Below are 72,089 nucleotides of genomic sequence, written 5' to 3' on the forward strand. Positions count from 1 at the left end.
CATGATCTGATCTGCTTTTGTTTCTGTCTCATTCTTTCTTACCACCTCCATGTAAGAAATACCTTTCACTATTATTGTGAGGCTTCCCCAGCCACGTGCAACTGTGAGTCCATTAAACATATTTTTCTCCCCATCTCACATATGTCTTTATCAGCAGCATGAAAATGGACTAATACACCAACATAAAGAAATTTAAAAAGCAATCCAGAGTATGAATGAAAAATTTTCTGGAGAGATATCATAGAGAAAAACCAATCAGATCTTTTGGAAATAAAAGACACGCTTAGGGAAATACAAAATGCAACAGAAAGTTTCAGCAATAAACTAGAATAAGTAGAAGAAAGAATTTTGGAAGTCAAACACAAGGCTTTTGAATTAACCAAATGAGACAAAGATAAAGAAAGAGAGAATCAAAAGAAATGAACAGAGTTTCCAAGAAATATAAGATTATGTAAGACGGTCAAACCTAAGAGTAATTGGTGTTCCTGAGGGAGAAGAGTCGTCTAAAAGTTTGGAAAACATATTTGTGGAAATAATTGAAGAAAACTTCCCTGGCCTTGCTAGAGATCTACATATCCAAATACAAGTTCAAAGAATGCCTGGGAAATTCAATGCAAAAAGATAATCACTAAGGCAGATGGTCATCAGGCTATCCAAAGTCAACATGAAGGAAAAAATTTTAAGAGATGTAAGACAAAAGCGTCAGATAACCTATATAGGAAAACCTATCAGACTAATAGCAGATTTCTCAGCAGAAACATTACAGACAAGAAGGAATTTGGGTCCTATCTTTAGCCTCCTCAGATAAAATAATTATCAGGCAAGAATTTTGTATCCAGCAAAACTAAGTTTTATAAATGAAGGAAAGATAAATTCTTTTTTGGACAAACAAATTCTGAGGGAATTTGCCACTATCAAACCAGCACTATAAGAAATGCTAAAAGGAGTTCTAAAATCTTGAAACAAAAGCTCCAAATCTAGTAAAATACACCAAAATAGAAGCTCCTTAAAGCATAAATCTCACAGGTCCTTTAAAACAATATTACAATGAAAATAACATCAGAGTATCTAAGTAACTACTATTATGATAACTAGAATAGTACCTCACATTTCAACATTAATGTAGAATGTAAATGACCTAAAAGCTTCACTTAAAAGATGCAAAATGGCAGAATGAATAAAAACCACCAACCAATATCTGCTGTCTTCAGGAGACACACTTAACACTAAGGACTGAAATAAACTCAAGATAAAGGGGTGAAAAAAGATACTCCATGCAAATGAAAATCAAAAGCAAGCAGGAATAGCTATTCTTATATTAAACAAAAGAGACTTTAAAGCAACCATAGTAAAAAAAGACAAAGAAGGACATTGTATAATGACAAAAAGACTAGTCTATCCTAAGTTTATATGCAACTAACACTGGAGATCCAAGGTTTATTAAACAATTACTACTAAACCTGAGAAATGTGATAGATGGCAACACAATAATAGTGGGGTTCTTCAATACTCCACTGATAGCACTAGACAGATCATCAAGACAGAATATCAACAAGGAAACAACGGACTTAAACTATACCTTAGAACAAATGGGATTAACAGGTATTTACAGAATGTTTTACCCAACAACAATAGAATATACATTCTTCTCATCAGTACATGAAACATTCTGCAAGATAGTTTATATAATAGGCCACAAAACAAGTCTCAATAAATTTAAGAAAGTCAAAATCCTATCAAGTATCTTCCCGGACAGTGGAATAAAACCAGAAATCAACTCCAAAAGAAATCCTTAAAACTATACAAATACATGGAAATTAAATAATCTCCTCTTAAATATTTGAGTTAACAATGAAACCAAGATGGAAATTAGAAAATTCTTTGGAATGAATAACAGTGACACAACTTATTAAAATCTCTGGACTACAGCAAAAGCAGTGCTAAGAGGAAAGTTAATAGTGTTAAATGTCTACATCGAAAAATCAGAAAACTCACAGATTGACTATCTAATTTCACCTCAATGAACTAGAGAAACAAGAACAAACCAAATCTAAACCCAGCAGAAGAAAAGAAATAACAAAGATCAGAGCAAAACTAACTGAAATTGATACATATATACAAAAGATAAATGAAACAAAAAGTTGGTTCTTTGAAAGAATAAGCAAAATTGATAGATGATTAATGAGATTAGCCAAGAAAAGTAGAAGATCAATATAAGCTCAATTAGAAATGACACTTGAGACATTACAACTGACACCACAGAGATACTAAAGATCATTCAAAGCTACTATGAATATCTCTACATGCACAAACTAGAAAATGTAGAGGACATGGATAAGTTCCTGGAAATATACAATCCTCCTAGATTAAATTAGAAAGAAATAGAAACTCTGAACAGACCAATGACAAGCAGTGAGATCAAATCCATATTTAAAACTTGTCAGCAAAATTGCCAATCATATGGATTCACAGCTGAATTCTATCAGACATTCAAAGAATAATTGGTACTGGCTGGGTATGGTGGTTCATGCCTGTAATCTCAGCACTTTGGGAGGCCAAGGCAGGCCAATCACCTGAGGTTGGGGGTTCGAGACCAGCCTGACCAACATGGAGAAACCCTGTCTCTACTAAAAATACAAAAAATTAGCTGGGTGTGGTGGTGCATGCCTGTAATCCCAGCTACTTGGGAGGCTGAAGCAAGAGAATCGCTTGAACCCAGGAGGCGGAGGTTGCAGTGAACCGAGATGGTGCCATTGCACTCCAGCCTGGACAACAAGAGTGAAATTCTGTATCAAAAAAAAAAAAAAAAAAAAAAAAAAAGAAGAAGAAGAAGAATTGATACCAATCCTACTGAAATTATTCCAAAAGATTGAGAAAGAGGAAATCCTCCCTAAATCATTATATGAAGCCAATATTACCCCAATACCAAAACAAAGAATGGACATAACAGAGAAAGAAAACTGCAGATCAATATCCCTGATGAACATAAATGCAAAAATCCTAAGAAAATATTAGCTAACCAAATTCAACAGCAAACTAAAAAGATAATACATTGTGATCAAACAGGTTTCATCCCAGGGATGCAGAGATAGTTTAATACATGCAAGTCAATAAATGTGATACATCACATAAACAGAATTAAAACCAACCATAAGATCATCTCAATAGACACATAAAAAGCATTTGATAAAATGCAGGATCTCTTTATGATGTAAAACCCTCAACAAAATAAGCATAGAATGGACTTACTTCAAAGTAATAATAGCTATATATGACTAACCCACAGCCAACATCATGCCAAATGGGGGAAAATTGAAAGCATTACTCATGAGAACTAGAACATGACAAGGATGCCCACTTTCACCACTTGTATTCAATGTAGTACTGGAAGCCTTAATCAGAGAAATCAGACAAGAGAAAGAAATAAAGCACATCCAAACTGGAAAAGAGGGAGTCAAACTGTCACTGTTCATAAATGATATGATTATATACCTAGAAAACCCTAAAGAGTCATCAAAAAAGCGCCTAGATTTGATAAACTAATTCATTAGTTTCAGGATGCAAAAATCAATGTTCACAAATTAATAGCACTGCTATACACCAACAACAACCAAATTGAGAATCAATAAATAATTCAATCCCTTTTACAACAGCTGCAAAAAACAAACAAACAAAAAACACAAAACAAACAAACAAAAAAACTTAGGAATGCATTTACCCAATGAGATGAAAAATCTCTACAAGGACTGCTGAAAGAAATCACAGAGGACACAAACAACACATCTCATGCCCATGCTTAGAAAGAATCAATATGTGAAAATGACCATTCTGCCAAATGCAATCTAAAAATTCAATGCAATTTCCATCAAAATGCCACCATCATTCTTCACAGAACTAGAAAAAACAATCCTAAAACTCATATGGAAACTAAAAAGAGCTTGCATAGCCAAAATAATGCTAAGCAAAAACAACAGATATGGAGACATCACTCTATCTGACTTCAAATTATACTCCAAGGCTATAGTTACCAAAACAGCTTGCTACTGGTATAAAAATAGGCATATGGATAAATGGAATAGAATATAGAACTCAGAATTAATGCTAAATACTTATAGCCAACAGATATTTGACAAAGCATACAAAAACATAAAGTGGGGAAAAACACCCTATTCAATAAATGGTTCTGGGATAACTGGAAAGCCACATGTAGAATAATAAAACTGGATCCTCATCTCTCATCTCATGCAAAAATCAACTCAAGATGAATCAAAGACTTATACCTAAGACATGAAACCATACAAATCCTACATGATAACATCAGAAAGGCTCTTCTGGATATTGGCTTAGGCAAATAATTCATGGCTAAGACCCCACAACCATATTCACAAAAAGAAAAATAAACAAACAGGACCTAATTTAACTAAAAAGCATTTTCACAGCAAATAAAATAATCGGTAGTGTAAGCAGACAACCCACAGAGTGAGAGAAAATATTCACTTTCTATGCATCAGACAAAGGGTTAGAATGCAGCATCTACAAGGAACTCGTCAGCAAGAAAAAAACAAATAATCCCATCAAAAGTGGGAAAATGAGTAGATTGCAAAAATTTTCTCCCATTCTCTAGGTTGCCTGTTCACTCTGATGGTAGTTTCTTTTGCTGTGCAGAAGCTCTTTAGTTTAGTTAGATCCTATTTGTCAATTTTGGCTTTTGCTGCCATTACTTTTGGTGTTTTAGATATGAAGTCTTTGCCCATGCCTATGTCCTGAATGGTACTACCTAGGTTTTCCTCTAGGGTTTTTATGGTAAAAGGGCTAATATCCAGAACCTACAAAGAACTCAAACAAATTTACAAGAAAAAAACAAACAACCCCATCAAAAAATGGGCAAAGGATATGAACAGACATTTCTCAAAAGAAGACATTCATACTGCCAACAGACACATGAAAAAATGCTCATCATCACTGGCCATCAGAGAAATGCAAATCAAAACCACAATGAGATACCATCTCACACCAGTTAGAATGGCAATCATTAAAAAGTCAGGAAACAACAGGTGCTGGAGAGGATGTGGAGAAATAGGAACACTTTTACACTGTTGGTGGGATTGTAAACTAGTTCAACCATTATGGAAAACAGTATGGCGATTCCTCAAGGATCTAGAACTAGATGTACCATATGACCCAGCCATCCCATTACTGGGTATATACCCAAAGGATTATAAATCATGCTGCTATAAAGACACATGCACACGCATGTTTATTGCTGCACTATTCACAATAGCAAAGACTTGGAATCAACCCAAATGTCCATCAGTCACAGACTGGATTAAGAAAATGTGGCACATATACACCATGGAATACTATGCAGCCATAAAAAAGGATGAGTTTGTGTCCTTTGTAGGGACATGGATGCAGCTGGAAACCATCATTCTTAGCAAACTATCACAAGAACAGAAAACCAAACACCGCATGTTCTCACTCATAGGTGGGAACTGAACGAGATCACTTGGACTCGGGAAGGGGAACATCACACACCGGGGCCTATCATGGGGAGGGGGGAGGGGGGAGGGATTGCACTGGGAGTTATACCTGATGTAAATGACGAGTTGATGGGTGCTGACGAGTTGATGGGTGCAGCACAGCAACATGGCACAAGTATACATATGTAACAAACCTGCACGTTATGCACATGTACCCTAGAACTTAAAGTATAATAATAATAAAAAATAAATTTAAAAAAAAGTGAGAAAATGACTTGAATAGAGATTTCTCAAAAGAAGATATGCAAACAGCCATCAAACATACAAAAAATGTTCAACTCATCATCCGGGAAATGCAAATTAAAACCGTAATGAGATACCACCTTACTCCTGAAAGAATGGCCATAATTAAAAAGTCGAGAAAACAACAGATGTTGGCATGGATGTTGTGAAAAGGGAATGGAATGCTTTGACACTGCTGGTGGGAATATAAGTTAGTACAACCACTAAGGAAAACAGTATGGAGATTCCTTAAAGAATTAAAAGTAGAACTACCGTGTGATCCAGCAATCCCACCACTGGGTATCTCCCAAAAGGAAAATAAGTCATTATGAGGAAATAGATACATGCACACATATGCTTATAGCACCACAATGAGCAACTGCAAAAAGATGGAACTAACCTAAGTGCCCATTGACCAGTGAGTGGATAAAGAAAATGTGGTATATATACAACATAGAATACTACTCAGCCATAAAAAGGGATGAAATAATGTCTTTTGCAGCAACATAAATGGAGCTACAGGCCATTATTCTAAGTGAAGTAATTCAGAAATGGAAAACCAAATATCATACGTTCTCATGTGTAAGTGGGAGCTAAACTTTGAGCACACACATGCATAAGAAAGATAATAATGGATATTGGGGACTATGGGGGAAAGGCTGGGAGGGAGCAAGAGACAATAGACTACGTATTGGGTACAGTGTACACCGTTCGGGTGACAGGTGCACTAAAATCGCAGAAAATAACCACTAAAGAACATATCCATGTAACCAAAAGCCACCTGTACCCCCAAAAACAATTGAAAATTATGAAAATGAATAAAAATGAAAAAAAAAAACAATAAAGTACCACCACACACCTTTTACAATAATTAAAATTAAAAACATTGGACATATCAAAGGTTAGCAAGACGAAATGCAACTAGAATCCTCATACCCTGTTGGTGGGAATGTAAAATGTTACAATCACTTTGGGAAACAGTTTTGCAATCTCTTAAAAAATTAAATACACATCTACCATATGACTCACCCTTCCTTTTCCTTGGTATTTACTCCCGCCAAAAAATAAAAGCTCACATCCATACAAAGACTTGAACACAAAATTTTCAAAAAAGCTTTATTTGTATGAGCCCCAAACTGGAGCTGACTCAAATATGCCTAAACAAGTGAATGAATAAGCAAATTTTAGTGCATTTAAATATTGGACTACTACTCAGCAATAAAAAGATATGAACTACCGATACATGCAACAACGTGAATGAATCTCAGAATAACTGTGCCGAGTGAAAGACGCCGGAAGAGAAAAGAGTACACTCTATATGATTCCACTCACATAAAATTTTAGAAAATGCCAACTAATTTCCAGTGAAGGAAAACAGATTAGTGGTTGGGTACAAGCCGGGCAGGGGAGGAGGCAGGCATGACAAAGGGGCATGAAGAAACCTTTGGTGGGTAACACATATGTTCATTATATTGATTGTGTTGATGGTATCCCAGTGTATACCTACGCCAACATGTAACAAATGATGCACTTTACATATGTGTAGTTTATGACATGTCAATTGTACCGCAATAAAGCTATTTTTAAAAATAAGAATTTATAGCAGGTCAAACACCATTCTTGTTAAAATATACAACCTGATCATGATGGCTTAGAAAGGCAGGGTAGACAGGAGGCGGAGCTTGCAGTTAGCTGAGATCCGGCCACTGCGCTCCAGCCTGGGCGACGGAGCGAGACTCCGTCTCAAAAAAAAAAAAGAAAGAAAGAAAGAAAGAAAGGCAGGGTAGAGACAGACTTATGTTTCATAGGGAACCTAAGTACGAGAATTTTTCTACATTTACAAGAGAGAGACCCTTAATCATTTTACATATATGACAACAATATAAGGAGACACACAAATATGTAAAATTTACTTTTTGAATCACCTGGCAGTTAGGTAAAATAATGCTCGGTTAAGCATACCGGGTCTTCATTAAGTACAAAGATTTATTCATTTTTCTCATATTAGCTCACTAAAAATTAAACACAAGCTACTGGTTCTGGCCTGTCATTCATCCTGCTGCTATTATGGGAGTTCTCAGCAGCCGGGGCCACAGAGGGCAAAGATGCCAATAATTTACACATCACATTAAGCATGTGATGACAGAATTGCTTGGCAACTTTAATTTTTATTCCAAATATATTCCAAAGGTGTAGGATAGAAAAAGAAAATGCACTTAATGTGTTCCACAGGGAAATATACATTACAGAGCATTCAGGAAATTCCCCAGTTTAAAATAAATACGTAACAGGAGGAGACTAAAAATTGTAATGGTGTTACTTTTAAGGAATAGAACTAAGAGGTGAGGAATGAAGAGGAAAGAAAGATTTATTTTTTGGCATTTTTTTTTTGTATATTCTTGGAAGTTGTTGTCATGTGCAGAAGTTACATTTTTATGAGAAAACTAAATAAAAATTTTAAGATGCAGCACAACTCTATCACTGAAATGCTTGTCCCAGGTCAATCTTCAGGAATGAATCTGCTAGTAGGGCTCCTCTCTTCAGATCAAAATAATTATATGTAGATAGATAGACATCACTATCTATGTCTATATATAGGTGTATAGCAATATATAATCTATATATAGACAAATATATAGTAATTATATAGACATATATAGTGATACACACATGTACACACAGATATATATACACACACACATATACATACACATATATATATATATATGCTACTGTGTCTACCTATTCTATTTGACATCATAAACTGGTGTATTACTTGTAATGATCATTGCAGAATGGTGGCTGACAACCCTGTGACAATCCTCTACCCCCCAAACCCCCATTGTCCACAGGCCATAATAGATTGTAGAAACATGGGTTGATCCAATATATTGGTTTTTTCATCTGTAACTTGAGAAATATATTTATTTTTATATAGTTGTGGCTAATTTACATTCACTTGGCATCTTTTTAAAATATTTATCGTATACAGCGTTAATGTTAACTGCTTTCCGTAATGAAACAAAATGTGCACTGTTAGCAATCTTCAGGACTGTCATTGAAAGATACTTTCCTTTGTCATTTAGTAATTTAGTAACTTTTCATCCTCTTTTTAAAAGCCTCCAAAATGTCAGCAGACATCCATTATCAGATTAGATACCTCTTACTTTCAATTATTTAGCTATACCAAAGGAAGAATGGTATAAACATTTTTGTATATCTCCTGATAAATTCTAGTGGAGAAAAAAAAAGAAACTACTTAATTAGACTCTTAGTTTACCCTAGTGCAAGCACCACAGGAAAAGCAGTACCTGTGTTTAAGTTAGTCATCTTGTTTTTAAAAAAGAAAGGGAAAGAACGTGAAAGATATATGTCTAAATTATTCTTTACAAACCTGTACACATCAAATTTTATATGTAACAAAGTTATAATCTTTATGGTATCTGTAAACTCTCTTTAATAGCAATATATTAACTTTATCTACACGGTCATCAAAAAGACCCTTAGAATACAAATTAAAATGGTCAATGGCTAAAGTCCTGAGAGCCATTATTATACCAAATCTATTACCAATTATTCTGACATATCTGATTTCAAATCCAGTCTTTATTACTGATTAAGTCTGTAACATTGAACAAGAAATATAATATCTATGATGCTCAATTTTTTCACCCATAAAATTGAGACAGTAGTTCATAAAAATGGACTTATTGTAAGGTTTAAATAAAATGATATATGTGAGGTGCTGGTAGACAGTAGGTAACCAACTACTGTTCTTACCTTGCCCTTCAGAGTTATAAGCAGCACTTATCTTAGCCAGTAGTTTTAGAAATGAAGGCATTGACACTTCCCTTTCTGCTAATGTTCAGGTTTACCAAATTAGTTTGATTTAATGGGCCATTATGAGATCTAGAGTTTTGCATTCAATAACTTGGAATAGCTGTTCCATACTATCTATATAATGTAATTTTATGTTTAAAAATGCACCTCTTAAGTTATAAGTTGTCATTTCTATTTGATAAAGCTTCTATGACCCAGAAAACCATTCAAGATCATTTGAACACACTGAAACCTTACAGAAATAATTTTACAGAATTAATGCTGAGAAGTAGCACTCTGAACATTCAGAGATTTTCATATTGTAGTGAAATAAAGACCATAATTGATTAACCAGAAGCCAGAAAAAACATTTTATAAAGGTTTTCTGGCAATGAACTCTGCTAAAACACACTCAATAATCAAAATACAATTTATAGATATTGAAAAGAAATAAGCATATTAACAATCTTATAAAATTATAGAATCATGTCATTCTTCATTCAACAAACTTTTATTTATTTATTTGTACCAGTACCAAGTTTTAGGGACCCTAGACTAGAAAGACATAACATTGTCCACAGAGAATCCACTTCCTAGAGGTTAAAACTGTCAGACAGATAATTACAGTAGAGGGTAACATGTTGTATAGAGAAAGACACTAGAGAGTGGTATAGGAGCCCCTGAGAATAAGTGTGAGGAAATCTCTAGGGTCAAGATAGTACCTGAACTGAGTCCTTTCGTGAGTAGGAGTTAGCTAAGCCTGGATGCAAGGAAAGAGCTATTTAAGCAGACATTTGCAGGGTGCTGCCTAAATAAAGAACTGCCTTCTGGATGAGATGCTAATGAACTATTTGAAAATCTGCCTTGTTGATATTAACAAGGAAGCCTTACAATGAAGCACAGTTTTTCTGAAACCCAACAGATTATTCCCTCACCATCTTAAAATTGTAAATATGAGCTGCTAGAACAATGACTGAAAAAGTCCCCACATGCAAATCAATTTTTATTAATCCAAAATTGTCAGTTGGCATATTTTAAGAAGTGGTATCAGCAACCACCAACAACCAATATAGGTTAGCAAAATTAGAAGATTTACTTCACAGAGAGTAAAGCTTGGAGTATGTTAACTAAAAAAGGAATATGCATCCAAATGAACTCATTAACAGGAACCTAGCAGCTGCCAGATTAAGAATGAAGAGGCTATTGAAATGTAAACCACAAGAGAAGAGAATTGGACACGTGGTAAAAAGCACAAGAATATTCTCCAAAAGAATTCCAAAAATACATCAATTGGCATTCCTAATTTAAAACAATGTTCTTTCCTTAAATATGAAAAGTTCCTATATTAAAACACAGACCCACTTTGACTAAGTGTTTTTTATATTCGGTAACTTGGGCTTTATATGCTTATTATATTTTATATTCTAGAGGCATTTTAGACTCAGAGCATCAGCCTTCATTAAACACTAAATCAATATAAGGGTTTTAACATCTCAGAGGCATAGACATTGTGTTTATTAGATGAAGAATCATGTTAGTAAAGTTTGACATTTTCCCACATCTCTGAGAAATCACCATTTGCACTTAGTAACAAATTTTAGTCTCAAAAAAAGATACGTTTATATGGGACGTTCCCAACTCCCAATATTGGTAGATTCCCTTTGACCTACAAATCATACCCATGAAATGTCAATTTGCTTTTCAACAATAAGATGAACAAACCGATCCTGCAGTTGCCTCATCACATTTTAAAATGCATATTCTGAGCATGTTTGTCATGTCAACTTTGCATATTTATTTTCAACATGCAAGTATTCACTATTTGTCACCTTATAGAGACAAACTTTACCATAGAATCTAATATTACTCTAAATGCCAAATATGTTTTCATATTAATAGCCTAAAGCACTATAAAAATTATTTGTTTACATTGGCCTGAGTCAAAGAATATGCTGCAAATAAATTTTTTATAAAAAAGGTTAGGCATATGGTGAAAAATTAACCTTTTCACTAAATTCTGTCTACGAGTCATGACCATAGAAAAGAATGCTGAAAAAAGACCACGGTTCTGTCTTCTTTGTAATGCCCTATAGCACCTGGTGCAATGTTCTGCAAGAAGCAAATAATCTATAACCATTAATAGTCCTTTGGGAGGAGGCTTCAAGATGGCTGACTAAAGGCACGGGGCACACATCTCCTACACAAACAAGAACCAAAGAGCGAGTAAATAATCACACTTAGAACAAAGCTTCTAGGAGAGAACACTGGTATTCAGCAGAGAAGTGACAGGAAACACTTACGGAACTGAAAAAGAAGAAAGAGAGGCACTCAGCCTGATTAGGATTGTCTGGGAGCCCAGAGAGGCCCTCAATGTGGAGAAAGTGTTAAGAGGGATCCCCAGCAGTCCACATTCCCATCACAAATTCCTGCAACCCCAGTCACAGGAGAGCCCCTCGATCATTATGCACCCTAAGACTAGTATAGACAGCTGCCCAGAATCCGAGTGAAGGCATTATTCTTGAGAGAGAGTTCACATTGAGTTCCACTCCCCACCCCAAAGACCCAAGCAGCTGCAGTATGATGCCATTTTGAAAGCCTGGCCCTTTCAAGACTTCATAATGCCTTGGGGTCCACAGCCCCTTCATATCCACGTCCCTGGAGACCCCACTGAAGTCCTCCTGTATACACATGGAAGGCTTCAATGATGCCAGTAGCACCCAGCAGTACAGTCGGATTCCCACTCCAGCCCACAGTCCAACATGCAAGAGAATAGGCAGTGCTGCACACCTTCCAGGCTGTCTCTGAGACAACGGGAGATAAAGCATGCTTTTTGCAGAGTCTGAGAGCCACCTGCCTCGGGCTGCTATCACTGACAGCAACCCTATGCCGTCCTTAGCAGCAGAGCAAGCACACAGTTGCATGTACCCTGAGGACAGGTTCTCTCCTTTAGCCACCCCCACCCAGGAGCCTAGGTATTGCCTCAGCCCCCTCACCACAGCCTGCACCCTTGCACAACATCGTAGGGTCCTGAAGACAGACTCTTACTGCATGGTATCAGGCCCCCACCAGAGCCCAAATTGTGTCCCCCAATTCCTGCCCCCTATTTGGGGATCCCAGCCCCACTGATCACCCCAGCAGTCAAAACCACAAGAGATAGAATCTTACCCCAGTTAGAATGGCTATTATCAAAAAGACAGAAAATAGCATGCTGGCAAAACTGTGCAAAAAAGAGAACCCTGTTGGTGGGAATGTAAATTAGTCCAGCCATTATTAAAAACAGCACGGCATTTCTCAAAAAACTAAAAATAGGATTACCATAATATCCAGTAATCCCACTACTGGCTGTTTATCCAAAGGAAAGGAAATCAGTATGGGAGAGGGAGTCCTTCACATCCATGCTTATTAGTGCTATTCACAATAGCCAAGATATGGAATCAACCTAAGTGTCCATCAGTGGATGAATGGATAAAGAAAATGTGGCATATATACACAATGGAATACTATTAGGCAATAAAAATGAATAAAATATTGTAATTTGTAGCAACATGGATGAAATTCAAGTTGTGGTAAGTGAAATAAGCCAGGCAAAGAAAGACAAATTCTGTGTTCTTACTCATAAGTGGGAGCTCAAAACTTGTTTTGTTTTCATGCTGAGAGAGAGTAGAATGACAATTACTGGAGGCTGGAAAGTGTTGGGGGAAGAAGGATGATAAAGAGGTAGGTAAATGGGAACAAACATACAATTAGAAGAAATAAGTTCTCATGTTTGATAGTGGAGTGGAATGACTATAGCTAACAACAGTATATTTTACATTTCAAAATAGCTAGAGGAGAGTATTGGAATTGTTCCCAACACAAAGAAATGATCAGTGCTCAACGTGATGAATATCCTAAATACCCTGACTTGATCATTACACATTCTATGCATGTAGCAAATACTCACATGTACCCCATTAATACGTACAAATATTATGCATCAATTAAAAAAATAGTCTACTGCTTAAACTTTTCTAATTTAAAAGTAAGTTCATAATCAGTCTCATGAAGTTCAAGTGATTGGAAGGGTCCAATGATCTCAGGTAAGAGTTGTTCAGAAGTTAGCCTAGTCATCCTTCTAGAACTTGATCTTAACACTCATCTTTCTGTTAAATAAATAATAGAATAGAGACATTTGTAAATTTACTGTCTTATTCTGAGCTATTGGAGAGTTACCCTGAAGGTCTACCATACACTGATTTGTAATTTGTATAAATCACAAATTTAATTTGTTTGAAACTGTGGCAGATCTTCTGACTGCTGAGCTCTCAAACGTAGCTATTTTGTTTTCATATAGCCATCTTTGAATTAATTACTTTGTAAGTATTTGTGATTTGGGAATTTTAGACAAGTCCTATGATATATCGCTCACAAATATCTCCTGCTTATTTCCTATCATCCTCCAAGCGACTACCACAGTATAACCAGCCTGTTCTCAGTCACGTATTATAAATAAGAATCCCTCCTCGTTCTCCACGCTCTCATGTCTACGTTTACTTATAATGAGGAGACATTTAAGAGGTTTAAACAGAGAAATAGCATGAACAGATTTATGTTTCATTAAGGTCACTTTGAAAGGTCGGTTTCTAATTAGGTTGAATGAGATACCTCTTTTTTATGCTCTCATTGTCCCATGAGCATATTTGCCAAAGGTTTCAGGGACAACAAAGCCCAGATCCCCAATACTTGGGTTTTCTCTCTCCAAATTTGAGCTCTTTTAAAATATTTGGCCTCTTCAACATGTTTTACTCAAAATTACATGATTCTAGTATTTTTGCTAATATCAGAAGAAACTTCCTTTTCTAGGAAAAGAAATAGATTAGCAGAGAATGGATTTACCATCCTTTCTGAAAAAGCTTTAAATAGACAAAGTATATGATATGGTAGTTCTAGATACATATGTGAAAAACAATGATTCCTAAGAGACAGGGAACAAAGTGAGCCCTACAATTGCCCCAGGTTAGTGCCTAAAGAGAGTTTCATAGGCTATGATTCAGGGAGGGAGAACTTACACCAGGGAGACTTACAGGTAAGATAATGGTAGGAATCCAGGCAGACCAAGGCAGTTAGTGGTCACAGAGAGGAGAAGAGAGGACAGAGCTGCCAAAAGACGGGGGATACTAAGGTCTGAGGAGAGTGCCCCTCACATCATCAGCTAAGTATTGATTGGAGCATGAACATGAGGAATCTACCTAAGGCTAGGGAACATTAATCCTAGAATAAGTATGGCTCTAAGTCTACCTAAGAAAGCTTAAGAGTAAGACTCAAAAGAACCAAACTGTTTGCAAGTAACCAAAACTGTGTTCCACAGTAAACCTCAATGATACTTTTATAAATACAGATATATCCAGCACCCAAAAAGGTAAAATTTGCAATGTATGGTATCCAATAAAAAATTAACAAGCATGTACAGTAGTAAATTTCATCCATAATTCTCAAAAAAGTCAGTTGAAATTGACCTAAAAATTACAAACATGATAGGATCAGTAGATGAGAACAACAAAACGATTGTTATAACTGCATTCCATATGTTCAAGAAACTAGAGAAAGAACTGACTGTATTAATTGGGGACATGGAAGATATAAAAATCCACTCAATCAAACTTCTAGAGATGAAAACTACTGTGATGAAAAATACAAAACCACTGTAAATATAAAGACACAAAGGTATCAAAAATAAAAAGACCGACCACAGTGAGATACTATCTTACACCTGTTACACTCTTATGAAAAAGAAGAAAGATAACAAGTGTTGGCAAGGATGTAGAGAAAAGGGAACACACACTGTTGGTGGTATTGTGAATTAGTATAGCCATTTTGGAAAAAAGTATGGAGTTGCCTCAAAAAACTAAAAATAGAGCTATTATATGATCCAGAAACCTCACTACTGGGTATACACTGAAAGGAACTAATTTCAGTATGTTAAAGAGATATCTGCACTCCCATGTTCATTGCAACATTATTCACAATAGCCAAGATATAGAAACAATCCAAGTGTTAATCGGTGGATGAATGGACTCTAAAAATGTGTACATTTACAATGCAATACTATTCATCCTCCATCAAACAAGAAATTCTGTCATTTGTGGCTACAAGGATGAACCTAGAGGACATTACGTTAAATGAAATAAACGAGGCACAAACAGAAAAATACCATATGATCTCACTTAAATGTGGAATCTAAAAACATCAAACTCAGAAGTAGAAAGTAGGATGGTGGTTATCAGAGGCTGAAGGTGGAGAGGTGGACAGAGAAAGAAGAGATGTTGGTCAATAGCCAAGTTTCAGTCAGATAGGAGGAATAAGTTCTGTTGTTTAATTGCACATGACTATAGTTAATAATAATAATAAATTTTGCTATACTTCAAAATAGCAAAAAGAAGATTTTAAATATTCTTTCCATAAAAAATGATAAATGTTTGAGGTGACGGTTATACAAATTCACTTGATTTAATTATTCCACAAGTTTACATGTGTTGAAACATCACATTGTGCCATATATATGTATATATACACACACATATATACACACATATATGTATATATACACACACATATATATACACACATTATTGCCTTAGATAATAATTTCTTTAAAAGGGTATAACTCTTAAAATTTCACAAAGTAATAGGTTTTTACTTCTAATATTTATTTTCAGTGAAAAGCAATGAAACAATGGAGGAAATTCATCATCTCATAATCCTAGCGTTCTTTGCTTTGTGATAGATCAGCAAATGAGGCATCTGTCAGCATCCAGTGAAAACTTTCAATGAGAGAATTGAGTAACGCTAAAAAACCAAATATCTATTCAGAAATACAACTAGTATGACATTTTGATAGATGCTTTCTGAACTTAACATACACAAGTAAATCAGTTTCACTTTATTATCCATAAACATTGTGTAAAACTAGATGTTTCACTGTTTACCAACCTTGATTTGTAATTTTTATGCAAAGTATATTGATACACATAATCTAAACTATTCAACTACAAATTATTAGATAGACAAAGATATTAAAGTCATCGTAAAGAAAAACACATTAATCTCTTCAACAAGAAATATTCAAGCTTATAAAAAAGATAGTGTAAGACAAGATCAAATATTTATACAGAATTAGGATGACAGATGGACATAACATTATAATTTAAAAGTATGAATATAATTACATACAATTTACTATTTCTAAATGTGTTTCTTTAGAAGGTTTTTAGCTGTATACAAAATGCTTTCAAAAAGGGACTTGAATAATATTTTCTCACTATAATCACCACCATTTTGAGGTATTTCGGTAACTTTTAAAACAAAGAACCTGTGGTAACACTAGATTAAACCCTTGGTTCAAGGTCCCATGAAAAGTTAACTGGTTCTTTCGTTTATTCTGTCATTCAGTCATTCAAACATTTATTAAAGACCACTGAATCCAAAGAATGGTGTTAAGAACTAGATAAATAGTTAAATAAAACACAGTTGACCTACTAGTGGTTACATTCGAGATAAATAAAAATTCAATCTCATGGACTTTTATATATTGGTCCTTTGTTTACCTTTATCATTTTCATCTTCCTTTATATCACCTTCATACAAAAAAAAAAAAAACGTAATTTTATTGTCTCCACTGACAATCATATCCAAACCTTGTTATTCTTTTTTTAATCAAAGATTTAATTTTTAATGTTTAGATTCCAATGAAGGATGTTCTTTTATTTGCCAGCTTTATTAAGGCATAACTGACAAAAACTTTATATGTATGTTTGGGCTGCTATAACAAAGTACCATAGACTGAGTGGCCTACAAACAACAGAAATCTATTTTCACAGCTCTGGAGGCTAAGAAACCCAAGATCAAGACACCAGAGGACTGTGTCTGGTGAGGACCCATTTTCTGATTCATGCATAGCACCTTCTAGATGTGTCTTCATGCAGTGGGAGGGCAAACCAGCCCTTTGAAACATCTTTTACAAGGAAACTAACTCCTAATCAGCTTCCAAAGACACACCTCTGAACAACATTACATTGGTGACTGGGTTTCAACACATGAATTTTGGAAGGGACACAAACATTCAGACCATAGCAATATTTAAGGTGTACAATGTGATGTTTTGACAAATGTGTTCATTGTAAACTTGACATATTTCCCAATTTTTTCTGTACCCTAGTCCCTGGCAAACACCATTCTACTCTCTGCGTCTGTGGATTCGAAGTTTTTAGATCCTATATATAAATAAGATCATGCAGTATTTGTCTTCCTCTGTCTAGAATATTTCAATTAGCATAATGTCCTCTGTGTTTAGTCATGTTGTCATTAATGACTGGATTTTTCCCTTTCTTAAGGCCAAATAGTATTCCACTGTGTGTGTGTATGTCACAATTTCTCTACCTATTCATCTATCGATCAACCTTTGGGTTGTTTCTGTGTCTTGGCTATTGTGAATAATGCTGCATGAACATTTGAGAGCAAATATCTGTTGGAAATACTGATTTCATTTCCTTTGGTTATATAGTCATGCACCACAACAGGATGTTTCAATCAATGATGCACAACATATATGACAGTGGTCCTATAATATAATGGAGTAAAAAATTCCTATCACCTAATGTCATAGCCATTGTCATGTTACAGTGCAATGCATTACTCACATGTTTATGGTGATACTGGTGTAAACAGCATACTGCACTGACAGTCATATAAAATATAGCACATACAATTATGTATGGTACATAAGTCTTGATAATAAATGGCTAAACTATTGGTTTATTTCTTTACTATACTTTTTATTGCTATTTTACAGTATACCCCACTTATTTTTTTTTTAGTTACCTGTACAGCAGCCTCAGGCAGGTCCTTCAGGACATATTGAAGAAGAAGGCATTGTTTTATAGGAGACAAAGCTCATGTGAGTTATTGTCCCTGAAGACCTTCCACTGGGACAAAACGTGGAGGTGAAAGGCTGATATTGATGATCCTGACACCGTGTAGGCCTGGGATAGTGTGTGAACTTGTCTCCTAGTTTTTAACAAAAGTTTAAAAAGAAAAAATGTAAACAAAAAATTAAAAATGTTTATAGAATAAGGATATAAAGAATATTTTTGTACAACAGTACAATGTGTTTGTGTTTTAAGCTAAGTGTTGTTATGAAAGTCAAGAAGTTTTAAATGAACTTAAAAGTTTATAAAGTGATAAAGTTACATTAAGCTAAGGTTGATTTATTATTGAAGGAGAATATTTTGTTATAAATTTAGTGTAACTTAAGTGTACAGTGTTTATATAGTCTATAGTAATATATAGTAATGTCCTAGGCCTTCACATTCAACCATCACTCACTGACTCACCCTCAGCAACTTCCAGTCCTGAAAACTCCATTCATGGTAAGTGCCCTATACAAGTGTACATTTTTTATTTTTAAACTTTTTAAATTTTTATTGAAGTTTAGTATACACACAGAAAAATGTGCCTAAGTGCCAGCTCTGTGAATTTTCACAAAATGAACACATGTGTAATCAGGATCAACAGAGTGCTACAAGCATCCAGAAGTCTGCCAGTCACTATCCTAACCCCTAAGCCACTCTTCCTGACTTCTAACAACATGAATTTGTTTGTGTCTTTTTGTGTTTCATACATATGGAATCATACATATGATACCTGTATCTATTGTTTTGGGTCTCGCTTCTCTTACTTAACATTATGTCTGTGAGAGCCATCCATATTAAGGCATACAGTTGTAGTTCAGGTATTCTCATGTATTTTAGAGACAGAGTCGTTGTCACCCAGGCCGGAGTGCAATGCCAGTGGCATGAGTATAGCTCACTGTGGCTTCAAACTCCTGGGCTCAAGTGACTCACCTACCTCAGCCTCCCAAGTAGCTGGGACTTACAGGTCTGTGCCACCACACCTGGCTATGTTTTGGTTTTCTGTTTATTTTTTGTTTTGTTTTGTAGAGCTGGGACCTTGCCATTGCCCAGGTTGTCTCGAACTCCTTGCCTCAGGATTTTCCCAGCTTGGACTCCCAAAGCACTGGTACTACAAGTATGAGCCACTGTCCCCAGCCCCCATTTTAAAAAAATCTTTTATACCATATTTTTATTGTATCTATGTTTAGGTGTACTTAGATACACAAATGCTAACCAATGTGTTACTATTGCCTATAGTATTAAGTACATGCTTTGTGGGTTTGCAGCCTAGAAGCAGTAGGCTATACCATATAGCCTAGATGTGTAGTAAGCTATACCACCTAGATTTGTGTGAGTTCACTTTATTATGTTCACATGATGACAAAATCACCAATGACACGTTTCTCAGAACATAGTCCCATTGTTATGTGACATGTTACTGAATACTCAAAAGTGGAATTGCTAGATCATATGGTAGTTCTAGTTCTAATTTTTCATGAATTTCTATACTGTTTTCTATAATAGCTGTGCCAATTTACACTCCCATCAACAGTATACAAAGGTTCCCTTTTCTCTACATCCTTGCCAACACTTAACTTTTATCTCTGATAGTAACCAGCCTAACAAGTATGAGGTAATAGCTCATTGTGGTTAGTTTGTTTTCTAACATTAAAATATATATATGGTGTACAACATGCTATTTTGGTACACATATTACACAGTTAAATGATTACTATAGTTAAGCAAGCTAAACCATCTATTACCTTCCATAGTTACCCATTCTTTTTGTGTGATATAAGCACATAAAATCTACTCTCTTAGCAAATTTTCGTTATACAGTTTCCCCTTGGTGTATGCATGTTTCACATCCCACAAATAATTGAATTTTCAATCTGTGTTTGCTTGAAAAAAGTCCATGTATAAGTGGACCTGCACAGTTCAAACCTGGGTTGTCCAAGGGTCAACTGTATAATATCATATTATTATAGTCCTCATACTGGATGTTAGATCTCTGGACTTAACATTTCCTACATAACTACAGTACCCTTTTACCCACTTCCCATTTCCTCCCCTACCCATTTCTGGTAACCACTGATCTACTCTCTGTTTCTACAGGTTTGAAATATATAGTCCACATATAAGTGAGATCACATGGCATATTTCTCTCTGTTTCTGCCTTATTTCACTTAGCATAATGTCTTCCAGGTTTATCTATGTTGTTATAAATAACAATACCTCCTTTTTTAAGTCTAAATATTTCTCTGTGTGTGTGTGTGTATCTGTAGCAGAGAGAGAGAGAGAGAGAGAGAGAGAGAAAGAGAGAGAGAGAGAGATCACAATTCTTTGCTCATTAATCCATCATAGATTCTTAGGTTGTTTCCACATCTTCATTACTGTAAATAATGCTGCAATGACTATGGGAGTGTAGATATCTCTACAAGGTTCTGATATCATTCCCTTTGGGTGTATACCCGGCAGAAGATTTGCTGGGTCATATAGTAGTTCTATTCTTAATTTTTAAAGAAATATCCATGACATTTTCTGGTTGTACCAATTCACATTCCCACCAACAGAGAGCAAAGGTTCCCTTTTCTCACACTCTCATCAACACTTCTTACCTCTTTTTGATAACAGCCACCCTAACAGGTATAATATGATATCTTACTGTGGTTTTGATTTGCATCTTCCTAATGACTGTTGAGAACCTTTTTATATTACCTGTTGATCACTTATGTGTCTTCCTTGGAAAAAGAAAAAGTCTACTCAGGTGTTTTGCCTATTTTTAAAATTATACTTTAAGTTCTGGGATACACGTGCAGAACATGCAGGTTTGTTACATAGGTATACATGTGCCATGGTGGTTTGCTGCACCCATCAACCCGTCATCTACATTCGGTATTTCTCCTACCGCTATCCCTCCCCTAGACCCCCACCCCCTGACAGGCCCCTGTGTGTGATGGTCCCCTCCCTGTGTCCATGTGTTCTCGTTGTTCAACTCCCACTTATGAGTGAGAACATGCAGTGTTTGGTTTTCTATTTCTGTGTTAGTTTGCTGAGAATGATGGTTTCCAGCTTAACCCATGTCCCTGCAAAGGACATGAGCTCATCCTTTTCATGGCTGCATATTATTCCATGGTGTATATGTGCCACATTTTCTTTATCCAGTCTATTAGTGATGGGCATTCGGGCTGGTTCCAAGTCTTTGCTATTGTAAACAGTGTTGCAATAAGCATACATGTGCATGTGTCTTTATATTTTTAATTAGGTTATTTGTTTTGTGTTATTGAGCTATGAGTTCCTTATACATTTGAATATTTATAATGTAGACATATGGTTGGCAAATATTTTCTGTTAATCTATAGGTTGTCTTTTCATTTTGTTCATTGTTTCCTTTGCTGTGCTAAAGCTTTTTACTTTGGTGTAGTCTCGCTTGTTTGTTTTTACTTTTGTTGCCTGGCCTTTAGGTGCAACATTCAAAAAATTATTGCCAAGGCCAATATCAGGGAGATGTTCTCTATTTTTTCTTCTAGAAGTTTTACAGTTTCATGTCTTATATTCAAGTCTTTAATCCATTTAAGTTTGTTTTTGTGTATAAGGTTCCAATTTTAAGTTTTTGCAGGCAAATACCCAGTTTTCCCAACACTATTAGAAAGATTAATAGTCCCTTATGATCCTTTTTTATTTCTGAGGCATCTGTTGTAAGGTCTCCTCTTTATTTCTGATTTTATTTACTTGAGAATTTTCTCTTTTTTTACTTAGTGTAGTTACGGGTTTGTTTATTTTATCTTTTCAAGTACTGACTCATAATTTTGTTGATTTTTTCTATTGCTTTGTTAGTGTCTTTTTCATTTATTCCTGCTCTGACATTTATTATGTCCTTCCTTCTGCTAGCTTTGGGCTTTTGTACTTTTTCTAGTTCCTTGAGGTATAACATTAAGTTGTTTGAGATCTTCTTTTGTAATGTAGGGATTTATCACTATAAATGTCCTGCTTTGTGCTGCTTTTGCTGCGTCTCCTAACTTTTGGTATGTTGTGTTTTCATTTTCATTTGTCTCTAGATACTTTTCAAATTCCATTTTGATCTCCTTTGTAACTCAATGCTTTTTCAGATTGTGGTGCTTATTTTCAGTGTGTCTGTGGGGTGTTTTGGGTTACTGTTTGTTTTTCAGTTTGGTTGTGGTTGCTTGCTGTTACTGATTTTTAGTTTCACCCGATTGTGGCTGAAACAGATACTTTATATGATTTTGATCTTCTTTAAAGTATTAAGACTTGTTTTGTGATGTTACATGTGATTGATCCTGAAGAATGTTCCATGTTGCTTGAGAAGAATGTGTATTCTGCTGTTGGATGGAATGTTCTGTGTATGTCTTTTAGATCCATCTGGTTTACAGTGTTTTTCAACTTTGTTGTTACCTATAGCTTAAATCCATGGGAGTCAGCCTGGCACTAAGGCAAGTCTAGCCTGGGTCTGAGGCAAGGTCAGAACCTGAGTACACAGGTGATAATGTGGAGCTTGGGGCCATGGAGGCTGATCTGGTGTGAGGGATCACTAAGACTGACCTGGTGCTTGGGTCAATGGCAAAGCTGGGTACTCGTTTCACTCTCCTTATCCCATACAAAGGGGTTTTCTCTCCCTGCTGTGCTGCACAGGTGTGGGGAAAGGGTAATGTGGCTAAGGTGAAATCGTTCCTTCCATGCTCTGTAAAGTGTCTTTTCTTATTTCTGTGCTCCACTCAGGTACTTTAATCTCTCACTTAAATTTCTTAGCTTTTGTGAAGGTATTTTCAGGCATAGATAGTTATTCAAGCTGATGTTTCCAAAGCGGGATGAATGCTGGAAGTGCCTATTCTGCCATCTTGCTGATGTCCCAACCCTTCTCATTCTAACTGATTATAAGTAGAAGACAGAATATAACCTAATAATGGGTAGCAAGCTAGTAATTATTACTGGTATTATAATAACTTTATAAGTTAGAGTAGGCTAACTCCTATTCAGAAAAGACCACGCATTTATACTGACTCGAATACAATAGAAGTGTATTTCTTGATCATGAACAATATTAGATAAGTGAACAAGAAAATAGGACATTCTTATTCTTCATCGTTTTAAGAACGTATTGTGACACAGCTCCGCCATCTTGGCAGCTTCCAAGGTCACATAGGATGTCATCTTTATTTTTGACAACAGAATGGAAAAGAGATGGAGGGTATTGGTGGAATGATTTTAAAAGCCAGGTGAATACATATTACTTTTCACAATCCAGTAGCCAGAACTCAGTTACATGACAACTCATAATCACAAAGAGGCTGGAAAGTATCCTCTAGCTGTGAACTCAGGAAGAAGAGAACATGTATTTGGGTGAATATCTAAGATCTTCTGCCAGAGTAAAAAGGAGAGTAATTCCCTAAAATCAAATAGTGAATTAGAGTTGTCTTCACTAAAGTCAATTTTTAAAATAATTTTTCTTACTTTTGAAAACAAACTAGAATATTTCATAATAATTATTCCATATAAAAACACAGAATTTCTAATGACAGGATGTTACTTTGTTTCTATACATATTCCAATAAATATTAACTTCATATTTTATTATAACTTTCCTGAATGCTCCCTTTAATTTCTTTCTCTTTTCTATGAAATTAGAGGAAATGAGTTTTTACTCAGACCAATGAAAATTTAAATTCTGTCTTTTTCACTGCCTTGTATTCTTTTTTAGGCAAAATATTTTACTTTCTGAGCATTGATTTGCTTATCTGTTTACTTTGATGAAGTTACCGAATTGAGTAAATGAGTCATATATATGCAAAATATTCAACTCAGTGGCATTTATGATATATGTCCTAGAAATAATGGCTCTTAATTTATATTCTTCATAATTACATGTCTTTTGCCTGTTTTTGTTATTTAAGTTGTGGTAAAATATAAATAACATAAAATTTACTATATTAACCATTTTGAGTGCACAATTCAGTGGCGCTAAAGTACATTCACATTGCTGTGCTACATTCACCACGATCCATCTCCAGAACTTTGTCATCCCAAATTGAAACTCTGAACCTATTAAACAATAATATTCTGTTGCCTTTTCCTCCCAGGCTCTGATCACTGCTGTTCTACCTTCTGTCTTGATAAATTTGACTATTCTAGATTTCTCATATACATGGAATCATGACAAGTTTTTATTCTTCACTCATTGCCTTTTATGTATATATTATATATATTTTCTTTGTGATTACCAAGCACACTACCTACAACACCCTAAAGTTAAAACAATATGATTTGAATTGATACTAATTTAACTTCAATGGCATACAAAAACTCTACCCCTATACAGCTCTGTTGCCATCACTCCAGATTACTGATATCATAAATTACCTCTTTACGTATTGGATGCACAGTAACAGATTTAAAATTATTTTTATGCATTTGTCTTTTGAATTCTGTAGAAAATGAAAAGTAGAATTATAAATCAAAATTACAATAAAACTGTTTTTTATATGGTCTGTGTATTCATCCTAACTAGAGATCTTTATATCTTTGTATGGTTTCAAGTTAATAACATCCTTTAATTTCAACCTGAAAGACTCTCTCAGTGAGACTAAGTTGTTTTTTTAAAAAGATAAACAAAATAGATAAACCTTTAGCTAAATTAACTGGAAAAAAGAGAATAGACTCAAATAAATAAAATTGGAAATGAAATAGGAGACATTGTAATTGATATCACAAAAATACAAAGGATCACAAGAGGTTATTATGGAAAATTACATGCCAAGCAATTGGTTAACCTAGAAGAAATTGGTGAATTCCTAGATACATACAACCTATCAAGACTGTATCATGAAGAAATAGAAAATCTGAACAGACCAATAATAAGAAAGAGTATTGAATCAGTTAAATAAATAAATCAGTTAAATATGTATAATAGTTAATTTTATACACATACAAAATAAAATAAAATAAATTCCACCAATCTGAAGGACTCTTTAGTGTTTCTTGTATCTCTAGTGGCAATGATTTCCCTCAGCTTTGATCTTGGGATGTCTTAATTTCTTCTTCATTTCTGAAGGTCATTTTTGCCAGATACAGAATTCTCAGTTGATAGGTAGTTATTCTTTTAGCATTTTAAATATACAATGCACCCTACTGGTTTGCGACGTTTCTGCTGAGAAATTCATGGATGCAAGTTGAATATCCCTTATCCAAAATGTTTAAAACGAGAAGTGTTTCAGATTTTTGATGTTTTATTTTGGAATATTTGCATTACACTTCCTGGTTAAGTATCCAAAATTTTAAAATCCCAAATCCAAATTGCTCCAATTAGCATTTCCTTTGAGCAAAATGGCAATCAAAAAGTTTCTGATTTGGGAGCATTTCAGACTTTGAACTAAGAATTTTGGAGGCTCAAACTGTAATTTATGGAGCATTCCTTAAAATTGATGACACTTCTCTCTTGCTACTTTCAAAATTTTCTCTTAATCTTTGACTTTTTAAAAATTGCCACTATTATTTTAAATTCAAGGCATAGATGCACATATTTCTTACATATGAATATTATGTGATATGGAGCTTTGGGGTATGACTAATCCCATCATCCAGGTAGTACCCAATATGTAGTTTATCAGCTCTTTTCGCCTTCCCTTCCTGCTTTCCTAGTGGTCCCCAGTATCTATTTTCCCCTCTTTATGTCCATGTGTAACCATTGCTTAGCTCCCCATTATAAGTAAGTATATAGAGTATTTAGTTTTCTATTTCTGCATTAATTCACTTAGGATAGTGGTCTCTGGCTGAACCCATTTTGCTGCAAAGGACATTATTTTATTCTTTTTTATGGCTCATAGTATTACATGGTGTATATGTACTACATTTTCTTTATCTAATTCACCATTGATAGGCACCTAGGTTGATTCTGTGTCTTTGCTGTTATGAATAGTGCTGCACTGAACATATGAGTGTATGTTTCTCTTTGGTAGAATGATTTATTTTCCTTTGGGTATATACCCAGTAATGGGATTGCTGGATGAAATGGTAGTTCTATTTTTAGTTATTTGAGAAATCTCCAAACTACATTCCACAGTGGCTGAACTAATTTACATTCCCACCAGCAGTGTATAAATATTCCTTTTTCTCTGCAGCCTCACCAATATCTTTTTCTTAACATTTTAATAATAGCCATTCTGACTGGTGTGAGATAATGTCTCATTGTGGTTTTGATTTGCATTTTTTATTAGTGATAATGAACATTTTCTCGTTTTTTTTTTTTTTTTTTTTTTTTTTTTTTTTGGCTACTTGTATTTCTTCCTTTGAGAAGTATGCATGTCATTTGCCCATTTTTAATGGAGTTATTTTTGCTGTTGAATTATGTATGTTCCTTATAGATTCTGGATAGTACACCTGTGTCAAATGCATAGCTTGTGAATATTTTCTCCAATTCTGTAGGCTGTCTGTTTACTCTGTTGACAGTTTCTTTTGCTGTGCAGAAGCTCCTCAACTTAATTTGGTCTCACTTGTCAATTTTTGTTTTTGTTGCAATTGCTTTGGAAGAATTCATAATAAATTTGTTTCAAGGCTGATGTCCAGAATGGTATTTCCTAGGTTTTCTTCCAGAATTCTTATATTTTGAAGTCTTACATTTAAACCTTAAATCCATTCTGAGTTAACTTTTGCATATGGCTAAGCTGGTTATCCCAGCACCATTTATTAAATAGAGAGTCTCTCTTCATTGCTTTTTTGGTTGAGTTTGTCAAAGATCAGTTGGTTGTAGGTGTGGAATTTAATTTCTGGGTTCTCCTTTCTGTTCCATTGTTCTATGTGTCTGTTTTTGTACCAGTACTATGCTGCTTTGGTTACTGTGGCCTTGTAGTATAGTGCAAAGTTGGGCAATATAATGCTTCCAGCTTTGTTCTTTATGTTTAGGATTGCTTTTGCTATTCAGGCTCTGATTTGGTTCCATATGAATTTTAGAATATAATTTTCTAATTCCGTGAAAAATGATTTTGGTGGTTTAATAGAAATAGCATTGAATCTGTAGATGGTTTTAGGCAGTATGGCCATTTTATCAATACTGATTCCTCTGTTTCATAAGCATGGAATTCCATTTGTTTGTGTCATCTATAATTTCTGATAGCAGTGTTTTGTTTTTCTCTTTGTAGAGATCTTGCACTTCCTTGGTTAAACGTATTTCTAGGTATTTTATTTTTGTGGCTATTGTAAATGGGACTGCACTCTTTATTTGGCTCTCGGGTTGAATGCTATTGGTGTATAGAAATGCTACTATTTTTATACATTACTTTTGTGTCCTGAAACTTTCCTTAAGTCATTTATCAATTCTAGGAACCTTTTTAATGGAGGCTTTAAGGTTTTCTAAGTATAGAATCATATCATCAATGAAGACAGTTTTACTTCTTCTTTTCCTATTTGAATGCCTCTTATATCTTTTCCTGTTTGAATGCCCGATTGCTTTGGCTAGGGCTTCCAGTACTGTTTTGAAAAGTAGTGGTGAAAGTGGGCAACTTTGTCTTGTTTTAATTCTCAAAGTGAATGCTTCCAGCTTTTGCCTATTCAGTATAATTCTGGCTATGCGTTTGTTATAGATGACTGTTATTATTTTGAGATATATTTCTGCAGTGCCTAGTTTGTTGAGGATTTTTACCATGAAAGGATACTGGATTTTATGAAAAGATTTTTCTGCATCTATTGAGATGACCAAATGACTTTATAGCTTCCAAGATTGAATCAGAAAGAAACTGAGATCCTGAGCAGACCAATAATGAGTTCTGAAATTGAGTCAGTAATAAAAATAACCAGGCAACAAATAAAAGCCCTGGACTAGATGAATTCACAGCCAGATTCTACCTGACGTACAAAGAAGAGCTGGTACCCCTCCTACTGAAACTCTTCCAAAAAATCAAGGAGGAAGGACTCCTCCCTATCTCATTCCATGAAGCCATCATCACTCGGATACTAAAATCTGGCAAAGACACAATGAAAACAGAAAACTACAGGCCCATCTACCTGATGAACATACATGCAAAAATTCTCAACAAAATACTAGCAAACCAAAGCCAGCAGCACATCAAAGAGTGAATTCATCACAACCAAGTAGGCTTTATTCCTGGGATACATGTATGCAAATCAATAAAAGTGATTCATCATAAAAGAATTGAAATATTTGACTTTTGATAGTTTGATTATAAGGTGTTTCAGTTTGGGTCCTTTGGGATTTATCTTATTTGGAGTGCTTTGAGCTTCTTAAATTTGTACATCCATGTTTTTGTAATATTCGGGAAGTTTTCATCCATTATCTTTTCAAATAATATCTCTTTCCTTTCTCTCTTCTAATTCTGTGACTCCTACAATAGATACATTAGTCAGTTTTGATGGTGTCCAAGCTCCATTCACTGTTTTCCATTTTAAAAAATTTCATTTTTCAGACGTGATGATTTCAATTGCTGTTTTCAAGTTCACTGATTCTTTTTCCCCTGCTCAAATCTGCTGTTGAATTCCTCTAGTGAATTTTTTAATAAAGCTCTATTTTTCAGCTTCAGAATTTTCTATTTTTTTTGTCCATGTTTTCCTTTACATCTTTGAGCATATTTAAGATACATGTTTTAAAGTCTTTGTCTAGTAAGTCCAATATCTTCCTTAGGGACAGTTTCTGCCTATTTATTTTGCTCCTTGGAGTGGGCTGTTTTTCTGTTTTTCCTTATGCCTTATGGTTTTTTAAAATAGGGCATTTGAAAAAACAGCCACCTTTCTCTGATTTGGCAGACTGCCTCTATACCAGGGAAGTCCTTCATTTATCAGCTAGTCTTGCTCTGAGCTTAGGTATCAGTCGCAGGTGAAAGACTAAATTTTTCTCAGGTCTTTTCCGACCATGCATTCTTATCTTGGGTCACATATAGTTTCTCAACTTCCCACACTATGGCTGCTTTTGACTGTCTTGATTTCCCAAAGAACTTCACCCTAGATTCTTCTCAGGGTTCTGGATGATCTCCACCTATAATCTCTTATCCTAGGCATTGGTAAGTCTGTAGTATTTCTGCAGTTTAACAAGTATTGCTGCTGCTTTTCTCCATTGAGATCTGAGTTAAGAAGAGAGTCACCAGTCTTTCAGGAAGTCCCCAGGAAGATGAAAAGGTTGCAGATAAAATCTTCTCTGCTCCCTCCAATTCTAGGCAGAAAACTGGGAGCTGGGCTGCTGCCTCCTTCAGACCAAGACCACACTGGACTGAGGAGAAGATGGAGCAAGTGAAAATAAAAACTCCACAAAATCTCATTCTACTTTGAAGGCAGCTTTTTCTTCACTGGACATATATTTGGTTGCTATGAACTTTTGACTATTTTCTCAAGCTCCTCTAAGATTGAATCAACCAATTTCTGGGTATTTCTTGACGCTTCCATGGGAGAAACATAGAGCTTCCTAGTTTATCATTTTTGCTAATGTCCAGCCTGTCTTTTTAAATATAACTTTTTTTTTTTTTTTTTTTTTTTTTTTTTTTTTTTTTTTTGAGGCGGAGTCTCGCTCTGTCGCCCAGGCTGGAGTGCAGTGGCGCAATCTCGGCTCACTGCAAGCTCCGCCTCCCGGGTTCCCGCCATTCTCCTGCCTCAGCCTCCCTAGTAGCTGGGACTACAGGCGCCGCCACCACGCCCGGCTAATTTTTTTGTATTTTTAGTGGAGACGGGGTTTCATTGTGTTAGCCAGGATGGTCTCGATCTCCTGACCTCGTGATCCGCCCGTCTCGGCCTCCCAAAGTGCTGGGATTACAGGCTTGAGCCACCGCGCCCGGCCCTTTTTAAATATAACTTTATTTAAGCATTATTACTTTATGTAAATTGAGACTTATGTAAATTATTACTTTATGTAAACAGAAACATTTATAGTGAGCAAGATACACTCTTTTGTTTCTAAAGCTCATCAGGATGTGAAAACCATTGAATACAATATGCTACTCTTCTGGAAGAGAGCCATTTACTATGCTAGTCCCAGATTAAACTCTTATTGATAAAGTTTATAATTTTATAAGTTCTTAATAAATCCAATTATAAAATCACCTGAGAGTTGCATGCCTAAAATATTTAAACAATCTACAACAAGTAACACTCTCATTTCTATCTTACTGCCCAGTTTTGCCATTTTCTCTCAAGGGTTTATAGTTAGCCTTTGCTAGCAGGGTCCTTCTGCTTATTTTGTTGTCTTTTCTATCACCTATGGGCATTGCATTTTAAGTTATATGTTATCTAAATAGTATATGTTTTCTAAGTTAAGATGTAATTTAACTTGAAAGATGGAAATCATTACCTAAAATTATTTTAAAACTTAGCACTGACCATGGCTCTAGAGATTATACAATTCAATTCCTTCATGATCCAGATGTGGACATGATGGACAAGATCAATGTCCCTGAGCTAGTGAGTCATAAAGTTATAACACAACAAGCCCTTTTATTCATACTCTCATGCCCTTTTTATTATTTTATACTTTGTTTTATCCATTCTCCCAATTACTTTGATGAAAACTAAATCGAGCTATAAGTCATAGTCATTTCCAGGGGTCAGACTAAAGATGTTTAACAATCAGAATTGCTGAAGCAGAGTCTTAGAGGAGAGACCTGCAATTCCAGATTTTAGCCTTTTGTATGTAGAGGGTATGGGTGAGGCAAGGGGAGAAAATAAGATAGCTGGGGACAGAAAACACCTATCTGGATCAAAGAAGTGACTATTTTCCAATAGCTATGTATGGAAATACATGGAAGTATTCCCATATTTTAATAGCAGAACTATAGCAAAACTGACTTAATGTTACATCAGGTCATTTCCTTATTTTCTTTGTCTTTCTGATGCTTCCAGGATAATTTTTCAGACACTAGAATCTGTTAAGTACAGTCTTTTCTGGAAAAAAAAAAAAAAAGTAAAATGATTTACCTAGCAACTTCTCCTGCTTTAGGAAGCTGATGGGCAACTGGTTGCCAGGCAACCACTAATTTTTGTCTAGCAACAACAACAACAAAATGAACAGATCACATTTTTCTCAACAAAAAACAAAACCTTAGGTCTGTAGAGAACTGACCAAAACCAAGTCTAGAGGCTCTCACTTGGGTCTCTTATGAATACTGCTTATAATCAGATAACTATGACTTTTATTCTTCTTCAAGGATACAGAGGAGAAACTGCAGAAGAGCTCATGACAAATGATGAAAGAAACAGCATTCAGGCAAAACTACAAGGGATGGACAATTAAAACTGCCTTATTTTTCAACACTTTACATTTCAATAACTATGTGTTAGAAAAACTACTATTCAAGTTGGGGTACAGAGTGATATGCCAGAGGTTGTTCTTCCACAGGATAAATAAAACACATCTTGCTTGAGCATTTAATGGTAAGAAAATGTATTTCTGATCAAAACAAACATAGAAATAGCATTCAGCAGAATACAAAATAGCAAATATATTTGGATTATAAAAATAAATACCTGATGGAATAACATATGCATATAAAAATTATACAATTTTTTATGGCTGGGAGTGGTGGCTCATGCCTGTAATCCTAGCACTTTGGGAGGCCAAGGCGGGCAGGTCACGAGATCAGGAGATCAAGACCATCCTGGCTAACATGGTGAAACCCTGTCTCTACTAAAAAATGCAAACAATTAGCCAAGCATGGTGGCGGGTGCCTCTAGTCCCAGCTACTCCAGAGGCTGAGGCAGAATGATGTGAAGCCAGGAGGCGGAGCTTGCAGTGAGCAGAGATCACGCACCCTAGCCTGGGTGACACAGTGAGACTCCATCTCAGAAAAAAAATATGTATATATATATGTGTGTGTGTATATATATGTATATATATGTATATATATATACACACACACAATTTTTTTGTTTTTTAATTTTTTAATTTTTTAATTATACTTTAATTTCTGGGATACATGTGAAGAATGTGCAGGTTTGTTACATACGTGTGCCATGGTGGTTTGCTGTACCCATCAACCCGTCACCTACATTAGGTATTTCTCCTACTGCTATCCCTCCCCGGCCCCCACCCTCTGACAGGCCCTGGTGTGTGATGTTTTACTCCCTGTGTCCATGTGTTCTCATGTTCGGTTTTCTGTTCCTGTGTTAGCCTGCTGAGAATGATGGTTTCCAGGTTCATCCATGTCCCTGCAAAGGACATGAACTCTTCCTTTTTTATGGATGCGTAGTATTCCGTGGTGTATATGTGCTGGATTTTCTTTATCCAGTATCATTGATGGGCATTTGGGTTGGTTCCAAGTCTTTGCTATTGTGAACACTGCTGCAATAAATATACATGTGAATGTGTCTTTAGAGTAGAATGCTTTATAATCCTTTGGGTATATACCCAGTAATGGAGTTGCTGGGTCGAATGGTATTTCTGGCTCTAGATCATTGAGGAATCGCCACACTGTCTTCCATAATGGTTGAACTAATTTATGCTCCCACCAACAGTTTAAAAGCATTCCTATTTCTCCACATCTTCTCCAGCATCTGTTGTTTCCTGACTTTTATATAAATTTTTAAGGAAACATGAGACAAATTTTACAATTATGGAGTAGTAATTTCATTACATCTCAGTCTTGGGCTTTCTGCAGGTGAGGGCCATTCCTCTTGACAGTTCTTTACTTTGGCATTGTTTCGGTTATCTACTGCTATGTAAAAAACACTCCAAAACTTAGTAGTTTAAAATAATGATATATTAATTCTCACAGTCCTATAAGTTGCCAGTTTGAGCAGTTTTTTCAGTCTCACTTGGGATCACACATGTACCTGCAGTCATCTGACGGCTCAACTTAAACATGTCTGGCAGTTGGTGCGCACTATCAACTAGTTCTCTTCTATTTGGCTTCTCATCCTCCAATAGACTTGGCTGGGTTTCTCACAGAATGGTGGTTTCAAGGCTCCAATAAGTTAAGAATAGGTGCCACAAGACCTCTTAAGTTCTAAGTATTTAAACTATGTCATTTCTACCACATTCTATTAGTAAAAGCAAGTCACAAGGCCTCCCCAGTTACAACAGGTGTAGAAGTAAATCTTACCTCTTGAGTAGAGGGGCAGCAGGGTCACAATGCCAACGTGCATGGATACAGAGAAGAGCGATTCACCACAGTCATTATACTACCAATTTCCCACAGGAATATTTCAATGAGTTAAGTAGACTCATCACTTCACAAGGCCTCAGGAATGAAAACCATTCACTTAAGTAAAAATAACACCAATTTATTTGGCCCTTAAAGCTTGATTGTATTATCACCTTGTTTGAGGTGTGGCTGACAGAAGAAAGATTTTTTGGTCTAGCAAAGATATTGCCTCCAATTAAGGCAAAATCAGAAAGAATGTGGGCAGTTACTAAGCTATTCCCTGAAAAGAGTATAAGTAGAAGGCACAAACCCTAACTCTAATGAATACCAAATCAGAAAAAACAATATCATAATCTATAGAAATTTTAAAGTTTATGAAACATGTAAAACTTCCAATCTAAACTATTTTTTATTCTTTGTTTCCCAAAATTTATTAGAAGTAAAAAAAATCATCTTTGGTGTACTTTTGTAGAAAGAGAAAGAAAGGCATGGGTAGCAGACTATTATCATTAAGTAATGATATTATTATATTAAACATTATCACTGTGTAATCAGACTTAAAAGAAGAAAAATGACAAGAGACAGAGTGTACCAGAGCAGCTGTGAAAGTAAGGAGTACGTGGATAGTCAGCCCTTGCCTTAGAAAGCAACCTGGAGAACAGCCTTCAGTAAAGAATATGGTCAGCTAAAATTCACCAACACTAGATTTCATGTCTTTCCTCACAAACCCTTCTATCTTGGCCCCTTGGCTGCAGCTACGTCAATAAATCCCTGACATTACTCATTCTGAAGACTAGGCAGGTAAATTTTATTTTGGGGTGATTTATCCAAATTATATTAGCTTTAAGCACACACACACAGAGAATAAACCACACAAATTTTTAAATAGGAAATTGTATAATAGGAAAATACATTAATACATTAAGAAGTTAAATTTAGCATTAAGAGTGTCAGTGGGAACATTAATGCAAGAATGACATGTTTTCCAAACCTCAAGGCCTCACAAGGCTTCATCCCATATACAGTTTATGGCTGTTAACATTAAAGCATTGGAATTTGTAAATTACAACCAGTAGAAGCTATTTGCTCTCACTATTACTCTAGATAATTTTGAATATTATTGTGCCAGTTTGACTACTTCATTTTTGAGAAACTGCCTTTTCCTATTATTCTTCCCATGTAATGTGATAAAAAGAGAAAAATCCAGAAAAGCTGACATGCTTTAAAATAAATTAATTGGAAACTTCTCTTTTGATACTGTGGTTTTCTTTATTAATATTTAAATAACTTGCACACATACTTTATTATAATAGCCATCAGAATGATGTGAGAATTAATTGAAGTAACTGTTATACAGTGATTATGAAATATTTGGAATAAGGGTCAGCTGCATAGAATAGAGTACTTTACTCTCACTGTGTATTGAGAAAGCTGAGTCTGCCTTTATAGTAAAAATAAGCCCAGAAAATTCATTTATGAGGGGGATACATGAAAAGAAGTGAGCATATGCAAAAATACCACACAGAATTTGCTGGCACTGAGATGAAAACTGTTCAAAAAGAAACAAGAAAGGAGGCTTTGGTTCTTCTTAAATAACACTGGATGATGAGTTGCGAAATAGAAAAACATTATTATTTATTCTTTGTATATAATAACATGGAAGCTGTCTATGATATACAAATAACTGAATTGAAGAAATTCTTGATGTTCCTCAATAGCAGCCAAACTCAAAGTGGTTCCTAGCCTTCACACCCATTTTTCTCTTCCTATGTGGATCACGTGATTCCCCCTTACAGAATCAATTATAGAATCAATTGCCCTTACTGGGGCTGGTACCTCCAGGTAAAGACATTCCAGAAATAACCATCTACTAAGCTCATCTTCAGTGTAAGCATAGCTCCCTTTCCACAAAATTCTCTGTGATTGAACTGGATCCTGTTGTTACAATACACTACTTCATGTAATTCCCTTGCTGCCAATTGGATTGTAACCAGAAATGCCTGAAAACCTTGCACATTCCCATATCTTGCCAAATTGATCTCCTAGTCAGTGATCTTTGTAGGTTATCAACTACCCCAGTGCTTGTCCAACTTCAGTGAGTAGATTAAGTAGTACTAAATCCTGCTCTATCTACATCTCTCCAAACCTCAGGATATAATAGTGGGTATTAAGTTTAAAATTTTAAATGGATATTCACTGGGTAAATATAAAACCCTGACCTAAAAAATGGATGAAGAATGCATAGAGAAGAGTGAATAACCCTCCTTAATAGTAAACTTGAACAAGGAGAAAATCAAAGTTATTGAACATGTGCACTCAATGAATTGAAAACAAAATGACTTGAAGGCATTGAAATAACTGTATTTGAAGACACGATTTCCTAAGTTTCTTTTTATTAATCTTTTTATGAAAATATAAAGTAGATTTACCCATTGTAGGACAATTATTAAGAAAAAATGAAACATGAGTTTACTCATCTTTAGTATATGCAACATCATTACACTCTTGTTTCCTGATTAATGGTAAATTGAATTGAATCTTGCTCTGGATTGCATGTGAACGAATTATGACCTATTGACTGACTTTGACCCAGATATTTATTTTACCCAATCCTTGATACCATTAAGGAAATCGATAGTGCCTTTGCCAAGGGAAAATGCCACGTTATCATCAATACAGTGTGTCTTAATCAATGGCTGGTTTTCATGTTAATTATACTGTTGTCCATCTCTCACTGAGTGGGGATGGGGAAGGAAACTAATTGCTCGCTGCTCGATTTCATAAAAAATGTCATACTTTTGGATACTATAATTTATGAAAGAGTGATAGTCTTAAAACCTTAGGTATCCTCAATGTTTTATTAAATACTTCCTCTTGAAAGAAAGAGTCACTGGCTAAAGCTCCGGTCTGGCATGTCATTTGTGGTCCATGATGACTGGCCTATCCTGACAAGCGAAGTTTAGCAATTTCTGGTGAACAAATGACATTTTAACTGAGGAAATAAAAAGAAAAATGTTAAAGTCTGTATTGAAATATAATATGCCAACTATAGGCCATGCACAAAAGAGTTTGTTGAAGCCATTCATAAAAACACACCAGTTCTATGCATGAATATTACCACATGTTCCCTTAATGCTATGCTGTCTGGAGTCACCTAAGGCCTCAGCAGATATCTGAATGATTTCAAACTGATTAGCAACTACCTTTGATTAGTAACAGGAATTTATCTCTTCAATTTCCTTTTGACAGCATTCTACAGTTTTTTTTATTTACTATTTTTGGGGGCTGGAATTTAACAATTGTCAAATCATTTTTATTTGTTTCAGGAGACTGCTTTTTTTCTCTTTTGCCTGAATTAATTGACATCTGTAGTTTAGAACATCATCTAGAGAACATTACAGAATCTTAACTATTCAGTTAGATACTGTGCTCTGAGTAAGGGAGGGAAATTTTACCTCTACTCTCACACTATGACGATCAACACAGAAGACCTCTGTGACTAAATGACCCCACACACCAAGCAAACAATTCTGTGGCTGACACCACCTGGGTGTCCTTTTATTCATCTCGACCTGGATGTAGCATCAAATTCCATAAGTTGAAGGTCCAATCTCTAAGACTGCTCCCATACTTCTGGTGCCAATTGCAACCTCAAGGTTATTTTGCCTGTGCTTCTGACTGACAGGCTGTAAATCAGGATTCCTATGATCTCCTCCTTGGAGAACTCACAGAACTTGCTAGAGCAGCTCACAGCACTCAGAGAAATACATTTACTGGTTTATTATAAAGGATATTACAAAGGATACAAATGAAATCATGCATAGGGTGAGGCATGGGGGAAGGAGCATGGCACTTCCATGCCCTCTCTGGACTCACCACTCTCCAATAACTCCACATGTTCACCTATCCATAAGCTCTCTGAACCCTCTTGGGCCTTTTATGAAGGCTTCATTGGATAGGTATGATTGACAGCAGTGTAGAAATGTTATTGGACAAAGGAGTATGATTCAAACCCAGCAAGGTCCATCTGTTCAGATTTTTCTTGGCTTCTCTGTGCAGCATTTCTCCCTTTAGAATATGCGGCAGGACCCTTTCTGAAATGGCGGTCTTATGACTATATAATGACCAGACAAAAGAGGTCAGAGAATTTCTTTTTGGAAAGATGGGGAAACATTAGAGTCCTTCCTTGGGAAGAAAAAGGAGCCTGTGAGAAGAAGGCAGGAGATGGTCAGAGAAATTCTGTTTTCTAAGGTCTGTTTCTGAGCTCTAGGGACCCCAACATCATAACAAAATGCTGTAAAAAGGGCCAAGGGAGTTATGAGCCAGGAATCATAAATTACAATGAGCTTTGTTTACATAAAACAAAGATAACAAGGGTCACTTGAATATTCTGCAAAACTGTCAATGTCATGAAAAACAATATTACAAAACTGTCACAGACAAGAGGAGACTAAGGCAACATAGCCACTAACTGCAGTGTCGTATCTTTGGATAGATTCTGGAAAATAAAAAGGACATTAGTGGTAAAATTGTGGTGATCCAAAGGAATACTGCAGTTTAGTTCATAGTAATATTTATATAATGATATTAACCTCTTAATCTTGACAAATGAAGCATAGTTATGTAATATATTAACATTAGAGGCAACTGGGAGAAGGGTATATGGAACTCTCTGAACTGTCTTTGCAACTTCTCTGTAAATATAAAATCAATAAAATAAAAAGTTTACAAACAAAAATGTAAGACTACCAACATTTTTATTTTCACACAGGAAATAAAGAATACTTTTAAATATTGCTAGGTGATATATAGTTAATGATTATGTACTTTGGAATTACAGTTCAGTTATTTTGAGGCTTTTTGTTTTCATTAGTACTTCCTTTTTAAGCAGTATTTCCTATTTTTAAAATAAGCTTAGAGTTAAGTTTAATTAAACAGCCACTGTTTCAAAGAGCCCTGATTAAAGAAAACAGGTATATAAGGAGACTCAGCTGTGACATTGTTTCTCCAGTGTTTATATTATATAAAGAAATGTGATTATTTTTTCAAAATATTTGTTTTACATTAATAGGCCATCTCCCTTAGTTAATGAAAAAGAAGAAAAATAGAAGTATCTTAGCAAGGGCATCAAGACTGTACAAAGATACAAGAAGTTCCTTGAACAGAAGGAATTATTTTACATTTTCACATTTCAGCTCTTATTCTAGAATAAAGTGGAGGCAGAACATTCTCTCTGTAATTGTTTGGCTCTCAACAAGTGGGATTAGTTTCCTCAATCAATATCTGATGAACTCTGATTCTGTTTTGTCTAAAGCAGGCTTCTGTGAAAAGACAGCTTTTCTTCAAAATAATAAATCACTTTTACCATTTCACTTTTTCTTTAAATCCACTTATAGTTTTGAACTGGAATTGACCATAGTGATATTGAGACATCACAAGACCATCTGCCCATGAGCATTTAGGTAAAGAACATGTAGGAGTAAAGCCCACACCCAAAGACACCGATCTTGCTTCTGGGAGCCAAAGACAAATAAGTGGTTTCCAATGTTTTATAACTTCTAAGTACAGTCGGCCCTCCCTATCTGCAGGTTGCACATATGTGAACTCAACCAAGCACACATTCTAAAATATATTCAGGAAAGAAACAAAAAATACAACAATTAAAAATATAAATTAAAAAACAATACAAACCAACAACTTTTTAACATAGCACTTACATTGTATTAGGTAGTATAAGTAATCTAGAGATTTTTAAGTACACAGGACGATGTATATAGCTTATATGCAAATACTACCCTATGTTACCCTATGTTTTGTAAGAGACTTGAGCATCTGTGGATTTTGGTATTCTAGGGGGTTCCTGGAACCATCCCCAATGGATATCAAGGGAAGATTGTACTCTGTTTAGTCAATGCTTATGCAGAAGCATTATACCACAGGTGTTGACAAAGTCTGGAAACATAGATGAATACAATGTCCCCAAGAATATCAGAAATATGTAAAAAATATATATTTCAATGTTTCCAAACACTATGCATTCCCTTTGCATGTAAAAGTGACACATTTGGAGTTACTTTGGTTAAAATAAGGCTGAGAGATCCCACAGATCTGTCAGTATGCTCCGTTTCAGTCTCTACAATATTTGAAAACTGTTATTTAATATTTAACTACATTTTTACTTTTTACTATTCCCTTCATATCAAACTCCATGTTTTAAAACGTAGTGTGTACCAAACCAAATTGTACCATGTAATAATTAATGCATTCTCCTAATTATATTATGCAAAAACATAATTGATTAAATGTTAATATGTAATAAATTTATATCCCCAAAATACATACAGTGGAAGTTTCTGATCCACCATAAATTATCTGAGATAATTTCTGTTACCCCCAAAATTAACATATCTGCAGCCAAAACCAAATTATGCCTTAGTTAGTCTGTACAATCTTATAATAGAAAAGTGTGCTCTTTCGGAGGAAGACTCTGAATTACAGATAGCTATTTAATGAACAATGCTACTTTTGTGGTTACATGTAACTCCAGGACTCAAGTTTGGGAATCACTGTTTTAGAGGTAGGTACTAATAGATTGCCAGGAATTGCACAATTACTACGAATTACATAATTAGCTGATGTCAATGAAATATTTTTTATTTCAGGCCTGGGTACCCTTGCCATGAATAAAGTAAGACAGGCTATGGCATGCCAGTAAAGAAGGTTAAAAAGATGAAGAAAGGAAAAGAGACTTATTTGGTGGGTAAGAGAAAAATTCAGAGTGTATCAGAGAAGTTGGGCACCTAGAGTTAGCATGAGAGTCACAGATGTCTTCAGCCTAGATGAGAAGACATCGTTAATGAAAGAGGAGGTGGCTGGGGGGTCTGCTGGAGAACTATTGTAGTATCAAAAAAAAAAAAAAAATACATTGGTTTCTCAAACAGATCCACTTATAAAACTTTCACACTACTGACTCTCATTTCTTAAATATTCTGTTTTTTCTAACATGTGAAAGCCATATGGAAAAAAATAGTGATGCAGGCATAGATTATAGATATTGCAGGTTCAGTTCCAGACCATCACGATAAAGCAAATATCACTGTAAAGTGAGTCACAAGTTTTTTGGTTTCCCAGTGCAATAAAAGCTATATTTACACTATACTATAGTCTATTCACTGTGCAATAGCATTATGTCTAAAACAATGTCCATACCTTAATTAAAAATACTTTATTGATTAAAAATGCTAGCAATCACCTGATCCTTCAGCAAGTCACAATCCTTTTGCTGGTGTAGGGTATTGCCTCATGTTGATGGATACTGATTGATCAGGGTGATGATTGTCGAAAGTTGGCGTGTCTATGGCAATTTCTTAAAATGAGACAACAGTGAAGTTTGTCACATCAACTGACTCTTTCACAGCAGATTTCTCTGTAGCATGCGATGCTGTTTGAAAGCATTTTACCCACTGTAGACCTTCCTTCAAATCTAAAGTCAGTCCCCTCAAATCCTGCCACTGCTTTATTGACTAAATTTATAAAATATTCTAAATTCTTATTATTTCAACAATGTTAATGACATGATTTTATAAAATATTCTAAATTATTTGTTATTTCAGCAATATTGACAACATCTTCATTAGGAGTCGATTCCATCAAAAACCACTTCTTTGCTTATTTATAAAAAGTAACTTCTCATCTGTTCAAGTTTTATCATGAGATTGTAACAATTGAGTCACATCTTCAGGCTGCACTTCTAATTCTAGTTCTGATTCTAATTCACTTGGTCTTTTTGCCATATCTGTTGTTACTTCTTCCACTGAAGTTTTGAAGCCCATCAAAGTCATCCATGAAGGTTGAAATCAACCAATCTTCTGTTAATGATACTTTGACCTCTTCCTATTAATCATGGATGTTCTTAGTGGTATCTAAAATAGGAACCCTTTCCAGAAGGCTTTTAATTTACTTTGCCCAGATCAATCAGAGGAATCACTATCTATGGCAGCTATGACATTACAAAAGGTACATATTAAAAATTAAGACTTGAAAGTCAAAATTACTCTTAGATCCATGGAATAAAGAATGTATGTTGTGTTAGCATGCATGAAAAAGAAATTTATCTCCTGTACATCTTCATGGGAGGTTTTGAGTGACCAGGTGAATTGTCAATGAGCAGTAATATTTAGAAAGAAATTTTTTCTGAGCAGGTCTCAACAGTGGGCTTAAAATATTCAGTAAACCATGCTATAAACAGAAATGCTATAATTTAGGCTTTTTTGTTTCATATATAGAGCATGGGCAGAGTAAATTTGGCATAATTCTTAAGGGCATGAGAATTCAAAATGATAAATGAGCATTGGTTTGCAACTTAAATTTACCGGGTGCATTAACCCCTAATGAGAGATTCAGCCTCTCCTTTGAAACTTTGAAGGCAGGTGTTGACTTTTCCTGTCTATCAATAAAAGTACTAGAAGGCATCTTCTTCCAACGAAAGGTTGTTTTGTCTATATTGAAAATCTGTTTGGTGTAGCCACCTTCACCAATTATCTTAAATCAATCCTCTAGAGAATTTGCTGCAGCTTCTACAGCAACACTTGCTCACTCACCTTGCACTTTTATGCTATAGTGATGGCTTCTTTCCTTAAATCTCATGAATTAACTTCCGCCCAGGTAGGGGGCATAGTATCCAATAGTTTTTCCAATTCTTGGCCCCCTCCTTCCCCTCTGCCTCTAGTAGTCCCTGGTGTCTATTGTGGCCATCTTTATGACCAGCAGTACCCAAAGCTTAGCTTTCACTTATCAGTGAGAACATGCAGTATTTACTTTTCTGTTCCGGCATTAATTTGCTTAAGATAATGGCATTCAACTGTAACTATGTTGCTGCAAAGGACAGTATTTCATTCTTTTTCATGGCTACATACTATTCCATAGTGTATATGTACCATTTTCCTTTATCCAATCCACCATTGATAGACACCTAGGTTAATTCCGTGTCTTTGTTATCATGAACAGTGCTGTGATGCACATACAAGTGCATTTGTCCCTTGGAAAGAACAATTTATTTTCTTTGGACATGTACCCAGAAATGGAATTGCTGGGACAAATGGTACTTCTGATTTATTTGAGAAATCTCCAAATTGTTTTCTACAGTGGCTGAACTCATTTACATTCCCACCAACAGTGTAAATATTCATTTTCTCTGCAGCCTCATCAGTATCTTTTTTATTTATTTATTTATTTTTTAGTAATAGCCATTTTGGCCATTTTGACTGGTATGAGTGGTATCTCATTGTGTCTTTTGATTTGCATCCCTCTGATGATTAATGAAGTTAAGCATGTTTTTATATTGTTGGCCACTTGTATATCTTCTTTTGAGACATGTCTGTTCATGTCTTTTGCCCATTTTCAAATGAAGTTGTTTGTTTATTGCTTGTTGAATTGTTTGGGTTTCTTATAGATTCTTGGTATTAGACCTCTTTTGGATGCATAGTTTGTGAATATTTTGCCCCATTTGATAGATTGTCTGTTTACACTGATGATAGCTCCTTTTGCTGTGCAGAAGTTCCTTAGTTTAGTTAGGTTCTACTTGTCAATTTCTGTTTCTGTTGCAATTGCTTTTGAGGAATTTGTCATACATTCTTACCCAAGGTTGATGTCCAGAACGTTTTTCCTAGGTTTTCTTCTAGCATTCCTGTAAGTTTGAAGCCTTATATTTAAATCTTTAATTCATGTTAATTTTGTATATGATGAAAGGTAGAGGTCCAATTTCCTCCTTTTGCATATGGCTAACCAGTTTTTCCAGCACGATTTATTGAAAAGGGAGTCCTTTCTCCTTGATTATTGTCAGTTTTGTTGATGATTAGATTGCTGTGGGTGTGTGGCTTTATTTCTGGGTTCTCTATTCTGTCCCATTGGTCTATGTATCTGTTTTTGTACCAATACCATGCTGTTTTGGTTACTATATTCTTATAGTATAGTTTGAAGTTGAAAAATGTAATGCCTCCAGCTTTGTTCTTTTTGCTTAGGATTGCTTTGGCTATTTGGACTCTTTATTGGTCCCACACAAATTTTAGAATATATTTTTCTAATTCTGTGAAAAATTATGTTGGTAGTTTGATAGGAATGGCATTGAATCTATAAATGGTTTTAGATAGTATGGCCATTTTAATAATATTGATTCCTCCACTCCATGAGCATGGAATGTTTTCCATCTGTTTGTGTCATCTTTGATTTCTTTCTGCAGTGTTTTGTAGTTCTGTTTGCAAAGATCTTTCCCTTCCTTGGTTAGATGTAATCCTAGATTTTTTTTTTTTTTTGCAGCTATTGTAAATAGGATTGCATTCTTGATTTGGCCCTCAGTTTGAACATTATTGGTGTATAGAAATTATACTGAATTTTGTACATTGGTTTTGTGTCCTGAAACTTTACTGAAGTCATTTATCAGTGTTAGGAGCCATTTGGTGGAATCTTAGGTTTTCTAGGGACATAATTACACCATCAGTGATGAGAGTTTGAATTCTTTTCCTATTTGGATGTCTTTTTATTTCTTTTTCTTGCCTTGCTCTGGCTAGAACTTCCAGTACTATGTTAAATAGAAGTGGTGAGAGTAGGCATCCTTGTTTTGTTCCCTTTTTAAATGGGAACACTTCCAGGTTTTGCCCGTTCACTATAATGGTGGCTGTGGGTTTGTCATAGATGGTTATTATTTGGAAACATATTTCTTCTACTCTTAGTTTATTGAGGTTTTTATCATGAAGAGATGTGGGATTTTACCAAAAGCTTTATCCACATCTATTGAGATTATTGTGTTTTTTTATTGAATTCTGCTTATGTGGTGAATCACAATTACTGATTTGTACATGAGGAGCCAAACTTGCATTTCCGGAATGAAGCCTATTTGATAATCATGATAATGGTGAATTAACTTTTGAAGCATTGCTGGATTCACTTTGCTAGTATTTTGTTGAGAATGTTTGTGTCTATATTGATCAGGAATATTGGCCTGCATTTTTTTTTCCGATGGGCCTGCAGTTTTCTTTTTTTGTGTCTTAACCAGGTTTTAGTATCAGAGTGATGCTTGATTTGTAGAGTGAGTTAAGGAGGAGTCCTTCCTCCTCAATTTTTTGGCATTGTTTCAGTAGAATCAGTACTAGCTCTTCTTTGTATGTCTGGTAGAATTTGGCTTTGAATGCATCTGATCCAGGACTTTTTTTGGTTGGTAGGTTTTTTATAACTGATTCAATTTAGGAACTCAATATTAGTCTGTTCAGGGTCTCAATTTCTTCCTGATTCAATCTTGAAAGGTTGTGTGTTTCTAGGAATTTATCTATTTCCTCTAGATTTTCTAGTTTATGTGCACAGTGGTATTCGTTATAGTCTCTGAGGATCTATTTTATTTCTGTGGGATCAGTTGTAGTGTCACTTTTCTTGTTTCTAGTTGTGTTTATTTGGATCTTCTTTTTTTCCTTGTTAATCTAGCTAGTGGTCCATCAATCTTGTTCATCCTTTCCAAGAACAAAATTTGGTTTCATTAATTCTTTGTATGGATTTTCGGGTCTCAATTTCTTTCAGCTCTGCTGTGATTTTAGTTACTTATTTTCTTCTGCTAGCTTTGGAATTTGTTTGTTCTTATGTGTGGTGTTAGATCATTAATTTAAGATCTTTCTAACTTTTTGAAATAGGCATTTAGCAATATAAATTTTCCTTCTAACACTCTTTTTGCTGCATTCTAGAGATTTTGGTATGTTGTGTTCCTTTTTTCATTTATTTCAAAGATTTTTTATTTCTGCCTTAATTTCATTGTTTACTCAAAAGTCATTCAGAAGCAAGTTGTTTAATTTCCATGTACTTGTATTGATTTGAGAGATCTTCTTTGCATTGATTTCTATTTTTGTTCTACTGTGGTCCAAGCATGTGATTGGTATGATTTCAATTTTTAAACTTATTGAGATTACTTTGTGGCCAAGCATGTGGTTGATCTTAGAATATGTTCCATGTGCAGATAAGAATGTATATTCTGTGGTTGATAGAGTATTCTGTATATGTCTATTAGTTCCAATATGTTGAATTTAAGTTCAGAATTTGTCAGTTTTCTTTCTCAATAATCTGTCTCACACTGTCAATGGGATGTTGAAGACTCCCACTGTTATTATCTAGTCTGGCTGTCTAAGTTTGTTTGTAGGTCTAGAAGTATTTGTTTTATGAATCTGTGTACTACAATGTTGGATGCATGTATATATAGGATAGTTAAATCTTCTTGTTGAATTAAACTGTTTATCATGTAATAGTCTTTTTACCCTAAATCTCATGGTCTTTTGCTATAAGGGATTTAATAACATCTGGAAAATGTTTTTGAACTCACCTGGGGTTTGCTAACACTTGACTCTCTGGGATTATGGCTAATAGAATGGTGGCTGGATGCAAGAAAACTGGATGGTGTCTGCTTTGTCCTAAATGGATTATATGCATGAGAATGGAAGGTGAGATGATGCAAGCTTAGGGCAGGCAGAGTCCAGCATATAAGGTAAGGTCATAAAAAATATCTTTCATGTGTAACTTGGCATGTTCCTAAAGAGCAAGTACTAAGGTCTATGTGGGACATTTCTAACAGGTATTCTCTCACTGTTATAGCAATTTTCACACCTTTCCCAGTCCCATATAAACATCACTTTATAGCACTTGCATTCAATGTGATTTAATAGGAGAAGCAACTTATTCAAAACCAGTCTCCAACTGCAGAATAGTCCATTTACTTTGGAAGGATGAACAGTTAACTGTTTCAGAGGAATTTTCTTGCTCAGGCTTGTTACAGGATCTAATCATATATATGGCTTATAAATTCAATTTCCTAAGGCTGAAATGGCACTGAGATTCCCCTGAGGTTTCGTTCATTTGTTTGTTTTTACTGAAATCCATTGTGTGGTTCATGAGTGCCTAAAGTGAGTGAGAAGTCCCCACATTATTTGCAATTTGTGTAACTGTGTCTGTCCACTAGATATTATAGCTTGAGGCAGGTAGTAACAGCAATCCATTGCTCAAAGACTTCTAGATTCACAAGGAATTTAGTTCTCCCAGCTTTTCCATGATCTCTGGGAGGTCAAACACAATCATTCTGGACTTGATCACAGACGTATCACATCAGAAATATGTATGTCAACAGTCCACTGCTCATTTTTATGGGTTTTCAGTTTCCATTCATGCACCTAGTCTGATGCTTACTCATATATTGCTAACTCATATTTTTCCAGATAGTTTTATACTGAGCCTTTTATTCAAATCTGTTATAGTACTGTGCTAAATATGACTCATAGCAGTTCATGACACAGCAAAAAGTCTGAAAGCATATTGCCTTAGGTTCAACTATCTTGCAACCTTCCAGCCCTACATAGCCATTGCTTTATAGCACTTTCATACCATGTAATTTAATAACATAAGTAACTTAATCAAACTCAGTCTCCAACTACAGAATAGTCAATTTGCTTTTGATAAATGAACAATTAACACCTTTAAAGATGCTTACTTGTCCAGGCTTGTTATAAGATCTAATTATGACATGCCTTATAAATTGAAGTTTACTACTTTGAATTGTAAGTTTTTATCACTTTCACAATATATGTGATATATTTTTTAAGACTTTGAAAGAAAACATTTCAAGAAAGCTAGGAATAAAATATAATTCATAATTTAAAAGATATTTCTTTAGGTTTGTATTTTAATATTTTTATAATCTAATACATATTTATAACGAAATATAATAGCACAAAAATCAAGTCTTTTCACCCAAATCCTTTTCTCTGAGTCTCATTCTTTAGAAGTTATGTTGGTTTTTACATCTTCTGCGGATATCACCATAATTCTAAAGGATATGTTTATAACTAAATTCCTTGGTGTATTGAGCAGGCTTCCCCAGAGAAAGAGCCAATCGGCTATATATATGAAGAGATTTATTGCAGGGAACTGGCTCATACAATTATGAAGGCGGACAAGTCCCAAGATGTGCGGAGTTGGCAAGCTGGGGCCCCAGAAGTGCTGATGGTGTAGTTCCAGTCTAAGGCCAGTACCCTCGAAACCCAGTACTATCCAGTGTTTCAGTGAGTCCAAAGCAGAAAAAAGATAATGTTCCAATCAAAAGCAATCGGGTAGAAGGAATTCTCTTTTACTCAGAGGAGTGTCAATCTTTTTGTTCTATTTAGACTTTTAACTGATTGGATAATGCCTAGATACATTAGGGAGAGCAACCCGCTTTCCTCAGCCTACAGATGTACATGTTAATGTCATCCAGTGACACCCTCACAGAAACACCCAGAATAATGTTTGACCAAGTATTTGGACATCGCATGGCCTAGTCAAGTCAACACAAAAAATTAACCGTCGCACTTAGTTTATCAACTTTATCCATTTACTTTTTCTATGTACCAGTAATGATAACTATTGACCCTACTAAGAAAGAATCAATTCCCATATATAGCTCCTGTGTTCCTCCCTTTCCTCTCACTACTTAGGTATATCGATTACATTTTTAACTTTTAGTTCTTTGAGTAATTAACCCTATAAAGTTGCATACTTCAATTTTTTCTTGCTCTTTCAATATTAGCTACTTTTTGTTAACATCCTACTATGCACCACTACAGTAATCCTTTCTCTGTACCTCCTGACACATCAGCTATATCATCAATTACATGGTCAAGGTTTACAACATTTACATCTTATTCTGGAAGTATAATGAAAATTTCAGTGCTTCACTTGTAAAATTTGAAACCAAGAAACAGCATTTACATCATTATAATTATATAATTACTCTTAATTATAAAACTAATTAATTGGATAGACCTATAGAAAAGATAACATTCACTAAGCCCCTACTGCTATTAGGACATTATACGCATCAAGATTAAATGGATTCTTTTTCTTTTTACTTCTTGAGGTGCCCAAATCATCCACAATTTTTATTTGTTATGTATTTTGGCCATGAGTTTCTTATATATTTGTTTCTTTAAATAGAATTTCTATTTACTCTTCACCTGTAAGAATGTCACTATATTATTAAGAACTTCCAGTTTTTTAATCACATTATCTATTGGGCATATTATATTCTAGTTTCTGAAAGGTGGTTTGGTTTGTTTGTTTGTTTGTTTGTTTGTTTGTTTGTTTTAGAGACTGGGTCTCATTCTGGTAGCTCAGGCTGGAGTGCAGTGTTGCCATCTTGGCTCACTGCAGCCTCTAGTTCCCAGGCTCAAGCCATCCTCCCACCTCAGCCTCCTGAGTAGATAGGACTACAGGTTCATGCCACCATGCCCAGCTAATTTTCTGTATTTTTAGTAGAGATGGAGTTTTGCTATGTTACCTAGGCTGATATCGAACTCCTGGACTCAACCAATCTGCCCTCCTTGGCCTCATAGAGTGCTGGGATTACAGGCATGAGCCCCTATGCATAGCCTTGAAAGGTATTCTTAAAGGAAGCTTCTGATTTCCTGTTCTAAATTGGACTGATTGTACTCTAAAATTGCCTATACATCTGTCATCCTGAGATTTCTTTTTATTATACTAGAGTAATTCCTTTGTTTCCTGGTACTACCTACATACTCTTCCCTTTTCTTAGAATTCTTTTTTTTTTTTTCCTGCTCCTGGAATAACACTGAATTTCTTCCTGCCCGTACCTGAGGAAAAGTTAAAAGTAGAAAGAATTTCTGAATTTGTTACATCATGGAACATTTTTATTATCCTCTTATCTTTGATTTTTGGCTCTGTATTGAATTTTAGACGCAAAATCAATCCATCAGAACTTTCAGCATATTATATCATTGATAAAAAAAGATCTGATGTTAATCTGGTTATTATTTTTAGTACATACTTGCTTTTATGCCTGGAAGTTTTAATTTTTATTTATCCTTCTTGTTGAGAAATGTCACAGAAATGTATCTGTGTTTTTAAAATATATTCAATCTTATTGACCTCGGTAGACACTTTCGATCTGAAAAGATGTGTCTTTCCTCAAATTTAACAAATATTCTTGTATTTCTTATTTCTTCTCTTCTACTGTTTCCTCTTTTTAGATTCATGTTAAACTTCCCAGATTAATACTTATTGTCTCTGGAACCTGTTATTATATTTTCTATCTTTTCTTTATCTCCTGAAAAATACCTTGATTTTATTTTCGAAAATTTCTATTGATTTTTCATAGTCACATTTTTTGTTAGTCTCTAATCCTTTTTTATAAAATTGTTTTGGCTTTATGGGTATGTCAGCATCACAAACATCTCTAAAGATATAAATTATAATTCAAGAAGTAGCTTTGTCTTTGGTTGGTTGGTTTTCAACTCCCTGTGTTATTTGTGCTTCTTCCTGGTTTCAGCTTTCTACTTTTCTTTATCTTGGTCATTGCCCTTTGTGTTGTATTTCTTAAATATCTAGCGATACCTAGGTATGGTTCATATTTTAAAATAAAACACCATTGATATGTTTTGGCTCTGTCCCCACACAAATGTCATCTCAAATTGTAATCTCCATGTGTTGAGGGAGGGACCTGGTGGGAGGTGATTGGATCATGGGGGGTGGTTTCCCCCATGCTGTTCTCATGATAGTGAGTTCTCATTGAGAGCTGATGGTTTTAAAGTGTGGCATTTCCCCCTTGCTCGCTCGCTCTCTCCTGCTGCCAAGTAAGACATGCCTTGCCTTCCCTTCACCTTCCACCATGATTGTAAGCTTCTTGAGGCCTCTTCAGCCATACAGAACTGTGAGCCAATTAAATCTTTTTTTTTTTTTTTTTGGAGGGGTGCGGGCAGAGACAGAGTCTCACTTTGTCTCCCAGGCTGGAGTGCAGTGGTGTGATCTCAGCTCACTGCAACCTCCACCTCCCGGGTTCAAGCAATTCTCCTGCCTCAGCCTCCTGAGTAGCTGGGACTACAGGCGCCCACCACCACGCCTGGCTAATTTTTGTATTTTTAGTAGAGACAGGGTTTCACCATATTGACCAGACTGGTCTCGAACTACTGGTCTCAAACTCCTGACCTTGTGATCCGCCCTTCTTGCCTCCCAAAGTGCTGGGATTACAGGTGTGAGCCACCGTGCTCTACCTAGACCTTTTCTTTATAAATTACCCAGTCTCAGGTAGTTTTTATAGTAGTGTGAAAACAGACTAATACAACCATATTGATTAATATATGTAGATAACATAGGTCTCTTCTGCTTTCCTGCAAATTTATTTTTCCCAAACATCACTCTCACCTAATGAAAGTTAACTGCACTCACTACTTTGTAAGCTGACATGTCAGCTAGATAATTCATACTAGGTTCTAAGATTTGGGAGCAGACATATTGACTAGGATTCCCCTAAAAGGTGAAAATAGAAAATATTTTACTCTTGTGACAGCAATTTCAATACATAGAGCTCTGGCTGTGCCCAGGCAGATCACTCAATCTCTTTGGAGAGCAGTCTTTTTTTTATATAACCTCTGTCTTTTCCTCTCAACCTCGTACTATGTTAAACTAAAATATATGATATAATGTAACACTTTGGTTTAAAAGCCTTCTATTCACTTAAATATTTACATTGTTATGATTCCAAATATGCCTATTCTTTCTCTTTTACAGGTTCCCCTTTCCTTGGGTATATACACAGGGCCCACAGATTTAAACTGGTACATGCACGTACAAGTACACAAAGGATTTTAATTATAAATTCAAAGAAACATGACCTAGTTTCCTACTAATTCATATCTGTCAAGAATGCAATTCTTTTTTTTTTTATTTTTATTTTTTGAGATGGAATGTCACTTTGTCACCCAGGCTGGAGTGTAATAGCATGATCACGGCTCACTGCAACTGCAATCGCAACCTCTGCCCACTGGGTTCAAGAAATTCTCCTGCCTCAGTCTCCCAAGTAGCTAGGAACACAGGCACCCCCCACCATGCCTGGCTAATTTTTTGTATTTTTAGTAGAGAGGGCGTTTCACCATATTGGCCAGGGTAGTCTCAAACTCCTGACCTCAGGTGATCCACATGCCTTGGCCTCCTAAAGTGCTTGGATTACAGGTATGAGCCACTGCTTCTGGCCAAGAATGCAATTCTTAACTTGTATGTTACGGAACTATTCAAAATACTTACAAACCCTAAATCCTCAAAAATCTTTAGAAAGGTAAAGATTTCACACACATACACACACACACACACACACACAAACACACACACACAGAAAGTAAAAGATCTTTAGAAAAAAAAAATACAAAACCAAATTAAGAGAAAAACCCATGCACACTAGTCCATAATTTTGTTTTAAGCTGAAAGCAGTATCAAAAAATTGTTTCCTTGCCAGCATGAAAACAGTAAGTCACTTTACTAGTTTTTATTATTGTTGGTACAGATAGCACGACTGAGATGAAAAACTAGGCAAAATCAGCATAAACTTCAAACATTTTTATTCTGAAAACTGATAAATGGACAATGTCAGCCCCTTCAGAGAAGTACTCAGTGTTACCAAACTGAGCACATACAGCTTGACTAGAGGAGCAGCAAGGACAAGCAATATCTGCATTAGGCATGGGTCTGCGGGCTTTGAAGAGGACTTTAACTTGCCTGATATTTTCCTTACGTAATGTCTTATAGCCCCAGTGAACTTTCCAGTGCAGCTTGTCACCACCTGCCTCAGTCTGAGCATGTAAGGTGCAGAAATGAATTGACCATTCCAGGCACAGATTTTTTTCTATCCGGTGCTTGAAAGATGAGGCACAGAGAAATCTCTCTCAGCTCTGAAAGTCTGTGTATCTATATTGAAAAGCTGTTGCTCAAAACCAAGTGTTTAACTGGGAAAAAAGCAAAGGAAAGAACAGCAACATATTACACAATTCCATATTGTACAAAGTGAATATCTTCAAATCCAAGCCATAATCCTAATCAATTCTACTCATTCTTTAGACATTTATTTAACACCTATTATTTGCAAAGCACTAGGGAAGGCATGGAGGGTGTGAAGATGATTAATATACTGTTCCTATCCTCAAAAAGTTTATAATAAATAGAAGTTATAAAATAAAAGTCATTCCTACCCATAAATAGGGACTGCATGTGGTGAATATCAGGTACATGAAAAAGGCTATGTATCAAGATTTGTTATTATCAAAGTTTGGTGTAGATTTCCTGGGTGGGTGGGAATAATGGGAGTGAATGAGACCTAGAGACAGAAAAAGGCTAGTCCTAATAAAGAGGAATTCATGAAATCAGAAGAAAGGTAAGCTCTTGGGACAAAATTACATAGCTCAAAGGCAAGAAAAAGGCACTAACAGTATTAAAGATTCACCTATATGCTCAGCGTTAAGCACATTATTTTCTTAGATGGAAATTCTGTTATAAAGTCAAAAAAGTGCAATAGAAGGTACCATTACTATAGGTAATTAATTACCAACCCCATAGTTCGGTCAAAATAGGAGTAACAGGAACAAAGAAGAAATACAGCATCGTTTAAGGACTGAGAATGGAAAGCAACCTAAGTAGCTGCTGAAAGACTATTTGATACAAAGGTGAAGTATTGTGTGAAACTGAACATGGAAAGAAAAATCTTTAGACAACAGGCTGACTGGCTGCTACGTCTGGTATGGTAGGTGAGGCAAGAATGATGTCTTAGAAGTGTATAGCCTCTTTACTCTTAAACAAAAGAAGGTATCTATTTATTCAGTCTGCTGGATCTCAAGATGAAGGCTCTAAATGCACCCCTCTGTTACCATCTAATTTTCTGGGAGAAGAGAGTATGCTGATGACTTAGGGGACATTTGAAATAGCAAAGATAAGGATAGGCTAGGGCAAAGACAAGGAATGCCTCTGGGAGTGTGCAGAGATGGGAAAATTTACGTTCAATTAATAGCATCAGTGAATGCTGTAAGTTTAGGGGGCATTTGAGCTGGACCTTAAAGCCTGAGTTGGATTTCACAAGCAGAAGGGGAAATGGTAACAGGTAAACATAGAGCATATTTGAGGAGCAATGAGGAGTTTTATTGACTCCAGCAGGGTCACTTTGAGAAAGTGGAAAGAGATGAAGTGATCATTTTACAGGGAACATTTTCTTCCTCTTCTACTTTTTGAGAACTCGGCTCCCTGTGTTACTTGTTCTTCTTCCTGGTTTCAGCTTTCTATTTTTCTTTATCTTGGTGATTTCCTTTTGTATTGTTTCTATTTCTTCAATATCTAGTGATACTTAGGTATTAGTTAATATTTTAAAATAAAACACCGTTGATACGGTTTGGCTCTGTGTCCCCACGCAAATCTCATTTCAAATTGTAAACTCCATGTCTTAAGGGAGGGACCTGTTGGGAGGTGATTGGATCATGGGGGTGGTTCCCCCATGCTGTTAATATATGCTAAGTGTTTACATACATTAACTAATTTAATCTTCACAACAAGTATAAATAACTCATATGATTGTGCCCATTTTGCAAAGTGCAAACTCAATCACAGAGAGACTATGTAACTCACCCCAGGTTACCCATCTGGTAAGGAGTGAGTTCAGACACAAATCCAAGAAAAGAAACAAATTAAGGAAGAAAGTTTGAAACCTACTGCAATCATCCAAGAAATACATCATTAGGGAAGGCTTGAATTAAGACTTTAGAGGTGCAAATGTGAAATATTTGTCTGGGAGACTTAGCAAAGCAGAATGTGTAGAGCTTGGTGACTGATTAGATGAAGAAATTGAGATGGTAAGCAAAATAAAATAAAGGAGAATTGGTAGCTAACAAGATTGAGATTTTCAAATCATACTGCGTGCATGCACATAAACATAAACATACACATAAACACACACACACCACAATTCTGCAAATAATCTATAGAGCGCCACCTAATAAGGAAAAAAAGGAATTTAGTCTCTATAAAAGAAGAATTTGTATTCCATGAATCAGCTTTATCATGTACTGAATGTCTCTAAAAGTAAATACATATAATAAAAGCTCATTATACTCCTGGACTATAACATAGATGAAAGTTCTGCCTTCATCATTAACAATGTTGTAAACCAAATTCCCACCAACCTAAGCAGTATAATATATAATGATAAATAGGAAATGATTTCTATTTAAAGGTTAAGAGTTTCCTTTGTTTTTATTTGTGCCTGTTTTCATAAAATGGGATGTAAATAAAATGAAGTATTATATCATAGCTATAATCTTACCAATGTTGTCTAATAGGCAGAGGTATAAAAGGAAGATGGCAGCTATTATCTTATTGCCATGCCAATCCAATACCATTGATACCTGGGTACTGGAAAATTTAGAGAGTTAGTAGATATATGTAAATATTTGTGAGACAAGCAAATAATCAAATTAGCAATTTAAGAACTTTGACCACATAGTCATTGCCATAATGCCTGAGTATAGCAGACATTATGGCAATTAACTGAAGCTCAATACTAAGAACACAATAAGGGATGAATGAAGGAAAGGAAAAGTCTGGTTAAAGGGAAGATTATGCTTATCTATATGGATATCTGTGTTTAATAAGGAGAACAACAGCCACCAGATATCGTGATTTGCTGGATAGTGAAAAGTCACAGGACTAAAATAGCTTTCCTAATGGCCTGCTAACAAAAAATGACCCTAATGAATTTCTTTCTTAAAGGTTTTTTTTTGTTTTAGGTTTAATTAGAAACTCTTTTAAACAAATAGTGCAAAGAAGGCTATTATACATCATGCTAAAAACACTGGAGGAAATAATTGAGGCACTGTGATTGGGTATAGAAACACTTCAGATACAGTAGTATACGAATATCTCTCTGAGGAGAAGTCTTCTGAGCTAAGATCTAAGAACAGTAAGATGGAGGTTACCATGCGACAAGAGGAAGGAAAGCATCCCAGGCAGAAGAGAACACAGGAAACACAAGCTTCACATTAGGAAGAACAAAAGAAAATCTGAACACAGTGTTTGGGGTAGATCAGGAAGCTAACAATGGAAAGATAGCTCTAGAATATATCATGGAGGGCCTGCCTGGCCAATAATTACTTGTTTTACCTTCTGCTTGGCTTGAACCTTAATGTGTAGCCATGCCTTTAGGCTCTAATATTCCCCAAGTATTTTTGCTTGCTTTCAATCTCTAACTATTGACCCCAGTGCATCTTCTCAGGCTCCCAACCTTACTAGGTCTCCCATTGTGACTCAGTATTTCAGGCCCTGCGCTGAACTATTTATGGCCAACTCAACATTACCACCACTCTTTTCTAAAATTTTCTCTGCATTTCAGAGGGAAAGCTAGAAACCGCATTTCCCTGAACACCCTTCCCTCCATGTTCCCCATTAGATCTGTCATTCACTGAGACTTAAGAAAGGACAAGTCATTCTTCTCCAGGGGCAGGTTCAGTCAGATGCTGTGAGCAGGTCCCTGGTAAGATCTTGAGAAGTACTCACTTCCATGCTTCATGCTAAGATTGTCAGTGGCAGCTTCCCCAGACTTTGCTCCTCCAGCTCTTCCAACAGCTGTATCAGCCTCAAGTTCCTTATCCTAAAACTAACACATACTAAAATCTTTCAAACATGGGCTAGGGAGAATAGCTTTTGCATTTAATATTAGGGAAACAAAGCCTCAAAAGACAGGATCTGGAATTGATTCTGTAAACTAATTAGATTAAAAGACAGAAATCATCTCATTGCCAGTGGAAAAAAAAAAAAAACAAAACCAGCTCATGGCATGCATGTTTAAAATATGAAGTCTTACTGCCTGGGATCTAGTGCATTAAAATGTCAGAGTTTGGGGAACACAGATATATTGATCTGGGTACTCTGAATAAAAAATCTAGATTCAATGTGTTAATTCAATTGGCTAAAAAGTGTTTTCTTACAGGTCACTTAGTTCATCTAAACATAGATTCAACACTGGTCTACATTAAACGAAACTAAGATGTGAGAACTTCATTGTTTAGTGTAAGGGAAGGAATTCAATAGCTTAAAGGATGTTGGAAGGAGTTATTACCTATGACATCACCATCCCCTAAATATGTCACAATGGGGATCCAAAGGATATTTCCCTCACTAAGGCATTTACAGACACAATTAATCCATCCCTTTCTTCTCCCACTTTACTCCTTTTACCACTATGACACTGTATTCTCCTGATTATTCTTCCTGGTATTCTTTGTTTCTCTTTCTCCACTCTGCCATAGTATTGGAGTTTTCAAGGGCCTAGTTTTGGTTCTCTTTTGTTTTCATTCTATAACCTTTCTCTGGATATTATCCATATCCACAGTCTTCTCTACAAATCACATGTTATTGACTTCTAAGCAATATCTCTGCCTCATATCTATCTCAGTAGTTCTTAAATATTTTCATCCCAGGAATTATTTTTACTCTTAAGAATTACTGAGAATCCCAAAGAGCTGTTGTTTATGTGCATTGTATCTGTACATATTTCTCATAATAGAGAATTAAAATGAAGAATTTTTTTAAAAAATTATCTTAAAATATTAATTTTATTATATTCAGCAAGATTAAATCATTCAAAAAAATAATGAATCTATTGTATACTAGCATAAATAACATGTTTTTACTTTTTAAAACTGTATTTTCCAGAATAAAAACAGTGAGAAGAATTGTATTGCTTTCTTTTTTTGCAAATTTTCTTAATAGAAGACAAATGGATTACCATATCTTCTTAATTCAATTTGTTGTAATATGTTGTTTTGATTGAAATACGTTTAGAAAATTCAACCTCACACAGATAAGTGTTTGGAAAAGGGAGAAGTATTTGAACAGCCATTTCATATAATTAATATTCTTCAATACTATATCAAAATTAAACGAGGGTAAATTTATAAAGGTAAACTGCAATGTGACATCTGAAATCATATCAATAACATTTCACAATCTGTTACATTAAAATTTATTCATCTCAGAATGTAGAAAACTTGAGAGAAAGTTACTCTCAACTTAATAATGAGAAAAGGTCAGATAAACTACAAATGGTAACTTTTTTGATCCTATTAGATAGCTAGTCTCACAAGACAGCCAAGTAAGCTGAATTCCAAGTAAAGACTAGTCCGTCCAAGGCAGAATACACAAAGTGTCTTATCTGTGGCACAGGATGGGAAGAAGAGGTGGCCACTAAACATATGGATTGGAAGAAATCAACTATTTAATTATTAAAAGTTAAGTGTGGTTTAGCATGTCAGTATGAAACACCTGGGAACTTTGCCCTCACTTGTAAGCCCTCTTCCTTGGACTTTTCCTCTGGGTGCTTACAAGAAAACATGGAGCAAGGCAGGGGATGAAAAACAATCAGCCTCAATGATGCAAGACTGTAGGGTATGGTCAGACGTTGCTGGGAGAAAATGTAAGTTCCTTCTTGTGTCCTTGGACCCTTCTTTTCTAAGCTTTTTAAAGCCTTAAGCTGGAGATAGGGCAGCAATCATGTAAGTTCCAGAGCACAGTTAACAACTCATTGCATCTGGATGAAAAGTAAAAAGAAAAGCCCTTTCTGCTGGTGAAGGGCAGAAATCCTCCTGGTTCCAGGAATCTATATGGATACCAGGTGGAGGTCTGCCACTGCTGGAGTCCAGGGAGGAATCTCCTAGCCAATATGAACCACAGATCCAAGACTGTGGCTAGTTGTCACAGACAGGAGGGGCACAAATGCTGAGAAAGCTCTACCTCTAAGATCCAGGTATGCAAACCCTCTATAAGACTGAAGCTGAACTAGGAAAACAGAAACTTCATCATAACCACCACAAGTCTAGTATTGTGTAACCAGTAAGAGCATGGAGAGAAACCTCCTGTGGTACAGATACGCAGGGATGTCTAAAAACTGAAGGTGAAGTACAAATACTGAGAAAAATCCATTAGCACCCTAGCTTCCACACTAAGCGGAAAAGAAAAGCAACCTGGTACTACAGAAATTCAAAGCCTGTGGTGCTATGAAGATAACAATGGTAATGACAAACACTAATCCAGCTTGACTCCTAAATAAATTGATTCAACCCTTATGTTGAGAGTCTTGGGTCAAAATGACATGCATATTTCCAGGCACATGTCATTTATTTATCTCTGTCTATACTACTTATTTCAGTCTCTACTGTTCTATACATAACGCCAAACATTTAATAAAAAATAACATAAGACACCAAAACACAAGGGGAAAAAAAGAGACATGAAGTTGCATCAGCAAGGTGGTGAATAGAAAGCCCCAGACCCTTCTTTTTCCCTTGAAGACACTGGTTCAGCAACCATACACGACCAATTCTTTTGTGAGGAATCCAGAAGTTTAAAGGCTCCTGCATTGCAGGTGTATGAAACTATTTAGTAGCCACATCAAAACCAGCAGGAAAATGTGTGACATCCTCACAACGTAGAACCTCCCCGCCCCACAGCACCACATTATTGGGAGGAAATTCTCATTTCTCATCTTCTCCCTGGAGACAGAAAGAGAAAGCTGGACTGTGAATACAACATTCTGACTTCTCTGGAGGACTGCCCAAGAGACTGGCTTCTGTCTCACCTGTCATGGAGCAATAAGAGGACCCAGAATACTCTAAACTCCCAGGCCATGGACTGGCCATGGACTGCTACTGGTCCGTGGCCTATTAGGAATCCGGTTGCCCAGCAGCAGGTGAGCAGTGGGCAACTGAGCGTTACTGCCTGAGCTCCATCTCCTGTCAGATCAGCCACAGCATTAGATTCTCAGAGAAGCATGAACCCTATTGTGAACTGCACATGTGAGGTATCTAGGTGGCATGGCCCACCATTCCCTCTTCAATCTGTGGAAAAAATTATCTTCTATGAAACTAGTCCCTGGTGCCAAAAAAGGTTGGGGAACCTGCTCCAAATGCAGAAGGCCTCTGAGAACAAAAGAGAGATGGGTGCTTTGCTGTTACTCCAAAGGAGGAGGCCAATAAATGTCAGTGGTCTCTCTCTCGAGGAGAAAAAGTAAGGTAGAACATGCATCCAACATTGCAGTTTTTCAGAGGGCTGACTGAGGAACTGGTTTCTGTCACAGCTGTCTTGAGACAAGGATAGGACCTGACATTGTCTAGATGCTCAGTGTCATTGAAAGCAGAAAAGAACTAGGCAGCACACTGCTACCTCAGAGGAACCATGGTACAACAGACAAATGCCAAAGGAAAAAAGTGATTCTGAACTTTACAAAAAAGGAACTGGAAAAATTTTCCAATTAGGAATCTCCACACAAGTCCAGGGAGGACATCTACATAGAAAACGTTTGAGAGGCCTCAGAATCTCTTGCCAGGGTAATTGGTAAAGTTCTTTTCCTATATGAAACAAGTCCATAAAGTCTGGGAAAGGTGGCTCTTGTTTTCATATGCATAAATACCATTACAAAGTTATAGGGGAAAAAACACACAGGGAAAATGTCCCAAAAGAAGAAAATAAATCTCCAGAAACTGACCCTGAAGAAACATAATAAGAAATAAGAACTACCTGACAAAACACTAGAAATAACTGTCATAAAGATGCTCAATGAGCTCAGAAAAAAAAATGCATGAGTAAAATGAGAATTTCAACAAAGAGATAGAAAATGTAAAAAGAACAAAACAGAAATTTTAGAGCTGAAGAATGCAATAAGTAAACTGAAAATTTGCTAAAGGAGTTAGTTCAACAGTAGACTTGACCAAGCAGAAGATATAGCAAATTCAAAGACACGTCACTTGAAATTATCCAGTCAGAGGAGTAAAAAGAGAAAAATAATTTAAATTTGTAAAGAAAAGCTAAGAGACTCATGAGAGAGCCAAACAGACTACTATATGCATTATGAGAGTGTAAGAAAAAAGGGCAGAAAGTTTATTTAAATAAATAATGACCCCAAATTCCCCAACTCTGGGAAAGAAAAGGACATCCATGTTCAAGAAGCCCAATGAATCCCAAATAAGATGGACCTAAAGAAGTCCACACTGAGACATATTATAATCAACTGGTCAAAAGTTAAAGAGAAAAAGAATTGTGAAAGCAACAACATAAAAGCAACTCAACGTGAACAAGGGAAGCTTTGTAAGACTATCAGCAGATTTCTCTGCAGAAACCTGGCAGGCAAGGAGTGAAATGATATTTTCAAAGTTCTGAAAGAAAAATACTGTCAGCAGGGTGCGGTGGCTCACGCCTGTAATCCCAGCACTTTGTGAGGCCGGATGGATCACAAGGTCAAGAAATCAAGACCATCCTGGCCAACATGGTGAAATCCCATCTCTACTAAAAATACAAAAATTAGCTAGGCGTGGTGACGCACACCTGTACTCCCAGCGATTCAGGAGGGTGAGGCAGGAGAATCATTTGAACCAGAGAGGTGGAAGTTGCAGTGAGCCGAGATCATGCCACTGCACTCCAGCCTGGCGACAGAGCGAGACTTCATTTCAAAGAAAGAAAGAAAGAAAAACACTGTCAAAGTATGTATGTTTCATGTAAGTCCCATGATAAACACAAAGAAAATAAGAAAGGAACCAAAGCATGAAAAAAATCAAGGAAATACAAAGGAAGATACCAAGAGAGAAAAACCAAAATAGCTACAAAACAGACAGTAAACAATGAAAATTTGATCCTAAGTACCCTAAGTTGATAAATACACACTGTATGCCTGTCAAAAATACTTTCATGTACTCTATAAATATGTAAAATTTTATGTTTCAATAAAATATTTTTTAAAAGAAAAAAATTAAGGTGCAAGTACATGGAAATATATCTAGTGCTTATGAATTTGAAGACATATTGTTAAAATGTCTGCACTATCCAAAGCAATCCACATATTCAATGCAATCACTATCAAAATCCCAATGGCATTTTTTACAGAAATAGCAAAACAAACTTAAATTTTATTTTGAAACACAAAGAACCCCTATAAGCCAAAACCATTTTAGAGAAAAAGATCAAAATCAGAGGCATTACACACTGATTTTAAAACATATTGTAAAACTATAGTAATCAAAACAGTATGGTATCATACTGGCATAAAGTCAGATATACAGGCCAATAAAGAGGTCAGAAACAAAGCCAGCTATGTGCAGTCAATTCATCTACAACAAAGATGGAAAGAATACACAATAGGGATAGAATGGTATCTTCAAAAAATGGTGTTGGAAAAACTGGATATCCAAAAGAATGAAATTGGACCCTCACCTTACACCATACATTAAAAAATCAGGTCAAAATGGATTAAAGATTTAAACATAAGACTCAAAACTGGCAAACTCCAGGAATAAAAACAGAAAATGCTTTATGACATTGCTCTTGGCAATGACATCTTAGATATATACCAAAAGCACATACAAAATCACTTGACAAGTGGATCACACCAAACTGAAAAGCTTTTACATAGCAAAAGAAATAATCAACAGAGTGAAAAGGTAACCTATGGATTGGAAGAAAATATTTGCAAACCATATATCTGATAAGGGATTAATATCCACATTATATAAAGAATTTTTTACAACTTAACAGCAAAAAAAATGTAACTTGATTTTTAAAATAGACAAAGGAATAGACATTTCTCAGAAAAAGACATTTAAATGGCCTACAGGTACATTAAAAAGTGATCAACACCACTAATCGCCAGGGAAATGCAAATCACCACAATGAGATATCATCTATGTTAGAATGGCCAATATAAAAAAAATGAAAAATGACAAGAGTTCGTGAGGATGTTAAGAAATTGGAACCCCTGTGCATTCTTAGTGCAAACATAAAATGGTAGAGCCACCATGAAAAACAGTATGGAAGTTTCTCAAAATTCAAAATAGATTTACCACATGATCCAGCAATGCCACTTCTGAGTATTTATCCAAAAGAATTGAAATCAGGAACTTGAACTTGTGCACTCCTATGTTTATTGCAGCATTATTCACAGTAGCCAAGAAGTAGAACCATCCTAAATGTCCAATGATGTTAAAGGATAAAGAAAATGTGGCATATAGATACAATTTTGTTTGCCCATGAAAAGAAGAAAATCTCATTATATGTTACCACATGGGTAAACCTTGGGGAAATTATGAGAAGTGGGATAAGACAGTGTCAGAAGGACAAATACTGCATAACTCCACTTATGAGTTATCTGAAGAAGTTAAATTCATAGAAACTGAGAGTAGAATGGTGTTTGCAAGTGGCTAGGGGAGGGGAAAATGGAAGTTGCTGTTCAATGGGTATGAAGTTTTAGTCATGCAAGATAAAAAGTTCTAGAGATTTGCTGTCCAACATTGTACTTTTAATTAATACTGTACTGCATACTATAAAAATGTGTTAAGAAGGTGGATTTCATAATGCATATTTTACTATAATTTTAAAGAGGTAAAACAAGAAGCCCAAAGTCTGATGTCCCAGATATTGCAACTATCAGACAAGGACTATAAAGTAACTGCAATCAATATGCTAAAGGATCAAATAAAAAGGTAAAAAGCATGCATAAATACATAAAATTTATCAGAAATATGGAAACTAAGAAAAAAATCAAATGGAAATGTTGGAATATTTTAAACACAATATCAGAGATAAAGAATTCCACTGATAGGTCATAAGTAGACTTGACAGAGCTAATGAAATAACCAGTGAATTGAAAATCCATTGGTCTATCTTATCTGATTTTGTAAATTTATAGATCGATCATTTAAAAATATAGGTTCACTTTGTTATACAGATCTTCTAAATGTTAACATTTTTTATGATATGATAATTCTAACTATATTTTTAATATTACCACCAATCTCATCAGAAAAGCCTCCAATTACTGAAAAGCCATCAAGCTCATGGTGGTAGATATAAGCTTTTAAAAATTCTAATTTATGCTTGAAAACTGAAATTTTACAATTAGCAGAAAATATTTGTTTCCTCAATGTGTCAGCTCACTTCATTGGTTTTCAACAATATAACTGCCGAAAGCCCAATTCTGAATAACAATAGTTTTCATGTAAAAATGATACTCTATGAAAAAAAAGTAGCCAATTAAGCTTGTAACTCAAACACAAGGGATTCTCCTCCAGACAAATACGTAACTCAGTGCTCATACTTCCTGTATCACCGAATGGAATATGAAAAGATATGCATTAAAGGGTGAAAATTTAATGAAATTCATGATTTTTATTGCTTCATCAAATACATGCTTAGTGAAACTGGGCATTTTTAAACTGTAAGTGCACAGCAGTAAAGACTACAATAATAACTAGTCACATCATTTGCCACCTTATTCATGCTATGACCTTATTCATGCTATGGCATGAGCAATTTTACTCACCATGGCTTTTCCACTGTTAGTGCAAATATAAACACAGTTAAAAGACAATAATGCCTTATTATTATAAATATGCTTTTGGCCTCACAAACCCCTTGAAAGGATTTTGGAGACCCTAGGCATTGGAAGACTATGTTTTGAGCATCACTAGCTCAATTTTTCACAGCACCTCAAGCTCAAATTGTTTTACTACATCTCTCTGTTGAAAATTCTTCCCCTAAAATTCAGTCATTCTGCATTTCTTCCTTTGAGTGATGGCATCATAGACTAGTCAGTCACTAAATTCTTGAATAATATCAAAAATACAAATAACATCAGCAATAACACTAGAAAATAATCTCTTTGGTCTACCACTCTCTCCCACTAATACCCATATTCATCCTGTAAATTTATCTGAGTGAAATTATTTGTATATATATTGTCTGCCACCCCATCCCACTTTCTCCACTTTTATTGTTATGCTGTAGTTTCCTATAATCTCTTGTTCATAACATTAGTGTAACATACTAACAATTTCCCCTGCTTTTAGTCTCACCCCACCCTCCCCCATCGGCAATCTTCCATACTGCTATCAGAGTAATCTTTGTAAAATTCAAATCACTTTCCGCAGCCTATTGTTCCCAACACTATAGAATCACATACAAAATCCTCCCTGATTGATGCTTGCCTACCTCCTTGATTTAATATTTAACTCACCTGTCTACACACAAGACATTCTAAGCATAGGACATTTTGCTCCTTCCCGCCTTTGACCCTTGATACATTCCTACTTATTCTTGAGGATTCAGCTCGTGAGTATTCTCACCCAAGCAAAGTGGATTATCTGCTCTTAAATATTTGAGGAAGGGGAAAAAGCCAGCCATGGGAAGAATAAAGGAAAGAGCCTTCTCAAAAGAACATGTAAAAAGGCACAATGGATCCCTCAAAATGTAAGTACTGGAAATTAGGACATGATTACGTTATAACCATGTTATTTCAGGATCTTGCTATATGTAATTGCTAAATTTTAGTTCATCATTTTTTACCAATATCATGTACAATTCTTAATACTTACTGAAATAGAGGGCTACTCAATAGAAGTGCCCTTATTTTTAAAGTAGTAATTATTAGAATACTAGATATCATAATATCCTGATCCGACATTTTATAGAAGTCATTCTAAACCAAACAACAAAAAAAACAAGATTTGTATGTGTTTCAAATGAGACTTTAAGGAATGTCCCCATCTTGACCAGAACTAAACAATATATACTACAAAAGTAAGATTTATGCAAAAAAGAAACCTCAGTACAATTCACTAGAAAAAGACATCGTCCTGTACAGAAAAAGAAAATCTGTTTAAAACTGCCAGAATGTCCTCTTTATTCTGTGTTACCTTCTCTCTTAAGGACAATGAGATCTGTTTGCATTTCTTTAAGCAAATTCTGTTGTGCCGTTGTCTATGGTTAATGAGCATGTCAGAAAATTTGATTGTCAGCTTAAAAAAGAAACCAACTTGGCAGTGATAGGTAGGCATTTAATTTTCTCATGAATAGAGTGAGCTCCTCCAGAGAAGTCCCATTTATTGGGATACTGATTCTATGATCCTTCATACTATTAATCAGAAATATTTAGTGATCCATACTTCTGCATATATCCAAAACAAAATTTTGTTCTTGATGGTTCCGATGTGCTATAACATCTCAAAATATATTAATAATCTGAATCAAAGAAAGTTTATATATTTTTCTTTCCTAAAGTATAGATCTGATCATGCCACTGACTCACTTAAATGTTTTTTATTTTAATCCATTGCCTACAGCAATGGCTGAAGTTTTTCCCACACTATGTTCTATGAAGCACAAGTTTCCCTTGACATGTTGATAAAAGTTCTGGAAGCAAAGATTCTGTGGTTAAGTACATTTGAGAAACACCATGTTAAACATGACAAAATGGGTCTTTACTGCAGGACTTTTTTACCCTTTAATGTACCACTGTGTCCTATGAATGCCTGGGAGGAGGAAATATGCAACATTTCCCAAACTTGTTTGTCCATAATGTTTTGGAGAAAATTGTCAAGGTCTACCAAATAGCAGCACTCAGTGAAAAATTGGCTTTCCGAATAAAGTGCCAGCTATTTAGCATTGTATTCAAAGCCTCATTACCTTGCAATTAGGCCTTGGTTTACCTTTCCTGCCTATCTCCCTCTACCAGCCTGGCATAATTATACTCCAGCCATACTTGACTACTAGCCATTTTTGAAGCATACCCCTCAATTGCTCACCTCTATACTGTACCACTCTACCCACTATACCTATTTTGTTATCTCTGCTAACAAGCCCTACTCATCTTCCCAGATCAAAATCATCTCCCCTCAAAACCATTCAAGTCTTACGACTCAATGCTGTAAGAGTATCTTTGTGCAACAGTGTGCATGCAGGTGAGATAAACTCTGTGCTTCCCTCATCACTATAAGTGATTTGTGGGCAAGGGAAATGTTGATACATTTTACTATCTCTTAAGGATCTATAGTAGATATAATAGTAAGCACTCAATTTGTTATTATGGAAACTAAGGGCGGGGCACAGTGGCTCACACCTATAATCCCAGCACTTTGGGAGGCCGAGGCAGGCGGATCATGAGGTCAAGAGATCGAGACCATTCTGCCAACATGGTGAAACCCCATTTCTACTAAATATACAAAAATTAGCTGGATGTAGTGGTGCGTGCCTGTAGTCCCAGTTACTCAGGAGGCTGAGGCAGGAGAATCACTTGAACCCGGGAGTTGGAGGTTGCAGTGAGCTGAGATCATGCCACTGCACTCCAGCCTGGTGACAGAGCAAAACTCCATCTTGGTGGGTGGGGGGAGAGCAGGGTGGGGGGAGGAGGAAAAAAAAAGAAACTAAGTTGAAATTTAGTTTTCAAAAACTATATTTCTGGGATAATCAGTTATCTGTGTTTTATGTATTGTAATGATTACTTAACGTATTTGATGAATTACAAATTCTTCATTACCTAATTAGGTTTAATAACAGAATTTGCTGATACAGGGCATTCAAAAAGATTTTTAGCGTATCAACAATAACACATTGTAAAGGAAATGGGCCCAAATCAAACCAAAATTAGCCCATTTCTAAACTGACAAATAAATTGAATGTGAGAAGTGAACATGGATAAACTTACAATAACACCAAATTTATCTGCAGACATTAACAGTCTCAGATCATGGTCCACAATAGTTAATGAGTAGTAAGAAAGGGACTGTACAGCCCTACAAAACAATGCCTTGATTTACAGAATAATCTGAACCCTTTTTTTCTAGTACTTAAAACAATTATTTTTCTTTAGAGAAAGATTGGCAACATATGAGCACTAGACATTTCAACTCATTCTCCTCTACTCTCAAAAAAGATGTAAGAGAACTTTTATTTTATAGTCCTATCAGTTGTAGCATACAGGATGGTTAAAGGAAAGATTTCCTGCTCTCCTATCCCCAAATCCCCTCCTTTCACAAATATTTTTGTTCTTTGTGTTTTTGAGGTCATTATCTGAATTAAGGTAAAAGAAAAACAAGTGGAGAGAAGGAGTTTAACAGGTAGTGAAAGAAGACAGGTATTTTTAAGAAAAAATAAACCTTTAATTTGCATTTCAGAAGTTCACATGCAAAGCAAGCCCCCAAAACATGAAGAATAAAAAACAGACCCCTTCTATATACATTCCCCTTCTCTTCTCTTTCCCAGTTTCTTCCTCATTTCCCTCCTGAATTTTCCATCCTGAAAGGCTTTTAGATGGGACAGAACAAGGTCACTGTCCATGCAGAGGAGAGGTTTGGTGTAGGGCATGAGTTCTCAAACTCTATGGTTAATTGAGTATTCCATCTACTGATCATGGACATAAGAATGTTTGAATTCATCTCATCGTGTGACTGCTTTTTGAGGAAGAAAGGAAGTGGGTGAATACACTCATAAGTACTTGAGATACAAGGTGAGCTATTGAGGGTCTTGGCTTTGACTGACACTAAAGCTTCAGAGAAAGAAAAGTTGCTCGGTTTAAAAAATATAAAAAAGAAGGTAAGTTGTTTTGTTGTTTTTTTTGCTCGCTTCCCTGCTCCTTAAAGGGAATTACAGAAAGGAGAGAAAGGAAGAGAAGAAAGGAGAGGCCAATAAGGCAAGAAAGGCTGAGATGGGTAGAAGTTATCAGTGGCAAAGCAAACGGTGGATATTTTCAAATGGGTAGCACCTATTTTGAGAATTAAGTCATCTGTGTCACAGTATCGTAAACTTCTCCTCAGACTCTGCTGTGCAGCCCTCAATAAATCCATGCTTTCTATGGATGATTTGGAGTAAAATTAAAGAGACATGAATTTCATATCTGGGTCAATATACGATAACATATTATAAGAATTCAGAAGGAGCTAAAAAGCCATTGCAATGTAAGTCTCCTGAAAATGAGCATAATTCTAGGTGCGAGGCTTTGTATTTTCACAATCTATGGTTTTAGCAAGCTTGAGGTCCAGGTATATCTACCAGGCCTTGAATTGCAGTTCAACCACTTTATTAGCAACGTTACCTTGAGTAAGCTAATTTTTCAGAGACTTCATTTCTTATCTGTAACAAAAACACAATGGCAGTGCCCCCGTTGTGTGCCTAGAGCTTAGTAAGCACCTGTTAATTTTAGCTATGTAAACTTTAATGTGCTAGGCAAATGGGTTTACTAAGAGCTGGGGCTCTTGAAGAGCTACTGCTACAAAGTGAAAAATGCAAACACTTTATTAAAGAAGCATCCTTTAAACCAGCATGAAATTTACTTGAAAATCAAGTCTCTCTTGTGTTGTAAAGCAGTCCTACTATGACCCTCCGTACCCCAAGGAAGGGACTGCAATGTTCCATGAATTCTTTTCTCTCAGTCCCTGCTGTACAATTGCTTGAGTACTTACAGAAATTGTAAGAGGAGTCATAAAGAGAAGAGTTAATTTGTCCCTCCAAAAAAGTTGCTGATTGATATACATAGCCTGATTTTACAGGTCGGCTGCTCAGAGAGAAAATTGTAGAGCAACAAAGAAATAACTGGAACTGAGTGCTAAAGACAATCCATCCCAATAGAATGCTGAGGTGGTGGATCAGACCAATGAATCATCAATGCACAGAGTTGCCACCCCTGACCAGGCCTATGGAATGACTGGCGCTCTCCTAACCTGGTGCTGAGGTGGCAAAACAGGACCAGGGCCAAAGATCTACCTACTGATCCTTTACTGTGCCCTTGATTAAGCCAGCACAGGATCTGATTTTCCCCAAGCTGGCAACTTTCTAACCACACAGCCAGGCTCCCTCTAATGGAAGTGGATGTCCGGTGTTGCCAGATCTCTATGTGTTGCCCTAAAGTGTAAGAGGAACAGAGGTACACACTCTTGGTACTGCTTCTGTATATTTCAGTTTCTGTTAATAAACACAATTCCAAAGAACTTGGGATGTGTGTGCAGCCTGGCTATTTATCTTTTCTTTCTTATTAGGGCTCAAGGGAGTCCTCTACTTTTTGGACAATTGTTTTCTGTAATATTAGCTCTACAGTGAATTGAACATTCCATCTGCTAATCATTTAAAAAAGCAAACAAAACACAGTAAGAGAGAAGGCATGAAGTTCGTGGCTGACAGTTTACTGGACAATTCTGCACAGGAGTATCCAATGGAATTAAATTTAGGAGCAAAAGTAAGTGCCACTTTCCGCTCACTAGCCTTGAGCTTTTTCTGGCACTGAACCATTTCCACCTCCTGTATATCTTCTCTCAATTGTCTTGTTCAAAGACATGATTATTACTTTAATTGGCTCCTTTCTTGGATATTTCCTATTAAGACAATCTATTTTAGCTGTATATAGCTAATGATTCCTTCTTGTCATTTTGCTAAGAGAAATGACTAGAAATTTTTACAAACTTATTTATAAATGTGAGCGACAACAACCAAAAAACATAAAACAAACTAGATAGCTAGATCTACACAATATTTGGAAGGGATCTAGATTATGCCCAATATGACTTCATTTGTAAAGATTATAAAAATTTCCCACTTATAAGAAAGTAAAAATTGCAAGCAGATCGCACATCTTTAAGGACATAAAGAATAATCATAAGAGGGATTTACAAGCCAAGTAACAGAGGTTTGGCTGACAGCTGAGGATAGATTTGTAAAGTAAAAGGAGCTGGTGAAAGGCAGAGAGAGTGGGCTATTTGAGCTAAACACATAAATTCATATTTTTGCTTTATCAAGAAGATAGCTTGTCTTGTCTATTGAAGAACAAGTGTTAAATAGCGAGATTGGAAGTATACTTTTTTAATATGGAAGAGTATAAGTTGAACTCTTACCAAATACCTTGCACAAAAATTAACCCCAAATGGATTAAACACCTAAATGCAAGACTTAAAACAATAAAACTCTTAGGGAAAAAACATAGGGCAAAAGCTTCACAACTCTGGATTTAGCAAATATTTCTTAGATGTAACAAAAAGGACACAGGCAACAAAACAAACAAAACTAGATAAATTAAACTTCATTCAAAATGTTTTAAACTTGTGCATCAAAGTTTATTATCAAAAAAGTAAAAAGATAACCCACAGAATGAGAGAAAATGCTTGCAAATCATAGCTGACAAACAGTTGGTCTCCAGAGTATATAAAGAACTCCTAATACTCAACATAAAAACAAACAATTTATAAATAAACAAAGGAGTTAAATAGTCATTTATTCAAAGAAGATACATGAATGGCCAATAAGTACTTGAAAAGGTGTTCAACATTACTAATCGTTTAGGAAATGCAAATCAAGACCACAATGAGGTAATCACCTCATTCCCATTAGAATGACTACTATCAAAAAGATAGAAAATAACAAGTGTTGGCAAGGATGTGAAGAAACTGGAATCATTGTGTGTAAAATGGTACAACCATGGGAAAATAGCATAGAAAACAATATGATGGTCCCTCAAAAAATTAAAAACAGAATTACCATATGATACAGCAATTCCACTTTTATGTATACATCCTAAAGAATTAAAAGCAGAGTCTTGCCCATGTTCATAGCAGTATTCACAATACCTAAAATGTAAAAGCAACCCCAAAGTGTCCATTAACAGATGATGGATAAGCAAAATATGATATATAGATGGACACACACACACACACACACACACAATGGAATATTATTCAGCTTTTAAAAGAAAGAAAATTCTACAATATGCTACAACATGGATGAAACTTGAGGATATTATGCTAAATAAGCCTATCACAAAAAGACAAATACTATATGTCTCCACTTATTTTAGGTACTTACAATAGTACCTAATCAGAGAAACAAAATCAGAGAAACAAAAAGTAAAATGGTGCCTGCCAGGGGCTTCAGGGGAGGTGAAACAGGAACTTTTTGCTTAATGGGCATAGGGTTTCAGTTTGACAAGACAAAAAGAAGGGAGAATTATGGAGATGGATGATGGTGATGGTTGCAAAACATTATGAATGTATTTAATACCACTAAACCGTACAGCTAAAAGTGGCTAGGATGGTAAATTTCATGTCATGTGTATTTTACCACAATTTAAAAATTGAAATAAACCATTAAAGCTTGCCATTTATGCAATAAGTGTTCAAAGATAGTGTGAACGACAAAAATATGTGCTAAAGACCATTTGTTTTCAATGACTTACATGAGTTTATCTTCCACACATCTCATAAATGTCAAGATTTCCCAAAGGTCTTGTTTTCTATTGGCACCAACAGCTTCAGTTTCCATATATAGACTGTTGTTCTAATTTACATTCCTACCAACAGTGTATGACTTAACAGATGTACACAGCACATTTCATCCAACAACCGTAGAATACACTTTTTTTTTTTTTTTTTTTTTTGATACAGAGTCTCACTCTGTCACCCAGTCTGGAGTGCAGTGATGCGATCTCAGCTCACTGCAGTCTCTGCCTCCCGGGTTCAAGCAATTCTCCTGCCTCAGACTCCTGAGTAGCACACATGCCCAGCTAATTTTTGTGTTTTTAGTAGAGATGGAGTTTCACCATATTGGCCAGAATGGTCTAGATCTCCTGACCTCATGATCTACCTGCCCTGTCCTTCCAAACTGCTGGGATTACAGGCATGAGTCACCATTAGCAAAATTAACCAAGAAGAGAGAAATTCCAAATAACCTCATTATGACATGAAACGTAAGATACTACAACTGACATCACTGAAATAAAAAAGATCATTCAAGGCTACTGTGAAAATCTTTATGCACATAAACTAGGAATCCTAAAAGAGATGGATAAATTCCTGGAAAAGTACAACCGCCCTAGCTTA

Source organism: Macaca thibetana, chromosome 5 (genome assembly GCF_024542745.1).
Source record: "Macaca thibetana thibetana isolate TM-01 chromosome 5, ASM2454274v1, whole genome shotgun sequence".
NCBI lineage: Eukaryota > Metazoa > Chordata > Mammalia > Primates > Cercopithecidae > Macaca > Macaca thibetana.